Genomic DNA, 72,089 nt, shown 5'->3' with positions numbered 1-72,089 from the left:
TCAATAAAATATTAGAATAGGTGCTACTAACTTTGAGAACAATGTACTCATTCTTTTATACAGCTCTATAGTCCGATTGGCTCAAAAGCGGACCGATGAATTGCAATCTAACTCGAAAACTATAATAATAAACATATAATACTCAATGAAACGCTGATCATAGTCAAACCATCAGACCAACTCTGTGATTTGTTTGCAGAATTTATGTCCTAAAAATAAAAAAAGTTGTTTAACAAACTATCATTAAAATATTGACACAGTTCTCTATTTGTTACGAGGGAGGAGTGCAAAGAAAGGGACAGCCAGGTGTGCGAGAAAGGATGGAGACGGCACAGCACAGGTTAATGAATCAATAGCTTTGTCGGTACGTGCTTCTCTAACATCTGGCTGTCCCTTTCTCTGAGTTTCATTGAGTATGATATGTTTATTAGTTTTCGAGTTAGATTGCAATTCATCGGTCCGCTTTTGAGCCAAACGGACTGTATCATGGACCAACACTACAAGCAAGTCTGAAAGTAATTCCATGAAAATGACTTTGATACTGGTTGTTTGACTAACCGTACATGAGATCACAAGACCGACCAATCGAGTCTAGGGGTGGTGGGGTAGCCTAGTGGTTAAAGCGTTCGCTCGTCACGTCGAGGACCCGGGTTCGATTCCCCACATGGCCCAATGTGTGAAGCCCATTTCTGGTGTCGCCGGCCGTCATAAAGCGACGTAAAACTAAACTCACTTACTCTAATCCGGAAACCGGAAGCCGTGTTGTAAAGCCTTGCAAATGAGGAGCGATTGGCTACCTTGTTACTGTTAGAGCTATAAACGTACAACAATGTACCCATGTCATCATTTGAACATTGCAAACAATGTGGGTCACAGTGACCCAATAGCTGCATGCACTCTCTACAACCATATCATAATTCATATTCGTTATTGATTTATAACCTGAAGGCCATTGGTTGATCTGTGACGGCCATTTTGAAAACGTTTCAGCATTCATATGTGATGTTGATTCCACGTTGACATCTCAACTTTAACATCAATACAGCCAAAGTTGTCATTCTTTCAGGAGGTGAGGTGAGATGAAATTGGGTTTTACGTCGTGCTTGAGAATATTTCGCTCATATGACGACGTGCATGAGTGTGTATGTGTATGTGAGGCTGCTTGTACTAGCCCAGACTTAAGCTGGTTTTATAGTGCTAGCCCACTGAGATACCATGCCGCAGTGAAGCATGAATACCCCACTCAGACACATTATACTGACTCTGAGCCGACCAGTCCTTGTTGTACCCATTAATGCCGAGCGCCAGGCAGGGACCAACAAGTACCATATTTTAACGTATTTTTGGTATGACGCGGTCGGGGATCGAACCTGAGACCTTCCGCACTCCGGGCGGACGCTCTAACCACTACAGCACGGAGGTGGTCTCTTTCAGGATATTGACTTAACGCTGATTCAACATTGATTCAATATATTGAACATTGTTATAATATCATTGTGACTGCTCCTCGCATGAAGAAGTGCAGCTATTGACAATTTCAACTACAAGCATTTCATATCAGCAAGAGATGGTAGGGAATTTGAAACCACATTGACCAGTTTCACTAATTCACGTGACTATGACCCTTTTATAACTGAATCTATGTGTATCCCCACGAGACGTAAATACCCGAATGGGTTCGTTTCGAATTGATCAGCAGCAGCCCATATTTGTCATAAGAGGCGACTAAGGGCATCGGGTGGTCAGGTTCGCTGACTTGGTTGACACATATCATGTCATCGTATCCCAATATAGCTAAAATATTCCTGATTGTGGCGTTAAACAACAAGCAAACGAAACAACAAACATTAGCTCCAACAACCGGTTTCTCAAAGTTGGCCGTCGTGTTGTACTTAAACAACTCATCTTCACGACCGAGGTATACCCCGTAGACAACGGAATTAGCCGAGTACACCCGAATAATAATAGAACAGAAATTACCCATTCGTGACCCACTCGTGCTATTCCGGGTCAAGCCGAATAACTTCTTTGAGGTTACGTAAAAGGGCAAGTAGTGACGAATTCAGAAATGTTGGCACATACCACCATACCTGCTTGTGCAGTACATAAGAAACGCGGCGATTAGTGTTACTTTTGACCCATCGAGGCACGTGGAAATGCCACTGCACGAACAGCATAGCCTGATCTAGAACAAATCCACGGGCTCCCAGCGGTCGAAGAATCGGCACACGAAGAAAGCACGTGCTAACGATGACCAACACATGTAAGGGGACTCGTTCCTGGAATTCCAGACAGGTGGGCGAGACGAGTTGGCTATAAGGAATTCTTTCTGCATTAATTTTCGTCTCTCATGCTGTTTACATTAAATCAGTATAAAATTCCAATAAAACTGGGGCGGTGGGGTAGCCTAGTGGTTAAAGCGTTCGCTCGTCACGTTGAAGACCCGGGCTCGATTCCCCACATGGGTACAGTGTGTGAAGCCCCTTTCTGGTGTCTCCCGACGTGATATTGCTGGAATGTTGCTAAAAGCGGCGTAAACCTATACTCAGTGAATCCATTAAAACAAAGCACCATGTGTGCATGTGAACTTGGCATTTGGTTTCTTGAGAAATTTATCATTTCAGCCTTATCATGGCGGAAGATGCCGTTTTCCTGCTTCGCACATCATCCATCTCGGGAGTCGAACCCAGATCTGAGACGTCACGAACAAAAGCTTTACCCTGTTGGCGACCAGACTGACAAAACATTTCAGTCAAAAAATTTTTTTTTTTAATTACTCTCGACAATATGAATCACAAAAAACTATATTTGGGTTGTACATGTTTATTACACGACAAACACGGTACAATAACACAGAATAGTCATACAAATAGGATTTGATCTCGCCCTCCTAAAATGGTACGGAAATTCACATAATATTTCTATGCATCTCTCTCCAACGTACAGTCTGTGCGATATACGTCACAGACACATTCAGAGTCACGCCGGGAAGTATTCAGACGCATTTGTCATGGTCATTAAAAACATTCAATACGGTAAACCTATTCTCAGTGCAGCGCCATTATTGCTATACTTTGGGTGATGTTAATTCTTAATGTATTTGACAGTCAGTAGTAAACAATGGTAGTTAGCGATGCTTTAGTTCAAATGATGTATCCCAACACTTGAACTCCAGCCTACACAATGGAGAAAATTTGGAATTTGAATATGTACACGAGATCACATTTTTGATCAATTTCTGTGATACACGCCAGCGTGTTATATGTGGTGACTCGGGGCAAACAAGTTGGGTTGGTACGATCTGTGAGCAGTTTCTTCTCACACGCACTGAAGGTAACACTACTGGTACGTTCACTCTGTTAAAAAACTTGTTACTTCATCAGATACCACCCATCCCTTGTCAACCAACTGGAATACATAGCGTTGTGTTGAATTTTTCACTGTGTCAAACACCCACGAATGCCTGATTGGAAACGGTACCATTTTACCGATTGTGTACTTCTCGTAATACCAACAAATCCCATCTCATCTCTGGACACTCACGTTTCTGGGATTTCCATTCCAGTGTCAACATTTCTTGGTCAATCACCATGGAAACGGTGCCCTTATGTTGGTAACCTGTCGAGCACAAACAGTATCTCGATGGAGGACGGATCCACACTGACATGTATAAGGACATGGCATATTTTTCTATAAAGGAATAGACAGTCGACGTTGAAGTGCAGCTTGTTCTTCGTGGTCCCTGGATGTGATGAAGTCGTTGTGCGTTCAATTCTTTTGTTGTAGCGGATCACCACGTCGCTCACTGTATGGAGGTGGCAATTCTCAGGAGCCACGTGGAAGCAGCGGAGAGTTTGGCCTTGGATTCACACACCGCCACAATGATAATACCCTTTGTCTTGCTGGCAATCAGGTACCGTCCGCCATTGAAGGCGATAACCTGTTCCGGACATGCGCTCTTCAAGCAATAGGTACATCCGCTGGCACGCAGGGTTTCCGGCGGCTGGTCGCATTGAAAACATTGATTTATTGCCTGGAACGAGAACATGATTCTTTTAAGTGAGTTGAATTAAATTAACGTCCAATCGGCGTTATTTCATCCATTCAGCATCGATTCTCTTTAAAAACTCTGATTCTCGACCATGATGTGTGATTGTTGCTTAACGCCGCACTCAGCAATGTTCCAGCTATATGCAGGCGGCGGTCTGTAAATAATCGAGTCTGGACCAGACAATCCAGTGACTGGCATCATGAGCACTGATCAACGTAACTGAAACAAGATGACACGTGTCAACCAAGTCAGCGAGCCTGACCACCCGATCCCGTTTGTCGCCTCTTACAAGTAGGGGTTGCTGAAGACCAATTCCTACCCATATGTGCGCGGGTCAACCTGATGTGAACTGATTCACTGAACCAAAGACGTTCAAAAGACACGTTATGAATCAAAACTTCTTAACCCATGTTAAATTATCATACAAAGTACATAATGACAACACATTAAGATCATACGTGCTTTCTTTGCAAATGACATGACCCTGCTACAAGCACATATTGTAATTCAGACTAAAAATGAATTTAGGCTGTGGTGTCACAGTGGAGAGGCACAACCATTTTCCTTTGTTTGAATGTTTAATCTACATGATGATGATCTGACTTTAAGTTATCCTCTGTGTCTTGAAGAGGAGAAATGTGTTGCTTTTTTGTGTCAGGGTGTAATCGTATGGGTCGCAGTTTGGCAACATAAGTTTATCAACTTCACATTCGACCCCACCAACTGTAATGCATTCACCTTCAACAGCAAGCAAAATGTAAGCGACATCAGTAATTATCCGTACATAACCGCTGTGAAAGTGATATCGAAAAGCCAAAGTACTACATCAGCTGCACAAAAAATATATTTGCCAGTTCTCCCCAACACTACTGATGGAGAACGCATATCTTCGGTCCACATCACCAACACACACCACACACAGTTCTAAACACAGACATGCCGCCCGAATTCCATATGAAGTGGCACGCTCTAACTGCGATAGTCTGTTTGCAGTGCTATCTATACTTAGCGCAGTCATCATTCACAGCTCCACACTGTGCTTGGTGCCCTACAACCATGCATGGAGTTGACCGACTGAACGTAATGTGGATAACTCGTGATTATTGTGGTCTGGTTGTCAGTGGGAATTTCTATTAAACCTAATTTAATATGTAATTACTTCAGTGACGGGTGTTGAGTGCTGTTTCTTCTTTCAGCAATCTAGATCAAGTCCGATAAAACAAACGACGTAAATTCATCTTTGAAACAGCAGAGACCATATGTGGTCTCTGGAAATAATACCTCTTTGGTTAGGGTTTTCTCAATGGTAAGTCATTCGTCAACGTCTTCTCAATAGTAAGTCATTCGTTAACGTTTTCTCAATGGTAAGTCTTTCGTAAACAGTTCCCCAATTCCTGAACAAGAATGTCATTTCCAAAAAACATACACGAAAACTTATATTTTCACCATATTTGGGGTTAAATGGGGAAATGTTTCTTGCTCGTTGACTGTGAAGGACTTTCATGAAGTGGCTTCCGACATATCCCTTCATACCCCGACGTAAACAGTAACATATCCCTTCATAACTACATGTATGCAACACAGAAAACGAGAGCTAGTTCGCAATGCTATGCATAATATGTATAAGTTCAACGTCAGTATACCGCGTAGTTCTTGGCAAGAATCTAGGTTAGTGTGTGTCAGGTCGACTTTATCTGTGTGAGCACACGGTGCATAAAGACAACGAATGTGTTCACTGAGAAACATGAACTAATTTCGAAACAAAATCCGACCCGTATTTAACTTGAGGTTCGAATACTTTCTGTTCTCAATTCTTGAGAAATTAATATTACCCAGAAGCGTTGTCATCTAACGAAGCATTTTAGATTTTTTTGCTTCGATCTCAAATGATTGACAATGTGTATTTGGATAACGGTGAGAAAAGGAAATGTCAAGCTCTCAGAATGAAGATAAACTTTCTATGAGTGAGTGAGGGGTAAATTGCGCCTATAAACATGCTTACCATTTGGGGGAATCGAAAGAGGTTCATCATCGTGAGGAGGTGCTTGGACCATTACACTACACCAAACGCGCCGTACGATTGTTTTTTTAAGCGATACTTTCGTCACGCGTGTATCCTGTTTTGGCTATCGAGTTAGCTTCGTTTTTATACGTCACACGATAGCAGGCGTATATTTCAGACCACCGCACCTGAAGCGTATGTCCTTGAAGGTGTAATCTGTCAACGGATCTCGCTATCTGAGGTCATTTAGGTATATGCTGACTATCTGCACCCTATTTCGGAGAACTTAACCTATATTCTATAGTATAGCTCGACGTCAACACCTGGTCGTTTATTCAGTAAATAATTCCTTTAACGAACGAAAAGAAGTGAATGAACGTTATTTTATACTGCAGTCAGTAATACCGTTGCTTTTACACGGCCTACGGGGGCGGTAGGGTAGCCTAGTGGTTGAAGCGTTCGCTCGTCACCCCCAAAACCCGGGTTCGATTCCCAACATGTACAGTGTGTGAAGCCCATTTCTGGTGTCCCCCGCCGTGATATTGCTGGAATATTGCTAGAATTGACTTAACACTAAACTCACTCATTCACGGCCTACGGTATGTGGACGTCAGAACCGTATAAATCAGTGGTTGATAGCACGAACATCGCTTAACGCTGATCGGAAACCAGCGCGAACACTATGGATATAATCTGCATCGGTCTCAAATAGGTGACATATTGTGTAAGCACACTGACCAGCAATATTCCACGATGTCATCGTGAAAAGTGAGAAGGCAAAACACGTCCCTCTGTACTATTACGCTGCGATTCGACCTGGTCAAGGGCAGATGATAAAACTGACTAGTGACAACCGCCCGCCGCGCCTGTGACACGCGAAGTGCGAAGATCGCGAGAATTACGTAGCAGAAATGCAAGATCTCCACGCAATGTCCGACGTTCTTGCCAAGCACGGGGATTCACGCGTGTCGTTGACTTTGGTCTTCATCTGAATGATCGTTATCTCCACGTGCTGTCGCGACTCTGAAAGTCAGTTGTACGTTTCTGGAATGTTGAATGATACCGTGATAAGTTCTGTTTGTATGTCATGAACTAGCCCAACAGAAAGGACAGTCGCAGCTGAATGTATGAGTGAGTGAGTGGAGTTTAACGCCGCTTTCAGCAATATTCCAGCAATATCACGGCGGGGGGACACCGGAAATGGGCTTCACACATTGCACCCATGAGGGGAACCGAACCCTGGTCTTCGGCGAGACGAGCGAACGCTTTAACCACTAGGCTACCCCACCGCCCCCTTAGACGTTTACAAATTTGCTGACGAGTATGGTGCAGACAAACCTTGAAACATTCAGAGCAAAACGGGATTCGAACCTGCAGTCATAGGTTTTCAGTGTGGCGAGCGAACGCTTTAACCACTAGGCTACCTCACCACCCGTGGTCTGTCTTTTTACAATGGGGGTGCGTTAACGTTGCGTGCTCTTCTGTGTTATTCAAAGACAATATGCTGATCACGGGATTGTCTGGTCCAGACTCGATTATTTACAGACCGCCGCCATACAGCTGGAATAGGCCCCTATTGCTGAGTGTGGCGTAAAAAGTAAACTCACTCACTCACTCAAAGGCAATAATTACCATCACTTCTTCATCTGTAAGATTGAATCCTTTGCTGTGTGTGGACTTGGACCCTACGTCCGGAATGATAGCCGCTCTTTTCAGCTCCATGATTGCTCCTCCTTGTGTTATTAACTTGATCCATTTCTTCCAAGATGGCGATCGGTTAGCGGAAGGATTGACACCAAAACCGAGCATACTTCAAAACACAATTTCTGTCTGAAACGAAACGAAATATTTTCAGACAAGCGAGTGAGTGGGTGAGGTTAGTTTTACGCCGCACTCAGCAATATTCCAGCTATATGGCGGGTTGTAAATAATCGAGTCTGGACCAGACAATCCAGTGATCAACATCATCAGCATCGACGCAATTTGGGAACCGATGACATGTGTCAACCAAGTCAGCGAGCCTGATCACCCGATCCCGTTAGTCGCCTCTTACGACAACCATGAGTTACTGCTGATCAATTCTATCCAAGGATCTTCATGGGTCCTCATATTCAGAGAAGTAATTTTTATGCATTTATTATCCGACTTGCGTGTTTTGTAAGAGAGAGGGATCTGTTTTAGTCACTGATCCACAACACACCTTCTATTTCATTGAAAGGGGAACCGAACACAACTTCATTCTCTATTTTTCCAGAATAACGAACATCTCAAGCGAAGATGCCATTTCTGTTCCCAGGCGCGTAGCAAGCCAATGTTTTCGTGAAAGCCCGATAGGTTGCAAATATTTACCTTTAGATACTATTGAGGGCTTGTCCAACCTTTTTAGCAACAATCATGTGCAAGACCGGGCTTTTTTTTATAATGGTAGCTACGCCCCTGGTCCCGGAGGACGAACCCTAGTCACCGCAAATATCTAACGGGGTGAGTGAGTTTAGTTTTACGCCGCACTCAGCAATATTCCAACTATATGGTGGCGGTCTGTGAATAATCGAATCCGGACCAGACAATCCAGTGATCAACAGCATTAACATCGATCTACGCAATTGGGAACTAAGTCAGTGAGCCTGACCACCCTATATATCAAATGGTCAATATATAACAGCGATGACCTTCAACCAGCAAACCCATAACACCTCAGTGTATGTGAGAGTAAGTAATACTGCCTTGTTTGTAAATTTATAACCAAACTGTTTACGACAATGATGAGGTGTCAGATGACTACCGACGTTCATTCTAACTGTAAATTCCATCAAACGAATCATCATATATTTTGAAACCTTTTGTCGACAAGCATGTTGTGATGTATTTGAATAAGCATAGTATATTAACGTAAACATTTAATTTAGATACATACGTATGTGTAACATGATTGTAATTTAATTAATCTTCCTTAACAACCCAAGAGAAATATTTAACCATCTATTCAAAATAAGGAAGAAAAGGACATTACACAGATCCTGCGAATCGAAGTGATATTGGCTGGCAAAACCTACCTGCGTTAAATTCAACTATCCAATGACACGTCCGAGCTGTTTAACATGCAAACTCTTACTCATACATGCACATGCCCTTCGAACGGGTTCCGCCTTTTGCGAGGGAGCAGTCATTTCATTTTCATAATCGTGAGTGGTTTACTAAATTTTATTAACATATTCCATTACTGCAGGAAACAACGCTGGGCCTTTTTGCGTGCGGAGTGTACAGATCAATAAATGTCGAAAGTCTAGTTGTGAATAATTCTCAACAGAAATATCTAAATTGCAACTATACAATGAAACATGGACTTGATTTTAAGAAAGAATATAGTTCGTTACATATGATTATATTCATAAAATATAAATGACACCTATATATTTTGGAAACAGGTCTCAATAACTGAGCTCCTGAATTATGAAAATGCTAATTTCGAACCAAAATCCTGTCCCAACCACATGAAATGGTTGCCCCCTTTTACCTGCGAACGTCCGGGTACTGTGACTGTGTACGTGACATACTGAACGAACTGCCTCAGTGATAATCCGGGAGGTATATAACTCACACGACATAGGTCATCATGACCCACGCGGTATTCACAACGAGGCTAAATCAATAGATACAAACAGGCACTCTGATTGGAACACCTGAATGATAAACAATTGAACTGGTTATTTTTAGAAAGTGATAACCCGTGACCATTTGCAGTTTTCATGGATTTTACGTCCTACTATGTATCTGCATTAATCATTGCCGTTTCACTCCGGTTGGGCTGTAGAACGCCCGCTGTTCTGTTCGTGAGTATAACAGTACTGGCTATTGTTAACAACACACTCATAACATCCGTGTTTCTGGACCGAGGTAGTAATAAATCTGACCTTACGCACGTCCCCACTAAGGGTGTTAACACTATTTGGGATATTTACAAAACTTGGCTGACAGCACGTTTATAAACAGGACTGATAAAATAACACGTGTTTACTGTCATGTACTTCTTACTTAACACCGTGGACGCTATGTTTACGTTTATAGTAACATGTTGAAGTCACAATAGACATACCTTACGGAACCGTTCACAATTTATGGGTGGGGATGGGGGTGGGGGTGATGATGATTTTGAGGAGGTCAGCAATTTTGTACATAAAAATATTAAAAAATTATACTTAGAAATTTTGGGAAGGGTAGGGGGTCAGGGTAGGGGTCATTGATTTTGTACATGACATGCTGAAGTCACAATAAATATACCTTAAGGGGAACGTTCACAATTTATGGCTGGGGTGGGTGGGGTGGGTGGGGTGGGGTGTGAGGTTTACTTACTTTGTACATACATTTTAGGGGGGTCATTCACATTGTACATGCTTCTCCAAGCAAAACTAAACTCACTCACTTACTAACTCACTCACTCAGTGATACATATTTACAGGAAAGTCTAACGTATGATATAACTGGTTTTAATGAGGCTTGGTCGTAAGGCGGTAAAGTGAATCACAACTACGACTATGTAATGAATCAGTGAGTGAATCAATTACTGAATCCAATACCCTGTAGCGACGTGACACAACGACCGTAGTCGCTCCGACGGCGACCTTTGAATACCGCGTCCCTAAAGCACGAGGAAGTGTTTGCAAACATGAATCGTGTTTCTGTCATTGAAAGCACCTAATTAAACATTCTTTTCAGATGTGTTCCTTGAAGCACTCAATGAACTTTATTAATGCCACTTACAGCGTGTCAACTTGATACGGATCTTATACGTTTAGTGAGTGAGTGAGTTTAGGTTTACACCGCTTTTAGCAATATTCCAGCAATATCACGGCGGGGGACACCAGAAATGGGCTTCACACTTGGCACCCATGAGGGGAACCGAACCCTGGTCTTCGGCGAGACGAGCGGGCGCTTTAACCACTAGGCTACCCCACCGCCCCCTTAGACGTTTACAACTTTGCTGACGAGTATGGTGCAGACAAACCTTGAAGCAATCAGAGCAAAACGGGATTCGAACCTGCAGTCATAGGTTACTGGGCTTCCCAAGGAACACTACAGTGCCCTCGTCGTCAAGGTTACAGTGTTGTATAACAACACGACTTTTTGATAATGTTTAACTGTAAGTCCCTCCGAAGTAAAAGCAAAACCAATATGCTATTAATGATAAACAGTAATAAAGCTTTTGATCACCTCATAGCAACTTGAGACAAACAAATCCTGAGATGATAGAGCCATCAGTAGACAACCTCGTTGTGTAGTGTACATGTACAGTCATATACGTGCATCCAGCTACATGAAGTCGATTTGTTGTCAGTTGTGCAAAACACACGCGAAACATTCTGCCCACAAAGATAATTACTGAGTGTTTAATCTATGCAGTAACAAACAAACCCTATGATTATATCTATATGATATACCACTGCATGTTCGTGATGGATTGATTCAGAATACACATGTTGTAATTGTAAACGAAAGAACATCTATTGTACAAAGGATATACCTCACTGGGCAATCTAGTCTGTCTCGCAGAGACCGAACTACATTATTTTTCCTTCTACTCAACCCTTTCTGTAATATCAAAGCTCTAGATGAAGCAAGCCTTGCTTTCTTTGGGTTCAATGTCTCTGAGCTTCCTGCTCCCCCTTTTCAATTGAAATGGGGTTGTTTGATTGCATCAGAAATATATATAAAGATTTAAAGACTAAGTGTTAGTCTACGAGAAACCCGATGCTTGACTGACACCTCGATTCGACATTGCTTGTACGTTGTGATACCACTGATATTAAGTAATAAGCGAAAGTTCCTAATCAACATAAATTCGGCATTTTACAGTCATGCAGAGTAAGTAACTTCTACACATGAAATGAAATGAAAGCCGCACACACACATATACATAATATATAAAATTTACACAGTGTTGTACACTTGTACGTTACGCCGTAATTTTAATTAAACCATATCTGTTTCAAAGACATTAGTGCACATCGAAAAAACAACGCGATTCAGACCAAATTTCCAAAGTTCCATTAACCTCCACTGTACAGTGTTTCAGTTTCGTAAAGTGCCCGTAATGTGAGAGTGACTCCCAAAAGGATGGGGGGTCGCAAACCTTCACCACTGTGGGAAGAACAGGAGAGCTGCTTCCTCATCCAAATTCTGGATTCAAACCCACAACCTGTGGACAGCGACAACTAGCCCATCTCACTCGCATGACCGATGAGGCGATGGGTCAGTTTTTGGGTCAATGGCGCGTCACGATCAAAACACGATTTTGATTCTCCAGATACGGACACAATTGATAGCCTTTTCTGGTTCTGTCACGCCTTGACAAGTATTGAATATTTCTGACTAAAAAATTTGACCGATAACGTCTGTGCCCTACATGCAGTGGGGACATGTTGCGTAATAATAACGTGATTGACAGCTGATAACATACCTGTCATGTGCCACACAACCTTCATGAAGCTATGTCCTTCACGCAGATTTGTTGATAACGTCTGAGTCATAGTACAAGGTACAAGTAACAAACGGCTTCGTTCACAACGTCACGCCAAGCGTTGAGTGAGTTTAGTTTTACTCCGCTTTTAGCAATATTCCAGCAGTATCACGGCGGGGACACCAGAAACGGGCTTCACCCAACCGTGGGACACCTCCAGGATCAAAATAGGTTTTGGGAATCGAACTCGGCCGATAGTGCTGACAAACTTAGAACATAATCAGGCTTAACTGGGATTCAAACCTGGAAGCGAATTGCGACGCGTTAAACCTGTGAGCCACCTGTATCCACCATAAGTAATAATTCAACACCACGGCAATATCGCTTTACTGCACACAACGGAATTTAGTAACCATGACATTTAGTTGTTTTACTGCCGATGAGGAAACAGCAGTTATTAATTCAATGTTTCTCTATCGAGTCAGATCATTATTCACCACACGTAACCTACTCACGCTAGTCGGTGCGATTACTTTTCAAAGTCCCATTGTTAGCCGGCAATGTATAGCTGTAGAAAGAAACCCAGTCCTTGGAACTGAGTTGGTAAGTTGCCAAGTATTTAATGCATGGTACGAGAATATTCTGTCCTGCAGCGAACCGTTTCAAAAACTGATATCGAAACATCCATTCTATCCGTCCCTATGTGACGACTGTTTTCGAGGAGAAGGGCAGTTTGCTACACGTTCCTGGTGTCGTATTTATGAAAATAATTAAACAAACGTGCATTATATTTTGAATGAAAAAGATATTCAACAAAATTAAATATCATAGCAATATTGGTGATTGTATGTAAAGGTACCGAGGAAGAGAACTATTTTATAAACATTTTGTTTAAAAAACAAAATGTAGCAAATAGAGCAACTTCACGTTTTACATGCGTAAAGTAAAGTTCTCACTATAAAGTTGTCATGAACTGGGGAGCATGAGACTGACATATATTGATATACATTCACATACATATTATATACATACATTCTGCCAGTAACGTGAAGCAACTGTTATCCCTGTAGAACAACATGTGGCTTCACATAAACGTTAAACTGATACGAATTAGGACAAGATAATGTGCAGATTAAAATTTTAAAAGCCGTTAAGCATATGGAGGGCACATGCAACATGCATGGGAATGAGAGAAACGAGGAAATATTTTAACAAAAATTATTATTTATTTATTATTACAACAATATACGTTTATTATGTCATATGTATACGTCATACCTTTACATTCAAAATGACTTACAGTGTTCTCCAGTATGTATTATATATAAAATGTCTTTACCTGTTTATTTTCCTTGTATGTTTGCTTGCAAAGTTATATGGAGTACCCTTTCCACTGGTTGTTTCCTGATAGCGCTCAACGATAGAAGCTTTCTGACTCTCAACACTCCGTATTTATAGTGAGGAGCTGGTTCAAGTAGGTCACGGCTATTTTGGGTTGACACACAAGGCTTCTGGGTAAAAAGCTCCTCGCGTGACGTCATAACCAACCGCAAATGTTTGCAAGTTGGCTAAAACACGATTACAAGGACAATTGTTAGAGTTAATGAATACCGAAACCTTTATATGACCCTGGATTTACCTTAATGAGAACATTTAGTGGTGCCCGCGGAAGGAGACATTCAAGGTTAGTTAGGGGTGATATAAGCGTATGGTCTTTGGGCCGAGTGTTTATCATGGTTTTTTTATGACACATAAAGGTATGTGTCAGCTGTGTAACCTATTTAGATAAGCAAAGGTTGTTTTGCTATATATGATTACAATGACGAAATGTTTGTGTACAGCCAATACTGAAAAGTATTTATATGTGTGTCCTTATCTAAGGTCATACGAGAGCCTGAGAAATGTACGTGAGGTACACGCTTGCAGTCGGCTTGTATAAGCTAGGTGCATTATTTTGATGCTGCCAGGCTGCATTGGAACCAAAACCTCAACCAAGTAGCACATTTCCATCGGCATCAAAATTACTGGATACGAGTTCAGGGTTAGAACTGATCTTCAGCAACCCATGCTTGTCGTAAGAGGCGACTAACGGGATCGGGTGGTCAGGTTCGCTGACTTGGTTGACACATGTCATCAAGTCGTAATTGCGTAAAGTGAATGCTGAATGCAGCGATAAATAACAAATTCATAAAGTGACTAGTAGCTATTTTCTGTTGATGTAAATGGATAAAACTGACTAAAATGCTGTGTCCCCAACAGAAAACGACAACCACAACAGCCATCGATGCGCGCCTAGTGCCGTTGTTACGTTATAGCTATGATGGATCTGGTTTATGGAATACTACTGGTGGACAACTCTCCGAGACGGTCAATATTACGCTTGTTTTACCAAATAAGTGGAAAACGCTGTGGAAAACTCATTATTAGTGTGTTGTTGTTTCACCATGACAATGGCCACAAAGACATGGGTTTTTGAGTTAGTGAGTACGGTTTTATGTCGCTTTTAGCAATGCTGCAGCAACAATACGACAATACAACTGGGGCTACCAGTAATGGAGTCCACTCCTCGTTCCCAAGTAAGAAATCGAACCCGGGCTTTCGACGTGACGAGGGAACGCTTTCACCACTAGGCTACTCTACCGCCCCCTATGGCTTTGAACTCGTTAAACATTCTCAAAAGTCATCATACATGACACCGTCCAATTTCCACCTCTCCCCAATCTTGTGGAAATGTCTGCTCCCAGAGGGGATTATGTTGAAATATCAAGCCTCCTGTGTTGACAACTTGAAGACAGCACAAGTCCGTACACGTACACTGAGATTTTGCCTCATAAGAATAATTCGGCTTAAGTGTTGATCGCGGATCATAGGATCGTTATGAGAACAGGGATCAAACCGATTATATTCTTGTTTTGTTAGTATAAAACTGAAGGTAGGATGAAGCTTAATGAAAATATAGGTCCCCAGCAACTGAAACATGCTGTATGTCGAAATAGGCGACACAATGAAATCTGGGGCCAGCCTCGCTGATATTCTCTGGGTATATCCCACATGTGTGTATCACTGGACTATCTTGCCCAGACGCGAGCTATTATTTACCGACCTTGATACAGCTGAGATATCACATAGCGCTGTGGTGAACAATATTCAAATGTAATGGTCCCCTGCTTAATTACGTTTTGTAGCACGCGTGTTGCATTGTAGAGTGCACCTGCATACGGTTCTGGAGCTCACCTATAGTGAGTGAGTGAGTTTAGTTTTACGCCGCTTTTAGCACTATTCCAGCAATATCACGGCAAGGACACCAGAAATGGGCTTCACACGTTGCACCCATGTGGGGAATCGAACCCGGGTCTTCCGCGTGATGAACGAACGCTTTAACCACTAGGCTACCCCATCGCCCCATCAGCTATAGTTGTCCTGTCGCTGTCCCTTCTGTAAATGACTTGCAGCAAATTGTGAGTGGTAGCTGAAGGCTGTTCTACAACTGATTTGTAGCTTCGTGCAGTTGTAGATGACATGTAGCCGACATGTAGCTGAATTCAGCTCTGCAGCATACCTGTGTTGATGTTTAGATCATCTGTAGCTAACCTGTAGCTAAATGCAATCCCTGACGCACCTGTAGTTATGTTCTGTAGATGAGTGAATTTCTGTAACATGGTTGGTTGGTTTGTTGTTTAACGCCACAATCAGCTACACGGAGGCGGTCTGTAAATATTCGAGTCTGACCAAACTCTGCCTCATACCTGCAACCTCGTATACATGCCTCATATGCATTGTAAATACGTGCAGCACAGTGCCATTTGACAGTGAATATTGTTTAGTTGACATGAAGTGTCGAGAAGTGTACAGCTCATCTAATACTGTAGGTAGTCTTGTGAACCCCATGTCGTAATATGTTTGGCGAGGTCTGTAACCCTGCTTAAGTCTCAGATAAACTAAATCAAGAGCTACCTGACAACACAAACTAAGACAACAACCTCTTATGACCGTGTTATAATCAAACGCCTGCCTTACGTGTATATATTTTTTATGATGACCCCTATATTCAACCTCCTTGCATTTGTACAATGACGTCAAACATCTATAGCTGCTCAGCCGCAGGTTGATCCTGCCACAAGTGCCTGCAGTGTCCGATATAGCTCCCAAGTGGGGCTGGGTCAGAAGGTCTGAACATACCCAGCAGGGAGAAGCACCGGAAGCGAAATACCTTGGGGAAGAAATACTGAAGTATATGTTTGTGAAAACATTAATGGTACCTACTTCTATCCTTCTTGGATAGAGAGGGGCTTCAGTATTACATTCGCCATGTCTCCTTTACCGTCCCCTGGGAGATTCCGGATCGGAATGTGTCCCAAGGCGGATGTCGCAAGAGCCGGTTAGAATTGAGATCAAATGGCCATGTTTGGTCATATTTCACCGAGATGTTGCTAAAATGATTATCGATCTTTGGTGTCCAGGGCCCCGTTCCCCAAAGCAATCGTAACGCTACGACTGTCGTACGTAACTCTTTGTTAAAGTATGGGAGTTACGACTGTCGTAGCACTACGATAGCTTTGAGGAATGGGGCCCTGGTCTCGAGTACATAACCATAAGTGAGTGAATGAGTGAGTTTTCCGCCGCTTTTAGCATTATTCCACCAATATCGAGGCGTGGGGCACAAGAAATGGGCTTCACACATTGTACCCATGTGGAGAATCGAACTCGGGCCTTCGGCGTGACGAGCAAACGCTTAAACCACTAGGCTACCCCACCGCTCCCATATCCAAGAAGCCGCCTTGCCATGTTTGCACAGGATTGCCGTTGTGTCTAACTCTCAGTTGTGACTAAACGTCAGGCGCCGCAATTAGCTCTGCAGGGTTGCTTCCCCTGGACATGGACGTAACCCACGACCTTAGACATGAAGTCCGCTTCCACTCGATTATGTATCACAAACTCATTTATTCTCATGATAGCAATACCCATGCAATACGGCGAGCTTAAGCGAGTTCCGTATTGCAGTCCGATTTCTGTAGTGCACAGTTGCCGGGTCTACTTTTTCCGATGTACTCTTCTATTTCCGTAGATATTATGTAGGTCATGGCATGACTCTTCCCTTTTTAACAAGATCTTTATTCACAAAGGTTTTTTTTATAGCAATGCGAGTATCACTCGCGCGGGTCGCGGTAACCTCAGTGCGGACGTTTAAAACAGTGTGTGTCGTGAAGAGGGAATGTAATATATATATATATCGTCATACTAGTGCATTTGGACCTTATGTAATTGAACGAGATGATGTTATAGTAGGAAAGAAACAACGAGTTTCAAGGTCCAAATGCACTAGTAGTCGAACTCTTTGTTTCTCTCCTAGTAGTATACACAATGGCGCTACGGGACCAGGTCCTCCAAAGGGCTCAATTTAAAATAAATTGAGCCCTTGAGGAGTCCCTAATCCCGTAGCCCCATACTACTACTGAATTGCATGCAAAATTTGATGAAAATCGGTCGAATAGTTTCTGAAATATTTGACTTTTAAGTGAACATGGGGTCGGTCGGGAAAAAGGCCGAGCAGAACAACCCCTTTTTAATTTTTAACATCAGAACACAAATATTTCAAGAAACCACATTCAGTCAGCGTTCTAGTATGAGCGGTCATGTAGGAACGCCAGCATGACATACAAATCTCACTACGGTATCTAGAGACCAGTCCAGCGCTCATACATGAACGCTTGTGTGACATACATGAGGCTAACTATATCAGTCCATCGTTCATGTATGAACGCTTGATTAGTATACACATTAGCGGAACGGGATTAGAAACTTCCAAAGGCCTTGATTTTTCCCGACCGACCCCATGCTCACTTAAAAGTCAAATATTTCAGAAACTATTCGACCGATTTTCATCAAATTTTGCATGTAACTCAGTAGTAGTATACACAATGGGGTTACGGGATTAGGGACTCCTAAAGGGCTCAAGATTTTAAACATTGAGCACTTGGGGGGGGGGGGGGGGACCTGGTCCCGTAGCCCCATTGTGTATACTACTCTCCTACTATGATATCATTTCGTTCAATACAGGTCTAAATGCACTAGTATGACGGTCGACATATGTATTGAGGTTTGTGAATACCCTGTCCGTGGGTTTCATCAACGTTCTAAAGGCCTAAACCTGCATCAATCCAGGATGTCCTCCCACATCAAGCTTACACGATCGTTAATAACCGTCAGTATGTTGTTGGGGACATTTTTATAAGGGAACTTCCCACTGGCTTTAGTAATCTCTATACCGGAGATAATTAGTTCCTCTGTCTGATGTATTCTACCTAGTAAGTGTTTATATTAGGTTATACTAGGCCCTATATCTGATGTACTGTCCTATTAGGTTCTATATCTGATGCACTGTCCTATTATAGGTCCCTTCTCTGTTGTACTGTCCTTTTTGGTCTACATCAAGTGTACTGCCCCTAATACTGTTCAGCATATATTGTTTCCATCGGCATTTACGCAACTTGAAAGGGCCCTAATCTCTGTCAGTTATCCTTGACTGGCTGTTGCCTTTGCCCCTGTCTTTTTACCGAGGGTACCCGGATGATATTCCACAAATCTCGGCTACTTCGCAACATGTGCGGCGTCCAAGATGGGAGTATTTGCCGCATCAATGATAGGGCCTATTGCAGTGCTGATATATACTCAAATCAAGTTTTGTGTTAGACTTGATATGGAATGTTTAGAGGTCAGTAGTGGTTATCAGACTTAACTGTGGTTCGCGATCCCCATGCATCTCATGTACTAATCCTTTGGTTAATAGTTTACAATGTTTGGGCTTTGGACTTAAGATCACCATAAGTACTGAACCTTATGAATCCATATTGTTTGTGTGTTGGCTGAATGGAAAACACCACTCCCAGGCGGCCTGTAAATAACACGAGACAGTATTATTATGAACAAAGCTTCTGTGTACAATAACACGTGAGAGTATTATTTCAAACAAATCTTCTGTGTACGATAACATAGTATTATTTTAAACACGTACGATGAGTATTATTTCAAACAAAGCTTCTGTGTACGATAACACGTGACAGTATAAACAAAGCTTCTGTGTACGATAACACGTGACCATATTATTTTTTTATGAACAAAAGCGTGACAGTGACAGTATTATTTTAAACAAAGCTTCTGTGTACGATAACACGTGACAGTATTATTATAAACAAAGCTTCTGTGTACGATAACACGTGACAGTATTATTTTAAACAAAGCTTCTGTGTACGATAACACGTGACAGTATTATGATAAACAAAGCTTCTGTGTACGATAACACGTGACAGTATTATTATAAACAAAGCTTCTGTGTACGATAACACGTGACAGTATTATTATAAACAAAGCTTCTGTGTACGATAACACGTGACAGTATTATTATAAACAAAGCTTCTGTGTACGATAACACGTGACAGTATTATTATAAACAAAGCTTCTGTGTACGATAACACGTGACAGTATTATTATAAACAAAGCTTCTGTGTACGATAACACGTGACAGTATTATTATAAACAAAGCTTCTGTGTACGATAACACGTGACAGTATTATTATAAACAAAGCTTCTGTGTACGACACGTGACAGTATTATTATAAACAAAGCTTCTGTGTACGACAGTATTATTATAAACAAAGCTTCTGTGTACGATACCACGTGACAGTATTATTATAAACAAAGCTTCTGTGTACGATAACACGTGACAGTATTATTATAAACAAAGCTTCTGTGTACGATAACACGTGACAGTATTATTATAAACAAAGCTTCTGTGTACGATAACACGTGACAGTATTATTATAAACAAAGCTTCTGTGTACGATAACACGTGACAGTATTATTATAAACAAAGCTTCTGTGTACGATAACACGTGACAGTATTATTATAAACAAAGCTTCTGTGTACGATAACACGTGACAGTATTATTATAAACAAAGCTTCTGTGTACGATAACACGTGACAGTATTATTATAAACAAAGCTTCTGTGTACGATAACACGTGACAGTATTATTATAAACAAAGCTTCTGTGTACGATAACACGTGACAGTATTATTATAAACAAAGCTTCTGTGTACGATAACACGTGACAGTATTATTATAAACAAAGCTTCTGTGTACGATAACACGTGACAGTATTATTATAAACAAAGCTTCTGTGTACGATAACACGTGACAGTATTATTATAAAAACTTCTGTGTACGATGTATTATTATAAACACGTGATGATAACACGAGACAGTATTATTATAAACAAAGCTTCTGTGTACGATAACACGTGACAGTATTATTATAAACAAAGCTTCTGTGTACGATAACACGTGACAGTATTATTATAAACAAAGCTTCTGTGTACGATAACACGTGACAGTATTATTATAAACAAAAACCTACGATAACTGTGTATTATTATAAACAAAGCTTCTGTGTACGATAACACGTGACAGTATTATTATAAACAAACCTACTGTGTACGATAACACCGACCCAGATCAACCGATCTAATTGCATGTACACCGTTTATAACGAAAGAACTGACAGATATAACGAATGTGTAAGTCCTGGCCTTGTATATCTTAGTCGAAATGTATAAGGTTAGGGGTTCGTGTTAACCGTAGTTTCCTGTCGTTGCCTTGGCTGCCGAGAACAGACGTGTATTGGGACTCGAACTTTGGCTCTCTGTGAGACCAGCTGTGCTTTACCAACCCAGCCTCATTGTCGGTGTATTGAGCATTAAATCCGGGTTAAAATTGGTTTTCAACAACCGAAGAGTTGTTTTAAGAGGCGACTAACGAGACCGGGTGGTCAGGCTCGCTGACTTGGTTGACACATGTCATCGTATCCCAATTGTGTAGATCGATGCTCATGATGTTGATCACTATATTGTCTTTTCCAGACATGATTATTTACATGTAGTTGCATGGAATATTGTCGAGTGCGGCGTTAAACAACAAACAAACAATACTGAGTATGAATACATTATCACGGAAGGTATTTGTGAAAGACAATGATCGCCTACAACCAGGTGACACTGGAGCTGTCTACTATCTAAACACAATGGCTGAAGATTAAAGTGCTTGAATACCATTGACGAGATTATTTACTCTGTCTTACGTCTTATAGTGTCCAGTAGGTGGCCTACATCAACAAATGTGGTCAAGGAATGCGGTCAGTGGCATATTACACCTGCTCTTGACACTGACCTGCTGTAGAAAAATAGGTCAAACACTTGACCAAGAGGTGTCGGCCTACGCGACATCACGTGCCAAGACGCGTGACCGTACCTGTTTAGAATAGGTGTCGGCCCGATACCTCGAAAATCTTAAACGAATTGTGTGATACGTGCTGAATCAACTCCTCCGTGGGACCGAACACCTTTTACCGTAGTTGAAGAAAGGATTTGATGAATCGGCCATAAACCTCAGAATGCTATCATTTGGTTAGCGTAAATAATTATTCCTCAATAAACAAGTTGGCAATAGTTCCTAAACGCCGCTTACAGTAACACACCAAACCGCAAACAGCTGCAATATTGCTGACGCTTTGTTTGTTTGTTGTTTAACGCCGCACTCAGCAACATTCCAGCTATATGGCGGCGGTCTGTAAATAATCGAGTCTGGGCAAGACAATCCAGTGATCAACAGCATGAGCATCGATCTCCGAAATCGGGACACGATGACATGTGTCAACCAAGTCAGCGAGACTGACCACCCGATCCCGTTAGTCGCCTCTTACGACAACCATGGGTTACTGTCTGAATATCAATTCTAACAAGGATCTTCACAGATAATCTTTTATATGCTACTTAACCAATTCAGCTCTGTAGACCGGTCCCTTGACAAGCCACATGCGAAAATATATGCATGAGAATGTTTTGTCAATACGTCATGGGTGCATATTGTGGCCAAAACGCATCCTAAAGTAACCAATCTGTATGCAAATAAATAGCTAGTTACAACTTCCGAAACATTTGTAACAAACGAAAATACTCCTGGCAAGATTATTGATGTTCAGAGCTTTCGAACAATACCCAACATCAAACGAATCTTCTTTCTTGTTATTCACACAGAGCTTCGAAAACGGAGACATTTCCCGGTGTTGTGTCGGGGCGGAAGGCCACTGTTGCCGGGAGATAGGTGACCATTCAGGTTATTAAAAAACATCTTTTTCTAATAATTTTCCGATTACGTAAACATGAAGATACAAAGGAAATAGGTAAGAGGATATGATGGTATCTTACACTACACAAACATCTTGCAGTTTTCGCTTCTTTTATGGTCTATCTCGACACTATAAATGTGCAAGCTTGCGTTTTCATAAACAAATAACTTATTCAAGTTGTAGTTGCATTATTTAAATGATAGAAAATAATTTTCACATTTACCAACACAAGGATTAGATCTATCAAATGATGTATGACATGTAGTAGCAATAATGTTTTAAAAGCTGATATTATCCTTGATAAACGTAGGCCTAGGCTTCATCTATGACTTCAGAGTCTCTGGGAACTCGGTGCCATGGCAGTAAAAGCTTCTGGTTTACTGTGTCGAAAGCGTTAAAGCAGTAACTGTTCACTCAGTCGGAAAAACACAAGCTATATCTCGACTAGAGCTAGGGGCCACCTTATCGAATAAAACAAATACATAAAATTACCCCGAATAAAATAATTATTTATATCGAAAAATGCGTTCCAGCATATTGAATAAAATAAATCATTGTCTCGAGAAAAAAATTCAGAATTATACAATTACATATTCCAATAAAATAATTCATTTTATCGAATAAATCCCATAACATGAGAAACCTTTCATTATATGAAATAGAACAGTTAATTCATAACGGTTTTTATGTTTCTGTTACATGTTATGGCACTCTGAACAATCAGTTGAATCACATACTTGATACCTTTTCCAAATAAGTATATATATACATATAAGTATATACTGTAAGTATAAGTATGTAAGTAAATAGCCTGAAACAGGAGTAAGTACCCGTGGTAGCACCCCCTTAGTTCAGGACAACTGCAAAATCTGAAGATTCTTCATGAAATATTGTATATTATTGAACAGTTGATTGTGAATGCGTTTCTTCAAAAGTGGACTATCAGAAGACTTCTTTTCATGTTATGGAATGAATATTAACAATATCAACCACCACTATTATGATTATATAATGTGATGTTGAATTTGTGAACAAAATCGGGATCAATAGGGTTATTAATACCCAGGTAAAATATATCTGGTGTACCATTACCTGAACAAACTATTACAATGAATAAGCGTCACTGAAAGGATGACAGTGAATGATGCTTAACCTAGTAGCCTAGTGGTTAAAGCGTTGGCTCGTCACGCCGAAGACCCGGGCTCGATTCCACACATGGGTATAATGTGTGAAGCCCATTTCTGGTGTTCCCCGCCGTGATGTTGCTGGAATATTGCTAAATGCGGAGTGAAATCCAACTCACTCCCTTACTCACTTAAGGCCGCATCAGGAATTTTCAAATATTCGCGTCGAGTAATGCCTATAGTTATAAAAGTGATGTTGAAACTAACTTAACTCTCAGTGATACTGAACGATTGTAAATCATTAATACTGATTCATAGCAACTACATATACTGACACAATATATTTGTGTTGCGGCCGAAAGTGCTGGTGGGCCACTCGTCTCAGGCGCCATGTTCGCTGTGTCCCTCATGAGTTGCTTCCCTTTATTGTGAGTGCGTTTCTTTCTATGGTTTGCACGATAACAGTGAATTGTTTGTTTGTCTGTTCCAACGATGTAGTGGTGGTCTGTTAATAATTGAGTCTGGCCCAGACAATCCAGTGATCAACAGATTGGGCATCGGTCTACGCAAATGGGAACCGATGACATGTGTCAACCAAGCCAGCAGCCGCATCACCCGATCCCGTTAGTCGCCTCTTACGACAGGCATGGGTTACTGAAGATCAATTCTAGCTCGGATCTTCACGGGTCTTCATTTTTGTGCTAGTTAACGAATTCAACATTGATTTACATGCATGTAAATATGAATTACCATGGTGATAGGATGCAAAATATTAATAATAATAATAATATATACAGAAACAAAGGAGTAATGAATGATTAATATCTGGAAAGATTTATTACTTCCGGTTTACAATTTGGTCATTTTGTGAGCGTACTTTAGAAAAACGGTTGTTTTGGTGACATGCATTGGCAATGTACACTCCACTGGACTAAAAGTCAAAGTCAAAGTTGATGGTAAATAAAAATGCCCCAGTATATTGTTGGATGACGACAAAGTAGAGGAGGTAGGTACTTGAAGCCTTCGTAAAATGACAGAAGTCTTGAAGTTCTGGCAACATGATGTTCTAGAATATCACACTGTGCTATATTAGGAGCATCCTTTCTATTTCCAGGGCTCGCATTTCAGTGACCCTGCATTGATAGATCTATCCCTGTGAGTTTTGCGATAGCTTAGCGCCGTCGATGATTTTAAAGGGAAGTAACTCGTATTGTCCTGAAAGTAAATCGCCAGTGGACCGGGTGTTTCGAAGCTGTCTTCTACTGTCCATCAGTTTCTAAAAATTAAAATAGGCTGCAATTTCGTTCAAAATGGGTAGGACTGGCCGCCATATTATTGCTACACGGTTTGATTGGTACTGAAGACCTCGGAACGAAGCCTATCAGATTGGCGATTGAAAATCAACGACTTTGCATGTCACCAAAACAACCGGTTTTCTAAAGTACGCTCACAAAATGACCAAATTGTAAACCGGAAGTAATAAATCTTTCCAGATATTAATCATTCATTACTCCTTTGTTCCTGTATATATTATTATTATTATTGATATTATTTTGCATCCTATCACCATGGTAATTCATATTTACATGCGTGTACATCAAATTAATTATAGATAAGTGTTGAATTTACGAATTATGAGATTATGAGAACGAAATACAACATCGACCCGCCCCATGAAACACACTCCAACATTACAGCAATATCACGTCGAGGGACGCCGGAAATGGGCTTCACTCTATCGACCACCATGCTACCTCACCTGAAAGCTGAACTTAGCGTGTATTCATATTTCTTGTCTTCGGTTCACTTGGATATGATACGAGTGAGTGAGTGAGTTTGGTTTTACGCCGCTTTTCACAATATTCCAGCAATATCCCACAACAGAAATGGGCTTTTCACACTGTACCCATGTTGGGTATCGAACCCGGGTCTTCGGTGTGACGAGCGAACGCTTTAACCACTCAGCTACGCCACCGCCCCTGGATATGATACGAGTGAGTATAGTTTTACGCCGCTTTTAACAATATTCCAGCAATATCACGGCAGGGGACACCAGAAATATGTTTCACACATTGTACCAATGTGGGGAATCGAACCCGGGTCTTCGACGTGACGAGCGCACGCTTTAACCACTAAACTACCCCACCGCCCCTGGATATGATACGAACTGGGGAAGCTTTTATATCTGAGTCCAATTTTTCTCAACACATTCTCCTTCCTCCTACCTGGTTCATCCAAACTTTCAAGTGACCACTTTTTATAGACATGTGCATGAAAATATTTGAAAAAGTTAATCTTCCTCTTAGAGCCCCAGCCTTCTCTTAAAATCGCGTTGTAGTATTAAGAATGGTCATAATTTTACGAGTTTATATCTTCAGATATCAATCTCATGATTCAGTCTTCATTCTGGTAAATTGTAGAAGGTACTTTTGTTTCAAAAAGCGTGACACACCATCCGCGGAATAAATACAACGTTGCACGGAGATCTGATATGGTGCTATTTGTGCAACGTCATCAGCGAAGTGAAGGATGAGATTAATGAAGTCTATGATCTTTTCAGCTACGCCGGATTTTCATCAATTGACCCGTGAAGATCAGGGTTAGAATTTATTTCCAGCATCCCATGCTTGTTGTAAGAAGCGACTAACGGGATCGGGTGGTCAGGCTCGCTGATTTGGTTCACATATGTCATCGTATCCCATAGATCGATGCTCATGATGTTAATCACTGCATTGTATGGTCCAATCTCGATTAGATACGGACCGCCGCCATATAGCTGGAAAATTGCTGATCGAGGCGTTAAAGAACAAACAAACAAACATCAGCAGAGTACCGCATCTTGCCAGTCAACAAAGATGTAAGACGTATGCCATGTAGCACGTGCAGTACGTGTTTGCGCTGTTCCTCCTGCTGTTGTGCACCCCTCCGTTAAAGAAACTCGTACACATGACATGTTAGTTTTTTAAACATTGTTTTCCCACTGATGCGTATAAAAATAACAAACAACAGATATTGATGGGTACAGGGTGTTTATTGCATGTACCGTATTGACATCTAATAGACGGTTCCCAACTTTGAATTATTTTTTTAATCATCGTTCTCATTTGGAGACAGACGGAATGTAGTTACTCGAATATCACGGAAGTAGGCGGAAACTGACGAGTGTTAGTAACGGTACATGTATATATGCCCTTCAAAAAAGTAGAAGAACCTGAACTTTCAACTTGGATAGGAATCATAAACGTAAACAAAGTTTTCAAAGACAGACATCTTATGAACGCACCACCATTTCTCTTTATCAGTACCCCTAAACACAACGCACGGAATGCACGTGCACAACGCAGTAGCCCATACACGTGCATGGGGTGTCATTCTTGATTTTGACGGTTTTCAAGAAGGTCGATAAATCACTGTAGACCATTAATTTTGACTATCAACTTACATCACACAGTTGATAGTGTTTGTTTCTGGCTGTTTTATTTTATTTTATTTTTTTTGCAAATGAAACTCGTACACATGCAAATTTCACGTCATACGCCAATCATCTTACTGTACAAACAATTATGGTCATAAGAGGTACAAGTGCTGATGCACTCTCAAAACATTCATTATTATCATATAAACATTTAATGACTCCGATATATCTTCCAATTATTTTCAATAGCAAATTAAAAATGAAGTTCCCCTACTATTTCTTAAGAGTACGTATTTTAACTTGTGCGGTGTTCATGCGTAGCTACGCAGAAGTTTCACGAAATAACGCAATAAAGACTTGCGTAGTGATGTATATGTATATAGTATATAAAATATAAACAGATGATGACAGAACATATGTCAGTGGGTTTTATTTGCTGATTTACACGAGATCACACCTGTCGCATAGCACTAACAGCTATTTGGATATACTGATTGTGCTCGTGGACGGAAAGAGATTTTTCCATATGCAGAAACCAGGACGGCGGGTCATCTGACCAGACGGCGGGCCAGGTGACCAGAACTAGACAAGAGACTGCACCAAGTAAAATGCTGATGAATATGATTACACAGTGTGCTCACTGGTGTTTACACGTTTACACCTCCAGAAACGCTAAAATCATTGAAGTTAATTCAAAGCATAAAAACACATCTTAAACTGGAATAATTTTCGAAACTCCTTGACTCGTTTTTCAAACTAGCACCCCATCTGCTTAAAGCGTGTTTTGTTCAAGTTGTCATATTTTATCCGTATCTTATTTTTTTAAATAATCCAAAATACCGTTTTGCATTTTATTTCAATTCGACTTCCAATGTTTGTCATTTGAAAGAAAGATATATCAATGTATAAAAGAAAAGTCGCTGCTGGGTCTACGTCATAGGTATATACCAATGTTTAAGGTTATTCTGCAAAATCCTGGCACTTGTGTACACAATACCACACTGACCTGTGTTCTACAATCCAAGAATGGTGCCATTTGATTATGCGACATGACAGACTGAATCGCGGGGTTTGTGCAACGAGATATTTGTTTCTAGCAAGTCGTAATTGGTTCATGGCTATTTGGAAACTTGTAATAATGACATGACGTCATAGTGTATGTTCTGACGTAATACGGAATGACGTAACAGTGCATGAGATGACGTGATAGTGCGCCGCAATGTTCCATCTTTATGAGAGTGGCCTATTAATATACGAGTCTGGACCAGATAATCCAGTGAATGACATCATGAGCATCGATCTAGGTAACTAGGGAACGATAACATGAATCAACGTTTGTGCCTGACAATGGGGTCCCCTTTGTCGTGTGTTGCGCCATGTATTGGTTGGTGAATACCTATTTCACATATTCCCTCTTAGTACAAAACGATGACTGACATGGCGCGAATTGTATTGAATTATAAATACGTTGTAACAATTCACCATGAAGTGATAGAACGACGAACATACACACACAAATATACTAGACGCCAAAAGAAACGTTACCCTCCTACCTTTATGAATTACTGAAAAACTATGAAAGATATTTTAGAAGGTTTTAGTTTACAAGAAAGTTTAACAACACAGCTTTATGCAAATCACAAAAAACATTTTTCTCAAATGCATTCATATTTGGGTGAAATGCATCTTTTTCAGAAGAGTTAAAGTGTCCTATATTCGTCCATGCCGAAATAAACCAATAATAGTGATTTTGATGTCCAGAAGAAAGGTTGAAATAATCTTCTGCTTTGGGACAATGATAAACCATTTAAAGTCACCATTTTTCAACTATTAAAACAAGAAACAACTGTTGTAGAGTGTGTAAAATTGTAAAATAACCATTGCTAAGATTTCAGTCTTTTAAACATTGTCAGCTGATTTGCATTAGTGAAAACAAGTAAAACGTGTCTTTGATATTGTGAAAAAATGTTTAGGAACATCTACAATTATCTTTGTGAACATGTTTGCTTGCACAAAAAAACATTTTTCCATTTCCATTTTACACATAGCTATATCAGTCGCCAAAACGCAGCAATATTCAAACAGTATTTACATCCATTTCACATGCAGAATGATTCTATAGGGTATAAAGAGAGCCTAGAAGACATGATCTGATACACAAGTACGAGAAATATGCATGGGATGGTGCAGATGGGGTCGACATACAATGCTGTTGCCAACGTCCACGGATGCCACCGTATCACGAATATAAGATTTATTCAGGGCTTCAGACAGACTGGGATAACCGTAGACAGACCAAGAAGTGGATGTCCACGATCACAACGCCAGCTGAAGATAGGTACCTCCGTCATTAAGGAAGGAGGGTAACGTTTCTTTTGGCGTTTAGTGTACATATATGTATGACATATATAATTATGACAAAATAATTAGACATAAACTAATAAATCAACACACATGTGTAACGAAATTGTTTAATATAGAATGATATGTGTAGAATAACGCTTAGTCTCTTAAAATATATTATTTTGATAGAGTGAGTGAGTGAGTTTAGTTTTACGCCGCACTCAGCAATATTCTAGCTATATGGCGGCGGTCTGTAAATAATCGAGTCTGGACCAGACAGTCCAGTGATCAACAGCATGAGCATCGATCTGCGTATTTTGATAGAAACAAACAACTCCATTCGAACTGAAAAGGCAGTCTAAACCTGCTGAAAATCTAGACTTGCTTCAGACAGATCTTTAGCACTAAAATAGGTCTGGGTGGAAGGGATATGGTTCAAGGGCTGTGTCAAAGACTAAGATACGTGTGATACAGAGGGATAGATTAAAATATATGTATAACAAAATCATTTACCAAGAGTGAGTGTGGGTGTTTAGTTTTACGTCGCTTTTAGCCATATTCTAGCAACATCACGGCGGAGGACAAAAGAGTGAGTGTGGGTGTTTAGTTTTACGTCGCTTTTAGCCATATTCCAGCAATATCACAGTTTCACACAATGTACCCATGTGGGGAATCGAACCCGTGTCTTCGGTGTGACAAGCCAATGCTTTAACCTCCCAAACTCAAAACAGAATGATAGATGAACAGATATGTGACGGGTAAGTTTAACATGGTGGTTTAGATACAGATATGAATGACAGAATGATTCAGTACAGAATGACGGAATAACAGGTACGTGACGAAAGGGTTTAACTTGGAAGGTTATATAAACAGATATGTATGACAGAATGTTTCAGTACAGAATGACGGAATAACAGGTACGTGACGAAAGGGTTTAACTTGGAAGGTTATATAAACAGATATGTAAGACAGAATGTTTCAGTACAGAATGACGGAATAACAGGTACGTGACGAAAGGGTTTAACTTGGAAGGTTATATAAACAGATATGTATGACAGAATGTTTCAGTACAGAATGACGGAATAACAGGTACGTGACGAAAGGGTTTAACTTGGAAGGTTATATAAACAGATATGTATGACAGAATGTTTCAGTACAGAATGACGGAATAACAGGTACGTGACGAAAGGGTTTAACATGGAAGGTTATATAAACAGATATGTAAGACACAAATGTTTCAGTACAATCTGGCAACAAGTGATTAATAAACGATTATGTCCGACGACATCGATGTCTATGATTCCACGGTATTGGATTAACAAACCAAGCAAGTTTGTTTGCGTGTATACATAAACATACAATAAATAGGCCAATCCTTTGAGCGGATAATTAAACTGCGTTCCCTTGTGGAGCTGAACTGAAAGGATGCCATTGATTTCGTGCCTGTTGTCTACAGTGTTGTGTGTTAATGCTTAAACATGGAACCTGTGAACCTGTTATTATCGACGCTTTTATTGATTAGAAATTAATTCAAAGTGTGGATGTTTATGGGTTTGTGCGCAAACATATACTGAAAACAATACAGAAATGACTTGCTGAACCTATTCACAAAATGGCTACCACATCATGTGGTGATTGTTTTTAAGGTTATGATGGCAACTAGACAGAAGTGTTCTCAGATTAAAAGAACATTTAACTCCACATGGGTGAACGGATTTTCATCGTTCATGTAATGGTACTCAATTCTGACTGGTCCCTATAGAAATGCCACTTCTTTAGAAAAAACATCAAAGTTTTTACGCCGGTCTTCAGAAAATACATCAAAGTGAGGCTCTACCCGGGTTATGAAACAGTCCGAACATGGTCAATAAAACTGCTTCTGTTCTTCTTCTGCTAACATCATCGTATGACCAACATACGTATTTGTTTACAACTTGCTTATAATATGTATCGGGGTTTTCACATGCTTTCATTAAGGATTTCAGATCAAAGCAGACCGAAAGGGAAACAAAACAGAAACATCAGTAATAGATACCGGGTGTTCGTTCGATCTGGAATGCCTTTTCTAAGTTAACTCAAAAGTACTTGAAATTGTGAGTGAGTGAGTGTGTTGGGTTTAACAGTATTCCAGTTTTATCACGAGGAGGTGAGGAAATCCCAAAGTGAAGCAGCTCTCAGACCTTCACCACTTAGGGGAACCAACAAACGCACGTGCGGCGATGACAACCCCAGGTACGAACTCGTAACGAACCGTGATCGAACCAACCATCATACATTAGTTGTCTGACACAGCTATGGACAGCGACTTTGAATATTTATAAGGAATTGGTTATAGGCTTTCTCAAGCATTATTTAATTTTGCTTCGTAAAAAAGCGCTGCAAATACTTCAGCGAATATCACCACTTTGTCAAAGGTCCATAGTTTCTGGCTGCTGATAATTCACCACAGTTGATGAGGACACGTGGTTACTAACACAGAGGTCACATGATGTCTTAATCTTTAAACCCATGCAAGACACTATTGGCAATATTTAGTCCTCAACTGAGGGAGGCCTCATCTGTAATTCAGAAGAGAGCAAGGCCATCGTCAGCCTTTCACTGTGTGAAATGAACTGTTATTCCATAAATATGTAAATATTATTTCATAAACATGTAGAAAACACTTTAAAATAAGCACATAAACATAAAAAATTAACACCAGAGTGAAATCCAATTCCTTGCCAATATTCGTCCAATGGCAGTAAGGAATATCCAGCATGGCACCGATGATGGTAAAGATGATGGTCTGTCTCCCTGATGGTCACATAAGAAGATTGTCAGAGTAATTTTGTGACAGCATGGAAGTCCTTGACCTGAGCCAATACGTTGTCATCACGCCCTTTCCCTGCAACAATAGCAGTAAAGAAACAACTATGGGGGTGAGGAGAATATCAGCTAGAATGATCTGTAAGTTTATGCTTTAAAGACACTATTTCACATCACACTTCTCTAAGAATAAATAATGCATTTCTCTCAATAATACCATGAGCCCTCAGGGAAGCTACCATATAATTTATTCCCCCCACAAATTACGTGTTCAGATTACAATATTGAATTAAACAGTTCCAATAAATTAATGCAACGTTGCATTAAATCGACTTTTGCGCCCTCTACCGGCCGAACATTATTTCAAGCGAACTCCATAGAGTTATGTCCCTTGGAGCGTTCTCGGTGAATATCCCAAAACTCCTTTGGACACAGAACTCAGTCCCAGACAAAAACATACGCGCAACTAGTAACTGAAACCAGTTCGGCAAACACCGACAAAACCGCCTACGACAGTTCTTGATGTGCGGAGCAATTGTTTACTTTCTATATATGTCAAGTGTTTTCTGTTTGGAAGTTGTTCGCCTCGAAGTTTCAATTATCGATTTTAGACAAGTCGTAAGGAATAATAAGTCTTTTATTGCATCAATAGGAACCTAAAGTGAGTGCATATGCCCCAATATATATATAACATAGGCCAAAATATTGTCGAAGAAATGTGTGAAAATGTGCCTTTAAAGTCTGCTCCTCCATTGGATCTCAGAAAGGACATCGGTCACAAGCCAGCTAATAGGAGATATCAACTGAAAGGATCGTTTGTTACGTGCTTCAAAATATGTTCAACTATGGAATTACAGAAGGGACATCGTCGCGTTGATTTCGATCGCGCCCATTCGACAACGGACACATTTTGACTTTGTCGCATTTGTCGCCCTTTGGTAAAGGTAAACATTATGACAAATAATATTTCGACAAATTGTCAAAACACCGTTTTATTCGCATATCTCTCATTCCTTTCATTCTTTCTACCCGAGACGATACAGATCAGAAGTAATCTTCAGCAACCCATGCTCGTCGTCAGAGGTAGCTAACGAGATGGAGTGGTCAGACTCGCTGACTTGGTTGACACATGTCATCGTATCTCAATTCCGTTGATCGATGTTCATGATGTCAGTCATTGGACTACATGATGCAATCTCAGTTTACGTGATAGATCTGGAATATTGCTGAATGCGGCTTGAAACAACAAACAAACAAATCAGTTACCTTTACTTCAAGTGCACCTCTAAGGCTGATGTCAAACCCTCCTTGGACAAGCAATGCTTTTTTGTGTTGATTCAGTAATCTGGATGTGAAGAGCTGGAAGAAAGTGACAACATCATTTATACTGCAAAGGTGGTAAGAATGAATGGGACAAACCACGACAACACTGGACCTTTTCCTGCCCCATAAGACCCCCCCCCCCCCCCACCACACACACACACACACACACAAACACACACGTCATCGTATCTCAATTGCGTAGATCGATGTTCATGCTGTTGTTCACTGGATTGTTTGGTCCAGACTCCAATATAATTTACAGACCACCCCATACAGCTGGAATATTGCTGAGTGCCGCGTAAAACTACAAACAAACCTCCCAACCTTATTAAGTCCCATGCAACGTGATAAAATAATATGAAAGGTATTGTTCGTTTTCTCCATGCTGATATATTTGTTCAGCTAACAAAACACTGAAGTAGGCGTGAAGAGTTTCTCGTCAAAGTTTTATTATCTGAATCAATTGTGTCAGTGAACATCAGTCAATGTGTATATTCAGCAGACAAATATCTGTGTGTTTTTTCTTTGAACACACGCTGCTCCTATCGTCGACCGTACTTTTCTCATCTGTGATGGAGTAATGCAATTGCTCGGTAAATAGGTTTTGTTGAGATTTGTAATCTTCTTGTCTTTCATCTTCCGCCGTCTTTATAATTATCACCAGTCTTAGCAGACGGTTTGGCCAAACATTTTTCTGTAGTTACTGGGATCATTTTCCGTTATAGAATAAGCCATGCGAAGTCAATGCAACCTGACGTGTTTTTATGTAGAGTTTATGAAGCTACACGTTGCATGAAATGGTTTTGTCTGGTGACGTGTGGTCATGTGCATAGAGCTCAGGTCACAAGTCAGTTGTAGTTAAGCAACTTTGGGCGCGGAAAGTCTTTGGCTTAGTCTAAAAACTAGTATCTGAAATGAACATATTTTACATAATAAAAAAAAGATCAATGAAATTTTCTTCATTTTGAGAAACTGGAAATTTAGACTTGCCACATATTCTAGACTTGCATGGACTTTCTTGTATATATTTGTTTCTGTATGGCAAGACTATCTTTGGCTAGGTGACCGTGGTTTGGCAGCTTGACTCCTGAGAGTTTCTAGAACTTCCGTCCTGCCCCACAACGAAGCACATGTGATGCACGTGGTCACAACTTAATCAAGTGAGATTGTTCAAAATTGCCTCTGTTCACCCAGCAGAAACATGGGTACCCGGTGAGATAAGTCATGTGACTATAACCTTCCAGTGCCTCACAGGCAGCTTGGGTTATCCGGGTAATAATGAACTGTCTGCTCTATGAGCATGGGATTCATATTCGGATGAAACGTATACACAGACATCAAAGAACTTCCAGACTATCGATCGTTGTCCCAACAAAACGTTTCTTTTCACGGCTAGATGTGTAAAATGAGTTTGTTTGCACACTGCACATCTTCGTTTAAGTTGACGATAACAATGGAGATTTTGTTGATAACGTCTTTCTTTTCGTAAGTGCGACGTTTCGACAAAGGTTATTGTACGGTTGTATAATTCCGCGCAAGACAACGGCACAAGAATGTGTTATCCATAAAATGAGTCAATATTGTGCGTTTCAACCGGGTTTGATTCAACACAGTGGTACAATGTATTATCCCATTTCTGGTGCCCCCCGTTGTGATACTGCTGAAATATTTGATAAAGCGGCGTAAAACCAAAGTCAATCACTCACACAAAATCTGGGGATTTCATACCAACAAGTCCAAGACATGACAAATAAAACAAAGATGGTTTGGTTCGTCTAAAAACAGAACTTAAAAGGATATCAGAAAGCTTTGACAGCAAGTCAAAACATTGATTACACAACAGTCTCGTTTCCTGTTGACTGGGTCCCGTCCTATTGCGCAACTTAGTACAATAACCAGTCCAGAATTGTGACCAATTCATTTACTGGATACATTATTATTAATCAGTATTATTTGATACATCTAAGCACTTGTATATTGCAACACTACGCTCCTTCTAATCCTTGGAAACACGTCCTGCAGCGTGCTCTGTCGCACAGCGAGCTCTGACAAACGGAAACCTGGAAATCGTGGAAATCTCAAAACGAGTCTCTCCCGCTAGAAACGTTTGGATATTGTATGAATCACGTGCGTTACAGAACTACATTGAATAAGCGCGAAAAACACATAACAGGTGTAACTAGTGAGACAGATGCATTGTGAATCATTATACTACCCCATCAAACAGGGGCAGTCTGTGACGTCTTAGTTAAAGGTAATGTTGCCTACACCTCACCATAAAATATAGAAATACGGTGTGAGTAAAGTTTGAAATTAAAATTCATTTGTAAGTACCATTTTCTTATGAAACAAAGAATTGGAATTCAGTGTAACCATAGTTGACATAGTTCACTTTGACACGAAACAATTCGGATCGGCTGAAAAGTAGGTCATAGTCTGAATTACTAATGTGACCCATGTTTCGGGTTGTTCAATTACATATACTGAGAGAAACAAATAAAGGAACACAGGAAAATGCAAGTGTTCCTTTAATATTTTCCAGTTCTCATCACTAGCTTTGAACAGCGCTATGGGGGAAAGTCTGAGAATTCAAAAAGGGACACTGCCATGAGGTGGTGTTCCCTTATTTGTTTCCCTCAGTATATAAGCGATCAGTCTGTGACTTTATGAACAGACGGTATCCCTGACTTAAGTAGAACTGGGCAGGAAATTGAAAACACAATCGGTGTTTCTCGGACTACATTAATTATTGCTATTCACGAAATGGGATTTGAATAACTACACGTGATGATGACCTACTTTTCTTGGGGAATTGTTCCACTCTGTCAATGAGGTCACATGATCTGTCCACCAGTCCCGGCCAGTCCCAGACATTTCCGGATCATTTATGTTAAAGAAAACTTGGCCAATAGGATCGTTACACTGACTACACATGGCTACCGTCCGACAGTCGAAGATGTCCTATGGTACCATCAGGTAAAGGATATTGTGTCAATATTTTGCACCCCGTGACCCGTGAGCTGTGGTTCATTGAAGGGTGTGAAACTGGGTGATTATAAAGGGAAATAATCACAGTTAACACGTTATTACATTGTTGAACATAAATTTTGATTTAATTCCATGAACCTTTTCATGTATAATGAGTGCGTGAGTTTAGTTTTACGCCGCTTTTAGAAATATTCCAGCAATATCACGGCGGGGGACACCAGATTTGGGCTTTACATGTTGTACCATTGTCGGGGATCGAACTCGGGTCTTCGCCGTGACAGTTGACCGCTTTAACCACAAGGCTACCCACCGGACCCCTTCGTTTTTTAAACGAACACTGAGATGTTATCAAAATGTTGTACAAACAAAATGATGTTTAAATGTTGCTTCACGCATTGTACCAAGGTGGAGAATCGAACCCGAGTCTTCGGCTTGACGAACGAACGCTTTAACCACTAGGCTACTTCACCGCCCCAACAACAGTTAGGAGACTGCAGCCTGTGAACATGCTATATTCGGTATTTAAAGGCGACGATTGGAATTAGGAAAACACAGACTCACACACCAGAAACACGCAACACAAATAAACAAACAACATGTGTTCGAACGGGCCTGCTTACACCACTGAATAATAGATAATAGTCTTTGAACATATATGAACTTGTTCTAAATGAGTTATACCCTTGTTTGCTCAAACGCATTAACGCAAGATTAATTGGAAAGAGCAGGCGACGACAGACAACCAACGCCGGGGATAATACAACCTTTGCTGAGGACCTCAATACTTTCTACAGCCGCTTTGATTGTCACGACTTTACCAATGAGAGGGCTCAAGTTAGTGAAGCCGTACAGGATAGTGAAAATCGTATCCATTTATCGGAATAAACATCAGAAAAGCAAAAGGACCTGACAACCTTGACGGCATTGTGTTGAAGGAGTGCAGACTTCAACTGTGTACAGTTTTCACTAGATTGTTTCAATTCTCAGTGAATACACACGTTATTTCTTCGGTCTGGAAAACATAAGAAATTGTACCAGTTCCTAAAAAGACACAACCTAAAGAACTCAACGACTACAGGCCAGTTGCTCTCACATCTATATAGCAATGAAGTCGCTGGAACGCATCTTGTTGAGACATCTCCGTCAGGAAGTTGCCGACATTCTGGACCCGCTTCAGTTCGCCTACAGGTCAAGGAGAGGAGTTGTTGATGCCACACTGTCACTCCTTAATAATGTCTATAAACATCTAGAGACACCTAAGTCATACATCAGGATCCTCTTCGTTGACTTTTCATCTGCGTTCAACACTATCCAGCCACATATCATGATACAGAAACTGTTAGACATGGGCGTTAACTCATACCTCATCAAGTGGATCGAAAACTTTCTTGTGGACAGACAGCAGTACGTGAAAGTTAACGGGGCTGTATCGAGTAAACGGACCACCAACATTGGTGCACCACAAGGCTGTGTAATATCTCCAGTTCGTTTCACCCTCTACACTATTGATTGTGCAAGCACGAATTCAACCTGTTCAACTGTGAAGTTCGCAGATGATGCAGCAATTGTCGGCAAACTGAACGACACTGATTCTGAAGAACTGTATAAAGAGGACATTAATCATTTTACGACTTGGTGTGCAGAAAACCTCTTACTCTTAAATGTCACAAAAACAAAGGAACTGATAATTGACTTTCGGAGTAAACTCACAGAAATGCTTCCAGTGCTAATCAACGGTGAATGTGTTGAGACAGTGTCGGAGTATAAGTATCTGGGAACCTTCATTGACTCTAAGCTGAACTGGAGCTCTAACACTGAAGCCCTATACAAAAAGTGTCAACAACGACTTCATCTCATGCGTAAACTGAGATCTTTTAATGTTAACCCATCTGTGATGTCATCTTTTTATGTAGCATTTATTCAGAGTATTTTAACATTTTCCTTCCATTGTTGGTACGGGTCTCTCTCAGTTCATCTCAAATCTAAAATAGACAAAATTGTTAACACTGCAAGTAAAATCGCTGGAGTCAGATTTGAATGTTTATCATCAATATATGAGCGGCAAATCCCGAATCAAGCTGTCAAAATCATATCTGACCGTACTCACTACTTAAATTCGGAATACAACCTCCTCCCTTCAGGCCGCCGCTACAAAGTTCATATTGTGAAAACTAAGAGAGCCCGTACATCCTTTATTCAAAGTACCATATCTCTCTTAAACAAATGTGAAGATACCTAAATCAAAGAATTTATGTAAATATGTTTGGTATCTCTCTGATGTGTCAGTAGCTCTGATGATGTAACACAAATTCCTGAAAAGGCATTAAAGTATTATTCTATTCTATTGCATTGAAGGTGAAGGTCAGAAACCAAAGTGTATACAAATATTGGCACTGAATATTTTTAGAAAAAAATGGAATGTGACACGCTGCTGATCGATGTGAAAATCTGTTACATCACGCAACGAGTCTTTGCTAAGAATCTATTTGAATTATTATTTCTTTGGGGATGTTTACTTCTTTCTGACTTGGCAGCTCTGCAACTTGCTTTCAGTGTCTCTCGTATACAGAGCCGTAATTTATTCGCATTGTATTTTTTATGGTCGAATGAAGATTAACATTCCGTTCACCAATAAATATATTTCACAGCTATCAGTGGTCATATAAAACATCTCCCGTAAGCACATTGATCGGTGTGTCGGCAAGCATGATTAGCCCAATTGATGGCAGTTGTAGTTATGTTAGTATGAATAATACATTAGTGTGGCAGCGTTTGTGGGAAAAAAACATCGGTGAGTAAGCAAAAAATATCTGGATAAGACTGGATTGAAGATAATCGCGATCAATGAAACCCCAGCTAATGTTTGGTTGGGTGGAGCGAGAAACTGTCAGGTTAGTACTCCATTAATGGCCAGTCAGAAGTATCAAATCACATTAACCAGCTCTGATTGAAACAGATTGAGTGAGTGAGTGAGTTTAGTTTTATGCCGCATTAAGCAATATTCCAGCAATATCACGGCGGGGGACACCAGAAATGGGCTTCACACATTGTACCCATGTAGGGAATCGAATCCGGGTCTTCGGCGTGACAAGCGAACGCTTTAACCACTAGGCTACCCCACCGCCCCGATTGAAACAGAGGAGTTGGTTATTGCAGTAACATATATTTATAGAATAGCTATTCTTCTGAGGCATTGCCGGCAGACATTCATAGAATAATATGTATTCCTAATAAGGTTACACATTCAGGGAGGAGGTCACAAGAATATTCAGAATATGGACGGAACAGTGTCAGCTGTTTGGCAGAAAATACGACAGAAATCGACACATAGAATGTATATCAAGTCTTTCTTGGACAGAAGTGAACTTGAAAATTGATGCGTCTTTACATCGTTTGTGTCCTATCCTTGTGCGAAACCTGACTTATTTCATTGGGGATGTTCATTTTGTTCTGACTTCGGGGGTTTCTCTGCTAAGTGCTCTCATTGTGTAATATTCCGTGGGCCTTTAATGAAATACTTTAATCGACCCTTTCTAATCTAGCGTGCCATCATTGTATTGAAAAATGCGGCCTAAAACTAAATTCACTCATAAAAGCTAGGAAGCCATCTTTGTACTTACGCAGACTGGTTGATTCCATTCTGGACGCTGTGTTGACTGTGTCCCCGAATAGACAGTATCTAGGCATCTTCGTACCCACAACGCCAGCCACAACTGGTCCTGGTTGAGAAGAAATATCAAATGTTTTATCTTCAAAATCATTCGATGAATAACAATGTCAAAACGAAGATTAAAAATGACAATAATGGGTAGAAATACGTGGACTTGGCTTACAAAATGTCCCGCTGACCAAGTTTCCGACACCCCATTGTTCGTGGTGGGGTAGCCTAGTGGTTAAAGCTTTCGCTCGTCACGCCGAAGACCCGGGTTCGACTTCCCAAATGGGTACAATGTGTAAAGCCCATTTCTGGTGTCCCCCGCAAAGGTATTGCTGGAATATTGCTAACAGCGGCGTAAAACTAAAAACTCAACTTATTGTTCTTAATGTCTTAGGTTCGGTACCTCCCAATCCTTTGACTAACATTGAGAGATTACCGGGGTCTGCTGCCAGGAACACAGCCCTTCTGAAACTCTGGGTAACACAGAAAGCTGCAAACTAAAAAATACGTCTGGGTGGGTTCGACAAGGCAGCGCTTCCTGGGAGAAGTCCCATTCGCTGTCTGGGCTACGTGTAAAGGCCCCAAGGCCCTAATCTGATGATGAGCCTGACGGTGCCGATATCACCCGACCCTTCTCTGCATCTCAGCTTAAGCTGAAGCCAAAACCTAAACCAAAAGGTGCCTAGATCACCCGAACCCACGATCTGAAATTTGGTACACAGCAAAGGTGACTGTAATAAGAAATTATTATCGGGTGGTCAGGCTCGCTGGCTTGGTTGACAAATGTCATCGGTTCCCAATTGCGCAGATCGATGTTCATGCTGGTAATCACTGGATTGTCTGGGTCCAGACTCGATTACTTACAGACCGCCGCCATATAGCTGGAATATTGCTGGGTGACCACCCGCTCAGTTAACCGACCAGAGATAGGTGCTGTAGGGGCAGTGAGTGAATTTAGTTTTACACCGTACGTAGAGAAAATGAACAATAGCTTGCATATTATTTTATCACGTTGCTTGGTTTGTTTGTTGTTTTACGCCGCACTCAGCAATATTCTAGCAATATGGCGGCGATCTGTAGATGATCGAGTCTGGACCAGACAACCCAGTGATCATCAGCATGAGCATCGATCTACGCACTTGGGATACGATGACATGTGTCAACCAAGTCAGCGAGCCTGACCACCCGATCCCGTTAGTCGTCTCTTACAACAAGCATGGGTTACTGAAGATCAATTCTAACCCGGATCTTCACGGGTTGCTGTTGGAGGAATGGACAAGACTGTCATCGAGGAATTGAATGGGACCGTGCCATGCCTCATAAAGGATTGCTTGTCAAATCCTAGGGCATGGCACCTTATCAATCGAATCATCTCAAACGTTCATGTTTGAGTGCACCCCCTGTGGTCTTCCTTGTTTTTTTTGCACCCTCACAATAAACTACCAACATATTCTGTTTCATGTTCTGTTCTGTTTCATGTTTTGTTCTGTTTCATGTACATCTCCTCATCACTTATCGCATCCAACCATAACCCTCACTCGATACCTTTTTGTGTCTGTTCTTCTCGAATATCCCCTCCTTTCCTTGGAGGGTATACATAACAAAACACATAAATATGTATCATAAATGAAACGTTAGAGGAAACCCCTGTCACACATCCTGCTCAATACAGGAATAATTATCTCCATCACTATCGTGACATCTCGCCATCAGTACTGCTTTCCCGGCATATTACCAATCCACCACTGCGATACAACTGCTCCTCGCTAAGTAGGTTTTCATGTTGTCCAGAAAATGGAAGCACGATCTTGTCAATGGAGAGGACACTAAACCATAGGTGATAATGGACTTCATGATGTGGAGAGCACCCTATCATGAATTGTAAAGTAGTTATTGACCAATAAATTGTTGACAATCCTTATCTGATGGCTCACTGAGGCATTAACCAAGGCAACAAGGCGTTAGTTGATGGCATCGTATTCGAAAGTAACTGCATTTGAGATTCTTGAGAGGCATTTTGAAGTTGGTGACTGGTATATAGATGGCAACTTCTTCTTTATTGTATAACACATTCAATCTCAGTTGGTCTCGAGTGGAGATTTTCAGAAATAACCATGCGGACAATGCAAAATGACCATGCTGTGTGTTTCACAACGGTGGTAAATATTTACATCCTACGTCACAGTGAGACCACATTAACATTATATAACGTTTCATAGCAAACCCATTCGCATCCCGTCACAATATATACACAAAGAACCACCCCCTTGTACTTTTGCAATGATAGGTTTTCAACACATACATAAAACTTCTCGTGGTCACCACGAGTTTTTCTGACCCGTATGATCCTTTGACTCATAAAAAAGACAAAATTGATGATAATTGCTCATTTTTAAAACAAAATACCCAAATGATTTTCATACAAAACCATGTCTGTACATTAGGTAATGAACACCCACAAAATGCAAGCTGCAGCCTTTACCACCTTTGGCCGTGTACACCCGAGAGCAATGTCCTCAGATTGCCTGGTCCAGATTCGATTATTTACAGACTGACGGCATATAGGTGGAATATTGCTAAACTCACTCATTCACGCATTGTCCAGAAGCAATAGTAGCCCTTATGGCAGCTTTCAATAAGCTTTTCCTTGATAACTTCCCTCAAACTCACTCATTCACGCATTGTCCAGAAGCATTAGTAGCCCTTATGGCAGCTTTCAATAAGCTTTTCCTTGATAACTTCCCTCAAACTCACTCATTCACGCATTGTACAGAAGCAATAGTAACCCTTATGGCAGCTTTCAATAAGCTTTTCCTTGATAACTTCCCTCAAACTCACTCATTCACGCATTGTACAGAAGCAATAGTAGCCCTTATCACAGCTTTCAATAAGGTTTCCTTGATAACTTTCCTCAAATGACGGAGTTCTGTAGGATAATAAAGCTCACTGAAGTAGCATCCATTACGAAAATTTCCTCTTCTGACCAAGAAGACCAAACCCATCCCGCTGGTACCACTGTGGTAGGTGTAAGGTCAAATAATCCTGCCATCGTTTACGCAAGATCAAAGTGATGGGCTGGCTTAACCTTATCCTCTATTTCATTTCAAGAATAATGAAAATGATGTTGTTCAAATTCTCATAAACGGCACTTGAAGTATTCAACATCATCAGCATCGATATACGCATTTTGGATTGCTCTTTACGCCCTATGGACTATGTTTCGGCGACTGGGTATTATTTCACGTTTATATAGTGCCAACAAAAAAAAGCGGGTAAGATTATTTTTAGAAACTAAAATTTAGAACTTTAAACACGTCTTGACATTGATGCTGTCCGCTATAAACGTTTTGACAAGAAATTCTTGTTGCCTAGATGAGAGACAAGCGTACATGAGTAAGTGAGTTTGGTTCAACGCCACTCAACCTCACGGCGTGTCAAATATGGGATAAAAACCCGAAGTAATGCAGGTTTCAGGCTCTCATTTGGGAGACATAATCAGAACGAGCCGGGATTTGAACTCAACATGAATATAACGTCATATTCAGATATTGGGTATCCCGAATAGGAAAACATAGGTTTGACAAACTTGGCTGAACGCTTAACTCGAACATTGCTACCTATCTGAAACACCACGAATCAAATATGGGCGAAGTTCGAAGCGCTTAACGGATCCTGTTACGACAAACACTCCGCTGCATTTCAACTCACACCACCGGGTAAAATCTTCCAGACAGAATTTATTATATTCGTATTACCTGAATTCAAACCGATCCTTAGTCGTAAAGATTCCTCCGGAAGATGGGGAATGGTGAGCCTCGATATGGTGTCTAGTAAATCCAAAGCGAGGCAGGCTATCTCAGACGCATGCCTCTCCCCATTTCTAACAGGGAGTCCGGAAACCACCATATAAGCATCCCCTGTAAAAAAGAAGGTTCAAAGTATTAGCTAAAGCTAAAGATATATGGTATTTGTAGGTGCATATGTAAAGTATACTAACAGTTGGGGACCGGCCATTGGATATTCTGCTGTACCTCATACTTTGGTCATACCCGCGAACCTAGGTTTCTGGCGAGTCCAAGGGACGCAACAGTGCACAGCGAATTAAGGCATCATTGTGGTTCATCCATGCGTCGTACAACATGAACTATAAAATTAACGCATCTCTATACGGCGATGAGTATTGTTTGCCTGGAAACGAACCCCTGGCGCTAGGCCAAAAAGTTATCCCGTCAAGCCAAAGTCTGGGTTCGATTCCCAACATTGGTACAATGCGTGAAGCCCAGTTCCTTTCGCCGTCGTGATGTTTTCATGTTGTTAAAAGCGAGCAAATATCCAACTCACTTAGCCTACCTGTTCACGAATCAGACAATGTATAATTTTCTGTTGTATTTCGCAATTCTTCTGTACCATGGAATACCAGGAAAAGGATATTGACTACTCAGTTAAGTGTTGAATATGTCTGGGTTTGGCAATGAGTGAGTTGGGTTTAAAACTGCTTTAAAAAACCTTTGCAGGTTTACCACGGTAGGGCAGCTGTCTATGGTTGGACAGATCAGGGTGTTGGCAGATTCATGGCTTATAGTCGCTACGAAACTGTGATCTGAACCCACGATAAGCGGATCCTGGTACAGTTAAACTCAGACCTCTACGCAGCCCGTATCCCTTTCTTGCTTCCCGGGGGGCGGTGGGGTAGCCAAGTGGTTAAAGCGTTCGCTCGTCACGCCGAAGACCCGGGTTCGATTCCCCACATGGGTGCAGTGTGTGAAGTCCATTTCTGGTGTCCCCTGCCGTGATATTGCTGGAATATTGCTAAAAGCGGGGTAAAACTAACCTCATTCACTCATGCTTCCCGGACTGATCTACTGATCTTCCCACCCTGTGAATTACAGGTACATTCAGTCGAACATACCCACCTATTGTTTCCACCTTGTACACGTCGTATAACTCGAGCTGCTTGTCAAATGCTTGGTAAAGCATGTTCAACATATCCACCACTTGCATTGGGCTGCTCTTGGACGATATCACAGTGAATCCAACAATATCTGAGAAATAGATCGTCACATTACCGTAGGATTCCGGTTCAATAGGTTCTTGGTTTATCATTTTCTTTGCAACTGTCACCGGAAGTAGTTCATACAAGAGCGTCTGGCTGCGCCTGCGCTCTTTATCCAAGTCTCGTGTTTTCTCGCGGAGTGTCGTGGCGTAGTCTTGTATGCGACATGTGAGTCGATATATGCAGAAAACAACGAATGGAGTCAACAAAATGGCAAATACCATCACAAGAATCATTCCGGTTAAAGCTTCCCTTAAGTCCTGTATTTGCTGGTCAAGACGAAGAACTATTTTCGAAGACAAAGAATCTTCTATATACTTCAGAATATTGATCAATAACGTCATATTTCCAAACCAGTCCGAACCGGCTTCGACTGATGCAATGCTTTCGTTGTTGTTTTCAATTCTCTTTCGGTCCTCGGTGATAATAGCTTCCAATTCAGTGTTGGAATAATTTTTAGCGAGAACAGATTTTGGAAGGCTGTCGTATTCCATGCAGCGGTCAAGGTAGTTGGCCCCAAGTATTTTCCTTGACATATAACCAAGAAGATCAGTCTGGTTGAAACCACCTGAAATGGAACATTATTTGTCACATCAAGTTTAAAGAAAATTCCCGCTCTTTCCCAGGTGTTTTAAATATTGAAAAATTATGAAATTATAGATAACACTATTAACAGATATCGATATCATATAAGTGTTGATTTATGAGTTCAATGACATCAATTACATATATCAGGATTGAATATTTGCAGGGGGCTAATATAATCTGGGCCATTTAGATATCGTGTAATGGGACTGTTTTGACGGCAGCTGAACCCGGAATTCCCTCACTCACGGACATGTGGCCAGTAAATAGTCTTTCATTACGCCTGCGTGTCATGAAGGTACTTGTGAGTGAGTGAGTATGGTTTGACGCTGCTTTTAGCAATATTCCAGCAACATCACGGCGGGGCACATAAGAAATTGGCTTCACACATTGTACCCATCTTGGGAATCGAACCCGGGTCTTTAGCGTGACGAGCGAACGCTTTAACCTTTTTCATGCCAATGTTCTCATAGCCAATGTTCCCATATGGGAACATGTCATAACATGCTTTGTAACTTTTTATGCGTGAAGATAAATTAATGTTTTTGGTCCATATTGATCTTCAGATAATTGCCAATGTTCTAACATTTCAAAATCATCCTTTTAATTTTTTTAAAAGAATTGATGAGGGTCCAAAAATGCCCCCAAAACGTGTTTTCAACCGAAAACGTTCTCTAAAAACACTGACAAATATAATTGCATTATTTTAAAACTTTTTTCACGTGTCCTTATAAACTAAGGATGTAGGTATAAAATAGCAAAGGTAAATGTATAATGGTAGCAGGAATTAAGGTCAAAATTTTTAATTGAAGTTAAATGTTCCCATATGGGAACATTGACAGGATCATCTTTAAAATCAATACATTCACATAAACTGCAGGAAAAGATGAGAAAAACACAGAATGGTCAGTTCAATTCTTCATTTCGAATGATATATCTTGTCCTTTTTGATAAAACCAATGAATTTATTTATGTTATTGAATTTTCTGTCCCTTTTGACAGCAATGTGATTGGCAAGAATCAGGAAATGCATGCTAAATATGCGGACCTCGCCTTTGAGATGTCCTGCTTGCATCCCAAGTACACCGTCGTCAGGCCCCCCATTGTTCTTGGTGCCCTTGGTTTGGTACCGGGTTCTCCACCGGGAGCACAGCCCTTCTGACACTCTGGGTAATGCAGAAGGCTGCAGTGTTGGGGAGTCTATACACTACAGTCCGTTTGAGTCAGAAACGGACCGATGAATTGCAAATTTTATCATTGTACAAAATTGCCACATAAATATAAATAGTACACATGTTTAGCATTTACTAATACCAAACAGCTTTCTGATATTTGAAAATGTTCCGGACTCCACCAAAAAAGTTGTTTAAGAAACTATCATAATTGAAAACGCAAAAGTTGTTATCTGTCGCGGAGGGGTGAAACCGCAGACACGGAACAGCCACTATCTCGTCGTGCACGGGATACACATGTCTGATGAAAAATGAAGTTGAATGCTGACGTGAAACAGTTGATGATTAAAGTGTACGATTTTTTCCGTGCTGAAGCCGAAAGGGGCAAACCATTTTATGCCATTAATAAATTCCGTAAGCGGGCAGCAATAGCTTTAGGAGTATCAGCAAGGGTACTGACAGATGTTCTGGAACACAAACATTGTGAGGGTGATGCGAAGCAGGTAGGGGTCGTGTCAAAATCACACAAATTAAAACATTTGGACAACTTTCAAAAGAACCTTGTAAGGCAGTCTATCAACAAGCTCTATTCTGAAAACAAATACATGTCGCTGAAATTTTTTAAAAAGCATTTGAAGCAAGAACACAACCTCAGAGTATCAAAGTACACACTCTGGCGACTCTTACACTCTTTCGGGTGTCGTTATAAGAACATTTCGGGGGAGAACAGGTCAGTACTCTGTGAATGCCCTGATATCGTTCGCTTGAGAAATAATTTTCTCAGGGTTATAAAGAAGAAGCGCGAGGAAGGTTTCGAGCCAGTGTACTTGGACGAGACCTGGGTCAAAGCCTCGCACACTGCCAGTAGTCGGTGGGTACCCGATGGGGGTGATAAGGGGTCACGTAGAAAGCGGCCTCTAGGGAAAGGAGAGAGACTAATCATTCTCCATGCTGGTTGCTCCAGCAAAGGCTTTCTCCCAGGCTGCGACTTGGTATTCAGGGCAAAGTCCACAGATAACAGAGACTACCATTCCGAGATGAATGGTGCGGTTTTCCTCGATTGGGTTAAAAACAAGTTGGTACCAGCTCTACCAGAGAAGCCTTTTATCGTAATGGACAATGCCCCATACCACAGCGTGCAGGACCCCGACAGTAAAGCCCCGACATCGAACAGTCGAAAAGGTGATATGATATTATGGCTCAACAAATTTCAGATCGCACGGCCTTCAAAGGCAACGAATCCTCAGCTATATGAGATCATAAAAACCCACAAAGGTGAACCTTTCTACAAAGTTGAGTGTTACAGGGTAAGGGTCACGAAATTCTGCGACTTCCACCCTATCACTGTGACCTTAACCCCACTGAAATGATATGGGGTATTGTCAAAGGAGATGTTGCCAGATCAAACACAACTTTTAGATTACGTGACGTAGAGGTTTTGGTTAAGGAATCCCTTAACAAAATCACGACTGAAACTTGGCAAAACTGTGTCAACAAAGTAGCTAACGTCATTGAACAAGGTTACTGGTCTCGGGATGGCTTACAACAGGCAACTGTGGCACCACTTGTCATCCCTTTAAGTCGCGACTATGACACTACGACAGACGAGGAACCGACAGGTCTCACGGAATAGATTTTGAGATGTCCCCCGCAAAGACTGTCTGTTCCGTGTCTGCGGTTTCACCCCGCCGCGACAGATAACAACTTTTGCTTTTTCAATCATGATAGTTTCTTAAACAACTTTTTTGGTGGAGTCCGGTAAATTTTCAAATATCAGAAAGCTGTTGGGTATTAGTAAATGATAAACATGTGTACTATTTATATTTATGTGGCAATTTTGTACAATGATAAAATTTGCAATTCATCGGTCCGTTTCTGACTCAAACGGACTGTAGACGCCAAAAGAAACGTTACCCTCCTACCTTTATGAATTACTGAAAAACTATGAAAGATATTTTAGAAGGTTTTAGTTTACAAGAAAGCTTAACTCCACAGCTTTATGCAAATCACGAAAAAAAAATCTCAAATGCATTCATATTTGGGTGAAATGCATCTTTTTCAGAAGAGTTAAATTGTCCTATATTCGTCCATGACGAAATAAACCAGTAATAGTGATTTTGATGTCCAAAGAAAGGAAATAATCTTCTGCTTTGGGACAATGATAAACCATTTAAAGTCACCATTTTTCAACTATTAAAACAAGAAACAACTGTTGTAGAGTGTGTAAAATTGTAAAATAAACAATGCTATGATTCCAGTCTTTTAAAACATTGTCAGCTGATTTGCATGAGTGAAAACAAGTAAAACGTGTCTTTGATATTGTGAAAAAATGTTTAGGAACATCTACAATTATCTTTGTTAACCTATTTTGCTTTCAAAGTAACATTTTTCCATTTCCATTTTACACATAGCAATATCAATCGCCAAAACGCAGCAATATTCAAACAGTATTTGCATCCATTTAACATGTAGAATGATTCTATAGGGTATAAAGAGAGCCTAGAAGACATGATCTGATACACAAGTACGAGAAATATGCCACGATTAACAGCTGAAGGGAGAGAAAGGGCCATTGGGATGGTGCAGATGGGGTCGACATACAATGCTGTTGCCAACGTCCACGGATGCCACCGGGGCCCTGAGCTGATGATGAGCCTTACCAGCCTGACTGTGCCATGATCACCCGAACCCGTTCTGATGCGTACTATTTTTAATTTGTAAAACATAATAATAAATAAATATTTTTCTATAGCGCCTAACTTCCATCCATTAAGGTTGCTCAGTGGCACTTTGTACAGGAGATATAAAATAAATTCATTCAGAATAGCTAGTCAAAGGCTTGCTTGAAGAGGTGTGTCTTTAAGAGTCTTAACATGAGGTTTGTCGGAGACAGTCCATATAGGAAGAGATAGATCTTTCCACAGTAGAGGAGCTGAGGTAGAGAAGGCTCGATCACCCATTGATGATTTCATGACTGGGACTGACAGTCGAAGATGGGCAACAGAACGGAGAGTAAGGGTTGGTTGGTATAAACTGACAAGACTTCTGAGATAGTGACACGATGATTCATCATAGATACAGTTTTCGGCTGGAAGAAGTATCTTGTACTGAATCCTGAAATTCACGGGCAGCCAGTGGAGGGCCTTTAGGTGTTAAATGCTCAGTTTGCGGCGTGCGTGATAAACAAACCCTTGCTGCTGCAACCTGGATTCGCTGTAACTTTGTGATCAGAGATGAAGGAATATGGAAGAAAAGGGAATTATCCAAGGGAGTAATCCAGTCGTGATGTGATGAGAGTCTGCATAGGAAGTTTGTCGTTTCAAGGCCAAGAACATGGCGGATTTTACTGATGTTGTGAATGTAGAAGAAGAAAGTTTTGCTCAAGTTCTTGACATTTTGGCGGACAGGTAGCATTTGATCGACGTCGCAGAATTAAAAGGTTGTATCTGCAGATCTGCAAATTTTTAAACTTCTGAGATAATCAAGAAAAACTGTTTTAAACACGTACTTCTTGAGATGATGATTTGAAGTTTTTCATATCAGCAAAGCCGTAAGGAAGGAGTATCTTAATACTATGTACCTTATTGTATGTCCATTTTAAGATGAATTATTCACTTTTTAATGTTTAATGACTTTCTTCTTCTGACATTTGTCTTGAAGTTCGCCCACGTAATGGTCGTAAGTGACACATGCTGCCTTTTGATACTTTGTAGAAATCTACGCTAAGGCTGTAAATGGCACTTACGTCCTTTCAGGTGACCATGATAATCTACCCTATACGCACAGATACGTCCAGATTGGCATTCCTGTTTGCACGCCATATTGGGGGATCTCTGTGCAGGACTTTTAATGAAGTAATTGCAAATAAATCTCTTCTCTGGTAGGTTTTAAATATTGTAAAGCTTATTTGGTGAACGGATGGCATGTTTGCTGATGTTTTGCAAACCTATGATGAAAAACAAATTCCAGGTTAGTATTTGCAGGGATCTTTACTCAACTGAGCAATATCAATCTATAACATCAGTTACTTAAAAAAGAGCAATCACAACTGAACATAAGACTTCCCAACCTCAATATCCATGAGCAAAAAAATATCCTAAATGCATTTTTCTTCTGGAATATACCTAGCCATATGCAAACTGATACTCAGTTAAGGAAACTGAATAAACTAGCCATGGACATGGTTATGGTTTCACTCACACCAATTAAATCAAGTTACACGATTTTCTGTTCAAATAACGGTAAACTCTTTCAAACATTAAACGAATGATTAAAGAACAGCACTTCAACAACATATTTCCTGAGAAACAGAACTTATTTCAACAACTTATTTCAAATATCTGAATCAGAGCTCTCTTCTTCGTCTGGCTCGGGAAGTCTGTCTTTGCTGTGGTCACCATGTGCCAGTGATGTGTAGAAATGCCTGCAATTATCTGGAATAAGGCCTTTGGAACACAAGTTTGACAAATCTCTGTACTTGGCATCGCTAATAGGTATGGCTTCAGAATACAAAGGTCTAACTTCAACACCTTTGAGAGATTTAGCACGTTGTCCAGTTGCATGCCTGATATTGGTTCTGTTGATTGAGAAAGAGCGGTATTCATCTCCAAAATCATATTTGAAGAAAACGTTCTCAGGTTCATCCTTTCTGTACTAAAATGAGTGAATCCTTGTCCACTCAACTTTGGTTCCATCAGTGGCTCTGTTTCTGTTTTTCACCAGAGTATCAACAATAGATTTGAAGTTGTAGACACTACTACAGTCAACCTCAATCACTTTGTAATGAGGAGGTTTTTGCTTTGCATTTCGAACAGCAGCCATCCATTCCATTGGGGTGTACAATTCTGCATATTTTGTGTACCTCTCTATTGTTGCATGTACAGAGTCCCCTTCCATTTGTGAATGCCCTCTTTCAAAGTAATTATGTGTAATCATCTTGATTGGAAGATTTGCAACTGAAAGCAAACACACTGTCGCAAACTGAATGTTTCTTTGTTGGCCAGTGCAACTGTCTGAGTAGGAGATAAGTTCGTCCACAGGTCCCAAGGTTTTGTTGTATTCAAACAGACAAGAAGCAATCTTGCAACTTCCTCTTTTGGCTTTAGTTTCATCCCACATGTAGCAGTTAACATTGTGCGTCGCCATGTCATAGACAGATAAGTTATACGTTGCAAGCTTCCTACTGTAATAAAACTCGCAAACTGTAGATTTGGGAGTGATGAGAACTTTCTGCAAATCAAAATTTACTACTTTTATTGCACTGTTGGATTTTGCCCTTGTCTTATCAGCTTCCTTTAAGGTTCGTGCTTGCATTTTACGACGAGTGTGATCCTCCAGTTTGGGTTTGTTGATCAATTTGTCTTCTTGACACATGTTTTGGTATGAGAAACAAAACGAGCAATTATCCTTTTTGGGTACATGGAAACCTAGGTTGAATTCAGTTCTGAATATTGAGCTGTATATGTGCTGCTTGACGGGAAGGTGATTGTTTATTTGGCCTTCTTCTCTATACAGTCTGTACATTTTTGAAATTGAGAGATCCTTTGAAAGATATTGCCTTTGCGAAGTTAGCCTGCAATAGTGAGAGTCTACTTTAGGAAAAGACATTATGTGATCCCGAACTCGACTGCGTTCTACCTGTGGAATTTTGGTCTTCGGACTCATCTTCCCTCTTTGGTCAACAGAGTGAATAGTGTTCCTTTGCATAATCGTGTAATACACGGTCTTTTCACCTATGCCTAAAGTTGATAGGAAAAATGCTTTGCACACTTGCAGCATGTTTGTGTCAGATGGGAGATGGTACTCATACGTCTGGCTACGTCTTGAAGCAGACCCTTTTTTTCGTACGTCTGTTTTTCTCAGTTGCCTTTACATGACGTTTCAAAAAGTCACGTTGTCTTTCATAAGATAATTTCCAATAGGATGAGAAAACATGATGTCTGTCATCATCTTTGAATGTTCTGCAGAAATATTTGCATTTACATGGACATTGTTTGCATTCTCTCATTGGGACTCTTTTTCCTCGTGTATTTGTGTACTCCTCTCCATTGTTTCTTTTTCATTTCCGTTCATTTGATTTCCATTTTTCAGGGTTGCGAGTACGACTTCTTGACATCCGTGGCTGCTGCTTATCACTATCTTCATCGCCTATTTGTGGTCCCCCATCATCTCCATCATTTGTATCAAAGTTTTTTTCTGTGTTTTCGGAAGTTACTGGTGACAAAACTTGATTTGTATTGGTTTTGGATGTCTTTTGGCGTTTACGCTTCAGTAATTCTTTCATATTTGTGTCACTGTCATCCGTAGAATCAGATAAAGAATCTGGTAGTCTGTACTCATCACCAGATGATTCATACTCGTCCTGTGAACATGAGTCACTGATATCCTGGAGTGATTTCACTTTACAAATGCCGGTTGTGTCCCCTTCTGTTGTGTTATCAAACGATGATAGCAAAGTGGGTTTGCTGGAAAGAGTTGCTTGATCACAAGTACTAGATTCAAGAAGATCGGAATTGAAACTTATGTCTTCAGGTGTTGATGTACCGCTGCATAACTCCATGGAAGTTACAGGATACCCATCATTGTTGGATGTAAATAGAGCATTGGACAACAGATGACTCAGGGGTATGTCATCATCTGAGTCAAACTGGATGTCAGCATTATTTGAGGTTACCTTCATCAGTGTACAATGACTGATAGAAGCGTTATCTCCATCATCAGATGACTGAAGATTGACATCATTTGAGGAAACTTCTATGATATGTGAAACTGGGATCTGGTTGATGTCAACTGTACACGGATTGGTTTTCATCAAGTCACTCTTTGATGTAGATGTCTGACTATGGCTTGAGAGACTGGAGTAATTGTGAATTTGCAGATTGTCCAATGGTAGAGAATGCTGATCCACTTCTCTACTCTGCTCAGTAAAGCTTGGTATGTTATCAGCCTTGGTATGAAGCACTGGAAACTGACTCAGATCAGGACGCTCTGCATGCTCATGTGTACTAGCTTGGATACAATATTCACGGAATGTCGTATCCTTAGAGGTAAGAATCTCCTCAGCTCTACAGGCATCCATCTGCTGCTCATCACAGGTAAGAATCCTCTCAGCTCTACAGTCATCCACCTGCTGCTCCTCACAGGTTAGAATCTTCTCTGCTCTACAGGCATCCACCTGCTCATCACAGGTAAGAATCTTCTCTGTTCTACTGTCATCCATCTGCTGCTCCTCACAGGTTAGAATCTTCTCTGCTCTACTGTCATCCACCTGCTGCTCCTCACATGTTAGAATCTTTTCTGCTCTACTGTCATCCACCTGCTGTTCCTCACAGGTTAGAATCTTCTCTGTTCTACAGCCATCCACCTGCTGCTCCTCACAGGTTAGAATCTTCTCTGTTCTACAGTCATCCACCTGCTGCTCCTCACAGGTTAGAATCTTCTCTGCTCTACAGTCATCCACCTGCTGCTCCTCACAGGTTAGAATCTTCTCTGCTCTACAGTCATCCACCTGCTGCTCCTCACAGGTCAGAATCTTCTCTGCTCTACTGTCATCCATCTGCTGCTCATCACAGGTAAGAATCTTCTCTGTTCTACTGCCATCCACTGCCATCCATCTTCTGTTCTACTGCCATCCATCTGCTGCTCCTCACAGGTAAGAATCTTCTCTGCTCCGCTCTCATCCATCTGATGGTCCTTACTGGTAAGAATCGTCTGTGTTCCACTGTCTTCCAACTGCTGCTCATCACAGGCAAGAAACTTCTCTGCTCCATTGTGTTCCTGTACTCTACGGGCAAGAGCCTGAGAAATACTGTTTTCAATTTCCTCAAAACTTGAGACAAGCGCTTCAATAAAACTATCATCTGACAACTCATCTTCATTAATATGACTCGCGGCAACAGTGTCATTCAGTAGTGGAAGATTGGCTGGTGAAGTTTCACTAATGTTGACGTCAACTTTTTCATTCATGCAGATACTAGCTTCGTCACAAGTGCCATCTGACATTTCAGTATCACCGTTATTGGTATCAGTAATATTCAATGAAATATCATCTTCACCCGTGACACTAGTTTCAACCTTCTCACGTGACTGTTTTCCCTTTCGTCGCCGACCCATTGTTTTGATCTGTTAACTAGCACCTACTCTGGATTAGCACTCAATACGTCCAAAACGATAAGGATGACGAACGTACAACCTTTTGACTGCACAAACGTAACTGTAATTACATTCAACAGCTTGTATGCCTACTTTAAATCTTTCAGATCTGTTGAATACAAAAAGCAAGAGTCACTTGTTATCCATGTGTTTCCAAAGTTATAACACAGTTCCTACAACGTCCGTTTGGGAAACTATTTAAATTCGTCCCAAAGACCAGTGTCCTAGAATATCGTACTCTTCATTTCCATTGTCCTGCAACAAAGAAGATGAAATTATTAGTGTAAATGTATTGATGAAATAACTGTTATATGACTACCAAATCAGGTGACAAAGTGTCGCAAGTGTCAGTTACGACCCTGAAATGATATATGAGAATCAGCATAGGGCTTACACTTACGACCTTATTATTTATCACAACTTTCCTCACAAAATGTACAATAATATCAAAATATATTCCACATGTTTGTGTAAATGTGCAATAGCAACCATACACACAGCATTATATTTCAGTTATTTAAGTCCCTGCATTGCATGTTAACTGTATACATACCTAATTTCTGTCACAGTTCACACATTGCGTGTTTCCTGGGCTCGATGGTCACGTGATGATGTAGTTTCAGCGGTATGATATTGCAAATGCATTAAAAACAAAACATGGATACTTTGGTCAATGAAATGTAATATTAGACCCATCCTGTTCATACTGTACTTTCATAGAACTTCAAATTTGACATAATTTCACCATGTACAATTACAATATATCTACTTTGTCGGATGTGCCACTTACGACTCCTCGTTTTTCCGCTAGATCGTAAACTTAACAGCAGAAGGTCGTAACTGAGTTCTGGGTGTCACTTACGCCTTTTTAATACTTCGTTCAACAGTGCATGATTACATACGACCTTTGTTAAATTCAATATATTTTAAAAATGACTTGAGATAAATGCACAATTTTTTTGAGAATATGCACAACTCCAATACAAATAGAAAGAGAACAAAAAAGGTTTTTGGCTGTAAGTGTCAGATACGACTATTTAATTCTGCGACGTCGATAAAAAGTATAGTTTTTTGTTTCATTTTAACGATGATCCTGCCCATGTTCCCATATGGGAACATACCTGTATCTCTAGAACCGTTCGAGATATCAGTATGACATTTTGGATATTTCTTAGTTACACCATTATGAGACTCTCCTGTAAATTTGAAGTGACAATGGGATTTAGTACCGGTATGATAAAGGTTAACCACTAGGCCATTAAGGTACCATGTAATGCAACAAATCAAAACGAAGGTAACATACCAACCACAAATATAAACTCTCCTATACCTTAAATTTACTGAAATAACACCTGTTATCAGCCCTATTTGATAGTGATTCATGCAAACATGCGTATAATATTTTACGGTACGGTGGTCATTCAGAGGTTGCGTGTGTTTTTTAAATGTGTTTTGCTAAAAAATATTAACAGGGTGAATGATCAACCACCTGAACACCTGGTGTCATCACAGATTTTAGTGATCCATTCATGTAATTTCCACAGCAATTTTTCAATTTTAGAAATGTTTCCCTGTGCCTCCCATAAAACGTTTTGAAAGTGAAACTGATGACCCTTGTGTTGAAACTTTAAAAATCAACTTGGGTGTTTTTGCACCTTAGGGTCCTACGAATCTTCAAGCGACAGGGCTATTGAGGCTTCCCATGCTTCCTTACTGAGGTGATAGTTAATCTAAAGGTAATCCAAAATGTATGAAGAATTTGATTTGAACGGCTTGAGTAATTTGAACGTGAAAATGTGGGTACTGTCGTTTAAGGTGCAATAACATTTACAATCCGTCCTTAGTGCGTGTCAGAAACGGATTTTCTCACACACGCACGCTGCTGGTCAATACTCTCACGTCGGCAACGTCTTCTGTGGTGATCATTTGGTAATGATATTCCGCTTTTAAAGGTCTAATCGACTGCATAACGTCGTCGTCACACAAAAACAGACTTGCCCCAGTTATTACAATCGTGAGGGTTATCAACGTGGTTGACTGGTCTGTGTAACCGTTGAATTTCCTATTAAACCAGGAGCCGGTGGGGTAGCCTAGTGGTTAAAGCGTTCGCTCGTCACGCCGAAAGCCCGGGTTTGATTCCCCACACGGGTACAATGTGTGAAGTCCATTTCTGGTGTCCCCCGCTGTGATATTGCTGGAGTAATACTAATAGCGGCGTAAAACCCAACTCACTCACTCACTCACTATGAAACCAGAAAGGACCTTTGTTCAAAACGATTTTTGTCCGAACAAACCACTCCCACCCTGACAGAGACCCGTGAAGATCCGGGTTAGAATTGGTCTTCAGCATCCCATGCTTGTCGTAAAAGGCGACTAACGGGATCAGGTGGTCAGGCTCGCTGACTTGGTTGACACATGTCATTGTATCACACTTGTGTAGATTGATGCTCAAAATCTTGATCACTGGATTGTCTGGTCAAGACTCGACTATACAGACCGCCGCCATATACATGTACCTGGAATATTGCTGGGTGCGGCGTTAAACAACGAACCAACCCACCCTGACAGATGCACATGGGTAATACTTATCTGTACACATGGGCTTATCTTGACCCTGGAAAGACTGACTGACTGAGTTTGGTTTTACGCCGCTTTTAGCAATATTCCAGCAACATCACGGCGGGGGACACCAGAAATGGGTTTCACACATTGTACCCATGTGGGGATTCGAACCCGGGTCTTCGGCATGACGAGCCAACGCTTTAACCATTAGGCTACCCCACCGCCCCTGACCCTGGAAAGAAGACCTTAAGATACCTTTGACTGGATTTCATTATTCTAAATGATGAGGTTCAATATTCATATTTCATGTAAAAGTAAGATAAGGTGCAACTGGAAATATATTCGCATTGCTGCAGCCAATAGCTGGAAGGCCAGAAAAATGCCGGAGTTTAACATATAATTAGAGTTATCTGCCCCTGGAAAATGTAAATAAGTTTGGCAGGTTCGAGAAGTGCGGATTGGATACCTGCCCGAAAACAGCTTATTCACCAGAGAACGGATATTCAAGAAAATGCTAGATACTTGTGACTGCACTTACACTAGTTGTACTGCCTCATTCATACTGCCGTTTAGTTCAGTACATATCGATTATAGGTACAGCGTTTGCGTTTCAAAATAGAAATCACCAGTTCACTTAACTGGGATTTCTCCAAAATGGAGCTTTCGAATTATCAAGGATTTGTTTTCGTCTTGTTTATTATCCATGTTTTAGTCCTTGACGGGGCGTAGGGGTAGTATGATGGTTAAAGCGTGCTCTTGCCACGCTGAACATCCGAGTTCGATTTCCCACATGGGTATACGTACAATATGTGAAGCCCATTTCTAGTGTTCCCCGTCGTGATATTACTGGTATATTGCTAAAACGGCGTAAACGCATAGTCACTTTAATCTTTGACACATGTAAAGGAAAAGGAAAATATTACATGTACACTGAACATTAATTTGGCCTTTCTTGCATCTCACCTTTGGTAAAAAACGTTGATCCCAGTGCCCGTTCCAGGCCTGCTTGGTCTTTACTTAGCACTAACATATGATATGAAACAAGTGTTCTCCATAGGTCCCCAGTGCTGGACTTCTGAACGCTTTGCGACACCCAGTTAATCATCACAGCATTGATGTCGGTGTAGAACTTGACGGCGTCGGATACGGCGACAGTCCCCGGCTCCAGGGTCTCTCTGAATGCCTTGATGTGATTGTGGAAAGTTTCCAGAGTCTTGAAGTGTGGAATTGATGACGATGGCCACATTGATAAAGAGTTGATAGCCTCGTCAGACCTTTCCCTGGCTCTATGGAGAGCTGGAAGTGGAATCAAAACAGGTTGGCGTTACTCATACAATAACCTGTGACAGATGATTAAAACTAATATGTATGGCAATGGAATGAGAATTGTAATGCCTTTAATGTATTAGTAGCTTGTGTGTTACGCTGCGCTTTCATCAATAGAAGAAGATCCGGGTTAGAATTAGTTTTCAGCAACCCATGCTTGTCGTAAGAGGCGAGTAACGGATCGGGAGGTCAGGCTCGCCGACATGGTTGATACATATCATCGTATCCCAGTTGTGTAGATCGATGCTCATGCTGGTGATCACTGGGTTGTCTGGTCGAATATTTCATATAGCTAGAATATTGCTAAGTGCGGAATTAAACAACAATCAAGCAAACAAGTTTTTCATCAATATATAATTTATCGTATTTTCACCACATATTGTATTTGGGATTACACTTTCTCAGTAAGTGCAGATTCCAGTACTTTTGTTGTTTTGAGTCGTATCCGGGATTCGAACCAACACTCTCAGAGTCCTGCACCCAATCACCAGCACACAAACGCAGCGGCCGAGTGGGTTACATGGATGACTGTGTGTGCTGACTATTAGATGCCAGACTGAGAGTGTTGTCAGCTTCTGTATTGTGGATAACACGACGTTTCGGTTCCTATGCTTGCAGATGAAGACCTAATGAAGGAGCAAGCATACACTCCGAAACGTCGTGTTATTCAGAAAAAAGAAGTTGACATCCATAAATCTTCTTTTCTAATGTGAATAAAGCTTGTGAAACAAATTGGCAAATTATATTTACAGATACCGTTAATTTAATATTTATATTTAAGGACACGCGGTTAAGAACACATGCACTAGAAATATCACTGTTAATTGTCCTTTCACCTTAACAACATGGCAATGTCAAAACGTGGGTTGTCATTAGTACAAAATTGCAAGATATAATCTCAGTAATGAAAATGAAACCAGTTATGGCATAAGTAGTTTCCAAAATTATATTGAATTAACACAAGAATGCTTGTTACATCTGTTACTCAAATGGACCCCTGTCAATACCGCCGGTGTACAATACAGATTAGGAATGATCATTGTCATTCAAATGCAAATTTGGTTTCGAATTCCAATAACTTCGCAGTGAGCAGGTGTTGCGTCTAAGGTATTGTATGAATGTTTTTGAACATGATGTCAAAGAAAAGACTCCTGAGATGAAGCCTGAGTTTGTGAAGGATAACGATCTGTCTTTACGTGTAACGTTCAGCTGATACACATACTGTGACAAAGGTTCAGTAGGAGATGTCTGTTCGTGGTCCCAAAGAAATCCATTGTCTGCTACATCTGAGCAAGCTGCTCCATATTATAAAAATCATTTCCTATTCTCTTTATAATAGGTATTATCGTCATATTGATTATTATGTTTTACTTTATGCTACGAAACGTTACGTACATACATGTATTCCTATGAAGGTTCAATACTGTTACCGATATAAGTATAAGTTTGATTTTGCAAACAAAACCACAAGCAGCGAGGCGAAAACGCCAATACTATCAATGTTCTTGAGATGGCAAGCCAACGACTCGTAATTTTGTGTTTTCCAATGTTTGTTTTGACCAAAAATGTTCCCCTTTGTCAAAGGTGACATGAATACAGAAGTAAATATAACCTTTGTAAATCAATATTTCGGTGAAACTGTCAATATGTCACAGAGCAGTCCCGAAAATATAACCATTTAACAGAGACGACAGTATCCATGGGGAGAACTGTCTGGTACCCATAATGTACAATTATAAATACAATTGTTCTGTGGAACCACGTCTCCAGCTGCATAACGATTTTGATTGAGCGTATCCCACTTACATTGTACATATTCCTGTTGCATTGTATATATATTGTACATTAACTACATTGTATCATACCTTGTCACGGTTCGTCTCCTTTCGTTGCTTTCCCAGTTGTGTATATCCATCATCTATATTGTTTGCTATAAGCGGGTTTCCATTTTTCTCATGTGATTACATATTACTATCATATTTGTCCTATATCTACCGCTTTAATAACCTATTATACCACATTTATTATTGTTATACCATTAGTATTTCGAAGATCTGCATTGCCTGAACACCCCTATCTTTCAGCTATAGCAAAGTCAGTACATAGATATCGTATACACTTTCATTAGAATGGGTAATGACATAATCCAACATAGAATTGTTATCGGATCTTTCATGGAACCACACATCGAGCAAGCTCAAACTTTAAAACATCACGTATAAATCTACTAGATTATTTTACAAGCCTTTTCGGCTCATCATTGTGCATCTTCAGCCTAGAGTGTAAGGCGTGGATTGTATTATGTGCCCTGTGTTTTGTGACAGCATCGTTAGGTAACACCAACGCGCTGATCTTATTTCTATTGTTACTTTTGCTTTCTGGTGACATTGAGTTGAACCCTGGCCCTGTGCATGATGTAACTAAATCATTAGACAAGTCTTTACAAATATTTCACCTCAATACGAGAAGCGTGAGGCACAAGCTAGCTCACCTGAACGAATGCCTATCTGAAAACCAAATTATTTGTTTCAATGAGACGCACTTAGATAACTCTATCAGTAACACAAATATAGCATGGGATAGTTTTCACGAACCATTGCGTAAAGATAGAAATGCTTTTGGTGGAGGTGTCATGATCTACGTTAAAAATTATTTGAGTTTTAAAAGACGCTTTGATTTGGAAAACAATAGTGATGAAACAATTTGGTTAGAAATATATTTACCTCAGAAATCGATCATGCTTTGTGCAGTTTATAGACCCCGGGCATGGACGTGACTTTTGGGAGAGATTAGAAAATTCAATAGAGAATTCATTTGACTTTACATCAAAATTTGTACTTGTCGGTGATCTGAATGAAGACCTTTATCAGATAAAATTTCACGTTTAAGAGAGATCATGAACCGAAAGGCATTGTATAATGTTATTAAGGACCCTACACGTGTTAGTAGAACAAGCAGAACTTTATTAGATCCCATATTAATCAGTAACGATATTGACGTGTTTGACAGTGGCGTTATTGATTTCAGTAGTGACATAAGTGATCACAGGGGCACACTGGTTGCCATTAACACAGCTATCTCCATGTCTTTATGTTATACCAGAGATGTATGGTGTTATGATAAAGGCGACTATGAGTTATTGAATAGACATATAAGCAATACTGATTGAATTGTGTGATAACAAACACAACTGATATTGATGAAGCAACAGATGTATTTTATGATCATCTAGGAAGGTATATTAAGGAATGTATTCCATCTAAAAGGTAACGATTAGACCAAATGACAAACCTTGGTACAATTGGAAATACGACGTGAATCAAGAAAACGTAATAGGTTGAGAAAAAAGGCAAAAAGAACTAATAGATGTGAGGATAACGTGGCATATCGTAAACAACGAAATAAAGTTAATAACATGAAGTGTTATGCAAAGGAACAGTATTTTTCGAACCTTGATGAATTTATATCTGAAATGAGCAGAGATAACAAAACCTCATTTTGGAAAATACTCAGAAGGCTAATCAAAGAATCAGGAGCTATGAACCCTATTCCGCCATTACGATCTAATGAATCTGACGAGAGTCCAAATATATTTTCAGACTTTGATAAAGCGGAAGCATTAAACTCATACTTTGCGTCTATTTGTAAATCAGATGATAAAGACAAACCTCTACCCTTATTTGAAATGCGTACATCTAGTAGGCTCAATCACATTGTAGTAAATGAACGTGAAATTGCTGATATTATAAAATGCTTACATGTTAACAAAGCGAGTGGACCTGACCGTATAAGTCATAAACTATTGAAATGTATTGCAGAATCTGTCAGTAAACCATTGTGTTTTTTATTCAATAAATCGTTATCTTCAGGTACCTATCCTAATAGATGGAAAGAAGCTCATGTCATGCCGCTTTATAAAAAAGGACATAAATCTAGTTGCAGTAATTACTGACCCATTTCTTTAATTAGTTGTTTAGGAAAAATCTTTGAAAGAGTTGTCATGAAGCATATGTCTAATTATTTTCTGGACAATAGATTGTTATACAAATATCAGTCCGGATTTCAAGTAGGCCATTCTACGACTCATCAGTTAATAGAACTTCATAACAATATTTGCTCAGCTCTAGATAGACGTGAAGACTATTGCATGGTGTTTTGTGATGTTTCAAAGGCCTTTGACAGAGTGTGGCACCGAGGATTACGGCATAAATTAATAAGCTACGGTATAGGTGAAGAATTACTTAAATGGATACACTGTTACATCAGTGGCAGGACTCAAAAGGTGTTTTTAAATGGTTCATTATCAAATCCCAAATCTCTTGCAGCCAGGGTACCCCAGGGATCAGTCCTTGGCCCCTTTCTGTTTATAGTATATGTTAATGATATTGCCGATGAACTAGATTGTGCTGCACACTTGTTCGCGGATGATACATCAATGGGATTTTCATCTATCAATCACAGGCTTATGCAAGAGACACTCAATAAGAACCTACCATATTTATCAAGCTGGGCAAAACGTTGGCTTGTGATATACAATCCCAACAAAACAGAAGCTATACTTTTCAGTCTTAAGAATAATAATACAATTCTAAATTTAGAATTTGAAACTCAGTGTGTACGTTTGGAAAAATCTCATAAACATCTTGGAGTAACATTTTCTTCTGATTGTAAATGGAACACACATATTGATAACATTGTAAAACAACGTCCTTGATGGTTTCATCAATGAGAAAATTAAAGTTTATGTTAAACAGAGACACTCTTAATAAGATTTATATTGTATTCATAAGACCACATCTTGAATATGCTTGTGAATTGTGGGATGGTTGTTCGGTAGATTTAACCGATAAAATTGAAAAAGTTCAGTTTGAGGCCGCCAGGATAGTTACTGGTTTACCAAAATATGCCACTAGAGATACTCTGATATATGAAACAGGTTGGCAAATGTTAAAAAGAAAGAAGAAGATGTCGTAAATTGTCTTTATTCTATAATATATACAACAAAAATGCTCCATCCTACCTTTGTGATCTTATGCCGCAAACTGTTGAATCTAGGACAAATTATAATCTTAGAAACATTCGTGATCTTTCCCTGTAGTATTCCCGCACAAATCTCTACAGTCAATCATTTTTCCCATCATCTGCACAACTTTGGAATAATCTCCCTTTATATGTTAGAGAATCAGTTTCCCTTAAAAGTTTTAAATCGCATATAAGCTCGCGTAAGTCAAAAGCACCAGGATATTTCTCATTTGGTAATAGAAAACTCAATGTAATTCATACCCAGCTAAGATATTCAAATAGTAGATTAAATGGTGATCTATATAGGATCGGTCTCATAGAACCCCGAATGTAATTGTAAAATGTGAAAATTCTCAACATTATTTTATGGAATGTTCTTTGTATTCTGTTATCAGACAGGAAATGTTTCAAAATATTAGCAGAATTTGTAACATGAAAGCACCAACAAACCTAGACGTACTATTAAAAGGCAGTGCAGATCTTCCGTATAGTGACAATATTCACATTTTAAAGAAGTTCAAAATATATATCAAATTCCAAAAGGTTCAGTGATCAGATATAATGTGTATGATCTAAATAATTCATGTATTCATTGTATTGTATATATCATTTTGTATATATCTTTCTATCCCTGTACATATAGTTTGTTTCACTTTTGCATGTGAAGCACTGTAAATAGGAGAGGGTTTCACTAAGTTGGCATAACTTGTACCCAATCCATTCTCTTGAATAAATATGTTTAAATAAAATCATAATATAATAGTTGATATTAAGGGGTTTCCGGGGCGGTGGGGTAGCCTAGTGGTTAAAGCGTTCGCTCGTCACGCGGAAGGCCCGGGTTAAATTCCCCACATGAATACAATATTGCCAAACGCGGCGTAAAACTAAACTCACTCACTATTAAGGGGTTTCCAGTTTAACAGGATTTGGACTGACGAGGTTTCATTGTAACCAACACACAACCTTGTCAACACTCATTAAATGACAGCAACAGCAATTCATTATACGGATCTGCAAGCCTAATAAAAGTCGAAATGTAATTATGATGTGACGCTTGGAATGGTAACAGTTTAATGGCAGAGATATTAATAATGCCGTTACATTAATACCATTATGAGTATTGATATTGTACTTATAGCTTACCGACCGCCTCCGTGGTGTAGTGGTTAGAGCGTCCGCCCGGAGAGCGGAAGGTCGCGGGTTCAATCCTCGAACGCGTCATACCAAAAGACGTTAAAATATGGTACTTGTTGGTACCTGCCTGGCGCTCGGCATTAATGGGTAAAACAAGGACTGGTCGGCTCGGAGTCAGTATAATGTGTCTGAGTGGGGTATTCATGCTTTACTGCAGCATGGTATCTCAGTGGGCTAGCACTATAAAACCAGCTTAAGTCTGGGCTAGTACAAGCAGCCGCACATACACATACACACGCATGCACGTCGTCATACGAGCGAAATATTCTCAAGCACGATGTAAAACCCAATTTCACCTCGCCTCACCTATTGCTAACCGTGTATCCAACGCAAATAGGACTGGATAAACATTGATACATGTTTCGTTTCTCAACATTAATCTATATATCAATGCCTGTTATTTGATTAGCACTGACAACCCGAATAGTAAACCCATGAAGGTGAAGAGTACTTTTGAGTTCATTATTCCATCAGAGACTCGGGTCTCTGATGACAGAGAGTCTCTCGTTACGCATGCTGAACCAGTTATTGGATGGACAATCACACCATCAGAAGGACCTGAAGATCAATGTCCAGTGTATTTTTCTAATCATTATACAGTCAGCAAGATATCCACACATCAACAGTACTGTGAAACATTATCTTAATATCAAATAATTTGTTTTTAAGGAACAAAGGATATTGTATTTATTAAGCATGCGAAATCGGGATTTTTCACAGATGGATGTAATTGGTAATTACCAATATCAATTTCAACGACGCCGTGAGATGAGATAAAGGGAATATTAGTTAATCATCAATGAATAGTTTATTTATTAAACGCTTAGGCTACAACCGCGATACTTTACCGATTAATCGAACCGAAATCAATTTGTGTAACAAGTCTGTAAGGAAGCTTATTAATGAGATAGAAAGACAGACACGACAGAAAGAAGAAACAAATGTTTGGTAGAGGAATTAAATATTTGTTCATGTATATAGATCATTCCACTAGTTAAATAGCGTGGTATTTGGCTTGAAAATTATGGTTTTGGTTCTAACCAGTAAATGTAATACACTGGGCAAAAAGACGCATAACCAAAATATCAGTTTTCCTTTACATGTTTTATAAAATCGGATTACACAATAAATAACAACCAAATTTTACACAGGGTTAGGCACATGTTTCCTTCACTACATACATCCATTTAATGCTCTAGGGGACATCTGTGTCTGTGACGGCACTTTGACAAAGTCAGTACCCGGTGTGACCACCTCAAGCATCGATAACTGCTCTGCACCGTCTGGGCATGGACTGAAAGAGTCGTCGAATCTTTCGTTATGGAATCCTTCTCCACTTATCCTGCAATGCATGGCTCAGCTGATGAAGCGTCTTTGGTTCTGGTCGTACACGTCTGTCTCACAAATGTTCAATGGGGTTGAGATCCGGCGATTTGGATGGTCATGGCAGCACAGTAACATTGTTGTTGGCAAGAGAATCCATGGTAACACGTGCAGTATGCGCTCTGGCGTTATCTGGAAAATCTCTCTTCTGACGTCATTGGCGGGAATAAGGTGGCGTTGGAGGATTTCATCACGGCAGCGTACTGGAGTTAAGTTTCCCTGCACGATCACCAGATCTGTCCTACCATCGAAGGATATGCTTGCCCACATCATGACAGTGACACCACCGTATCTATCGTTTTTACGAATACAGCATCGAGTGTAGCGTTCATTTCTCCGTCTGTATATACGCATCCTTCCATCATAGCGATACAGCAAGAACCGCGACTCATCACTAAACCAGATCATCATCCTGTGCACTAGGGTCCATGATCGAACGTTTCTGCTCCATTGCAGACGTGCACGACGATAATGATGCGGCAGAACAGGTGCTGCATATGATCGCATTGGTCGTATCCCATGCTGTCGTAGGCGATTTCTGATGGTTTGCGCTGATACTCTGTGAAGTCCAGGAACATTGTTGGCTGTGTATGCTGCACTGACTGTCCGGTTGCGAAGATGCAACACCCGGATGAAGCGGTCCTGCGCCGCAGTTCTCGGTCGATCTCTTGTAGAGTTGTGGAGTCTGTAGCGCTGCCACAGACGGGAGATAGTGCTCTGCCTCACGTTGAAGTTCCTGGCTACTGTTGACTGACATTCTCCAGCTTCCAGACGCCAAATGGCTGTTTCTGCAGTCTTCATTCAGTCTTGGCATCTTAAGGGTCGCATATACGGAACATCTTAGAGTGATTCGCAACGGGACTGCCAGATGTTCATACCCGCCGGTATGAAGCTTTAGCACTCGTAATTTTCTCCATGCGATTTCTCCCAGTTTTAATTCAAGGTGCTGTATTTTGGCGACAATTCACCAAATGTTGTTTTCGTGTGCAATAAATTATTGTAAGGGCTATATTCACAGTTAGCAATGACATTTATATTGATTTCAAGCCTTCATCTTAAAAACATTCTACTTTGAAAAACAGATTTTAGCTATGCGTTTCATTTTTTGACCAGTATATTTCATTCTGTTAATTATGACAATGTGTCAACGACAGCTCCATGATTATCAATGTTAACAGGATCAAAGTGAATTCAAATTGCAGTTTCACTTCTCTGTGCATTAATCAACACCAAGTACCTTCAGGCTCTTCAGTAACGGAATTTGTGCCAACTAACAGTTACACAATAGATCAATGCATACTTACTTCAGTTGAAAGGAATTCTGAGATGATGTAGGACTTGGACCTTTACTACTTTTGTTAAACTAACGATCATGGGTATTTTATTGACAGGCCATTGATAATGATCAACACGATATCTGTTTCCAACGCTCCTTCATCCGACAACGGCGTTTACTGAGGCATGGATAACGGCTTCTTTGACGGCTCTACCAACCGAGCACTGAGTGAGTGAGTGAGTGATCATGGTTTTACGCCGCTTTTAGCAATATTCCAGCAACATCACGCCGGGAGACACCAGAAATGGGCTTCACACATTGCACTCACGTTGCGAATCGAACCCGGGTCTTCAGCGTGACGAGTGAACAGTTTAACCACTATGCTACCCCACCGCCCCTATTGTGTCAGAGGTAACGCGTTTAAGTATATAAGTTATATTACGAATAATTATTCCTTTTAAACATTATGTATATTCATAAGAGAACGCTTTAACCACTCCACCCACCCCCACCCCCACCCCCCCACCCCTAAGGCACCAAGAAGTACGACAATACGTAAGCGAGGTCGTCATATTTGTCTGAATCTTGACAATCACTACAGGGACAGAAAATCAAAAACTATGAAATATTTCACTGAATGTTATGTCTGCCTTATGCACATCTACCTGGCTGATGCGTTCCTTCCTTGATCAAGACATACGAGAGTGACTTCATTCTGTGATATATATATCTGGGTTCTGAGACGACGTGATACTCATATAGCGTACTTAAACTGCCTCAGTGCAGATGCTCCCCAACGTGTGCTTTTACATGGCAGGGAAGCTGTTTTATGATCTGGTGCTAATGTCTAATCCCGACCCAGACGTCGTACTTAGGGTCGTATACAAGACATAATGACTCTGTAATTGTCCTTAACTGATGCCTGGAAAGTAGGACAGAGAGAGAGATTAGGAGAGAGACGGGGTGGATGAGTGGGTGTTGAGATTAGGAAAAGAGAGTCGGGAGAGAAAATGGTAATAGACATACAGAAAGAACAGCGAGTGAGAGAGCGTCAGGAGAGATTTTCGGGAGAGAGAATAGGGAAAGAGATTAAGGAGCGAGAGATAGGAGAGAGAGAGAGTGAGTGAGAGAGAGAGAGCGCGAGTGAGAGAGCGTCAGAAGGAGAGATATTAGGGAGAGAGAAAGGGGGAAAGATTAAGGAGCGAGAGAATGGAGAGAGAGACTGTGAGAGAGCGACAGAGAGAGTTAGATCTGGACTAGAGTCTGTCAGGTAGAGTATATCCGTGTGAGCACACGGTGCATACAAGCACCGACTAAGAGATACAGCAACTCTTACCTTGAAAGACAGTTGCAGCTCCGTTGCTACTAAGGTACAAAGCAGATGTGCCCCTCTCTATCTGCAAGAAATGGACGACGTTGCCTGTCTCGGTACTGAACAGAATCTGACTCCGTAGGTCCCCCATTGTGCTCACGTGGCTGGAGCTGTTGTAGACGTTGATGAGGTTCTGGATGATCATGACGATCACTGGCATCAACGCCACCCCCATGATCAGAGCGGCGTTATTACGCCGACCCTGCGAAGAGTCAAGGTTACCGCACTGGTACCATTTCAGAGAAACGGGTATCTTTTCGCCCTTTTCCTCGGGAACTTCAGAAGCGTCGAAAAATTGCGACATCTTTAATTGAGGATAGTTTCTTTCAGATTCAGTGTCCCATGGAGCTCAAATACATCCGTTTGTTTCGTTGTATTGGAGAAAAATATCACAATAAACAATTAGTTTGAACATTGACGAAGAGGAGTTAATTACTTGTTTTAAAACCACTGCAGTTCTTTGTCAAAGTCTGTTCCGTTTCATGATCTTTGTCATTGACATTAGAGCTGAAGAAAGTGGTGATCATATTCGTTTGTTTCCGTTAGCGAAAATCATCCAGTATAATTCACAGAACCATCCCCTGCCCCACAGAGAGAAATTACTTCTTTCGCATCCAAATGCTCCCAGCAGCTTACTGACATCACGTTGTCAATCCCTCCGAGAAATGTACTGAGACAAACAGCCGGTATATAGCAGCATCAAGAGTGACTCTACCAACAGCCGTCTAAAAGCTTACAAATTACCGCAGTGAGGAGAAGCGATTGGTGGAAGACGTCCGTAGCCTCTTATATCACGCTTAACAGATCGATAGACTGGAATCAGGTCTACTGGAAGCGCTAATCCACACATGGGTTGTGTGTGTGTTAATGTTAACTAATCGACCCCGACTCAGCGGATCTTAATTCTATTATGAATTGGCAATATGAACATTGGAGCGATGAAAGTAAGAAGAGGACAGAGCACCGTAAATGATATCGATATATTGTGTAGGACCTGTTTATCCCTAGAGGATGAGAGTCATATATTGTACGACTGCACCATATTTACGGACATAAGAAAAGAACTAATTCCAAAGAAAAACGATGGACAATTCTCGAAATTCCGAAATCATTGATAATCTAAACGAGGACAACTGTAAACTCTGCTTTACTGTTAAATTGCTTTGGATGTTTAATGTATATGTACAATGGGTGATATGGCCTTTAATACGAATAAGGGGCGGTGGGGTAGCCTAGTGGTTAAAGCGTTGGCTCGTCACGCCGAAGACCCGGGTTCGAATCCCCACATGGGTACATTGTGTGAGGCTCATTCCTGGTGTCCCCCGCCGTGATGTTGCTGGAATATTGCTAAAAGCGGCGTAAAACTAAACTCAGTCAGTCAGTTTAATAGGAATAAACATACATTCGATTCGGAAAATGGGCTGGACACCAATCATGGAGCTCAACTGAATGTACAACACATATACAAAGAATGTAAGCGACTGGTCGGGACAAAGCGATGCCTGTATAGTATCTTTAGCTTCCAGTATGCGATACCTTCATTACAGGTTCTCCCCTCTCCACAACAGCAAAACGTTTTAATTCGGCGTTAAAACACTCATATGTTCACGCTAGGTAACATTGATCAGCCTGCCGTGTAACCCGTGACTACAGCCACAAACATGACATGGTACGTGGGAATGTTTATATTGATTTGAAACTGTGAGCATCGAAGTTCAATACGATCTGATGAGACAAACTTGTTGAGAGCAATGACCACACGTCCTGTATCAGCTTCCAGATAGTGACGTAAAGTGGTGTGCGTGAGTGCACGTGCATGTCTGAATACGCGACGAACGTTTTGTAACAGTAACCTTTGCTTCCATATAGCACAATATAGATTATTTAATATCTGACGGTATATAAGTCACGCAAATATAACCCCCAAAATGTATAAATCAACATTTAACAATCATCATTCGATGAATGGCATTTAGAGGCGCTACACATAAGGAAGTTCTATGTTAGGAGAAACACAACGTTTCAGGGTATTTACTTATTCCTTCATCGGGTTTTCATTAGATTAAGTGTGCAAAATATAATCAAAGTCAGATCAGATATTCTCAAATCTCGACATTAGCCTCCACCGGCGTCATATTGGCGACTCTGCCTTGTCTACTAGCGTCTACACAATCTTGCGCCTGCTTTACTGATCTCATTAAAGAAAATACCTCCTCGATCCCACATCCAACTTTTGTTAACAGCCTCCAATATCCGCTTAGCTTCATTACACAAGCGATTATTTCGACATGCACAAGTCTCTTTTTGCTTTTGTTTCCTTGTTGTTTAACGCCACACTCAGCAATATTCCAGCTCAATCCAGTGATCAACAGCATCGATCTACGCAATTGGGATACGATCACCAAGTCAGCGAGACTGACCACCCGATCCCGTTAGTCGCCTCTTACGACATGCTTGGGTTACTGAAGATCAATTCTAACCCGGGTCTTCACGGGTCTCAGTTTTGTAATTTGTAGTTTGCATGATAATAAACTGTCAGGTGTAAATTTACCGATTGAGATAATTAGCTGCATGTTAGAATTGTTTTTCTTCAACATTAAATTTCAAGTTGCAGAAGACCAGTTGTAACCGGGATCTTGACGGGTCTGGA

General features: G+C 40.5%; 2 protein-coding genes across 4 annotated transcripts; both read right to left on the bottom strand.

Moving 5' to 3' along the window:
- Positions 1-2,807: 2,807 nt before the first annotated feature.
- Positions 2,808-13,968, bottom strand: LOC124287223. 3 transcript variants are annotated; one of them, XM_046723719.1, is made up of 3 exons: positions 13,847-13,968; positions 7,686-7,883; positions 2,808-4,033 (listed from the first exon to the last, which is right to left on the bottom strand). In XM_046723719.1, the coding sequence occupies exons 2-3, from the start codon at positions 7,860-7,862 to the stop codon at positions 3,803-3,805; spliced, it is 408 nt and encodes a 135-aa protein (XP_046579675.1). In that variant the 5' UTR covers positions 7,863-7,883; positions 13,847-13,968; the 3' UTR covers positions 2,808-3,802. The 3 variants fall into 3 exon arrangements, 2 of the variants coding, with proteins under 2 accessions (XP_046579675.1, XP_046579676.1); XM_046723720.1 differs by lacking the exon at positions 13,847-13,968 and adding an exon at positions 9,568-9,666; XR_006901225.1 differs by lacking the exon at positions 13,847-13,968 and adding an exon at positions 9,107-9,500 and having other exon boundaries at positions 3,896-4,033.
- Positions 13,969-30,736: 16,768 nt separating this feature from the next.
- LOC124287252 lies at positions 30,737-70,182 on the bottom strand. The gene is made up of 7 exons (XM_046723748.1): positions 69,404-70,182; positions 58,830-59,162; positions 45,257-45,964; positions 44,099-44,260; positions 40,306-40,404; positions 33,641-33,733; positions 30,737-32,453 (listed from the first exon to the last, which is right to left on the bottom strand). The coding sequence occupies exons 1-6, from the start codon at positions 69,741-69,743 to the stop codon at positions 33,672-33,674; spliced, it is 1,704 nt and encodes a 567-aa protein (XP_046579704.1). The 5' UTR covers positions 69,744-70,182; the 3' UTR covers positions 30,737-32,453; positions 33,641-33,671.
- Positions 70,183-72,089: the final 1,907 nt, after the last annotated feature.

This window comes from Haliotis rubra, unplaced genomic scaffold (assembly GCF_003918875.1).
Source record: "Haliotis rubra isolate DU_JTF1 unplaced genomic scaffold, ASM391887v1 Scf4, whole genome shotgun sequence".
In the NCBI taxonomy this organism is placed as follows: domain Eukaryota; kingdom Metazoa; phylum Mollusca; class Gastropoda; order Lepetellida; family Haliotidae; genus Haliotis; species Haliotis rubra.
The sequence above is the reverse complement of the archived record's forward strand: the minus strand, read 5'-3'. Positions and strand labels throughout refer to the sequence as shown.

Coding starts and splice junctions, on each gene's coding strand:
- LOC124287223 (XM_046723719.1), bottom strand. CDS start 7,862: ATGCTCGGTTTTGGTGTCAATCCTTCCGCTAACCGATCGCCATCTTGG. Junction 4,034..7,685: donor TTACAGATGAAGAAGTGATG/GTAATTATTGCC, acceptor TTCTCGTTCCAG/GCAATAAATCAATGTTTTCA.
- LOC124287252 (XM_046723748.1), bottom strand. CDS start 69,743: ATGTCGCAATTTTTCGACGCTTCTGAAGTTCCCGAGGAAAAGGGCGAA. Junction 59,163..69,403: donor AGCTGCAACTGTCTTTCAAG/GTAAGAGTTGCT, acceptor TTCCACTTCCAG/CTCTCCATAGAGCCAGGGAA. Junction 45,965..58,829: donor ATCAACGTTTTTTACCAAAG/GTGAGATGCAAG, acceptor GTTCCATTTCAG/GTGGTTTCAACCAGACTGAT.